General features: G+C 41.4%; 1 long non-coding RNA gene across 1 annotated transcript; it reads left to right on the forward strand.

Moving 5' to 3' along the window:
• The first annotated feature begins 12,941 nt into the window (after positions 1–12,941).
• LOC142827234 (uncharacterized) lies at positions 12,942–48,989 on the forward strand. Its single transcript, XR_012901830.2, has 4 exons — positions 12,942–13,301; positions 18,703–18,817; positions 35,481–35,555; positions 48,677–48,989. It is a non-coding gene; the product is annotated as an uncharacterized LOC142827234 (long non-coding RNA).
• The last annotated feature ends 23,100 nt before the right edge of the window (positions 48,990–72,089 follow it).

Consider the following 72,089-nt stretch of genomic DNA (forward strand, 5'->3'; position numbering starts at 1 on the left):
ATCTGAAGGGGTACATAGAAGAATATTGGTTCCTGCTGAGCTGTTGCCAAAGTACCAGTGGACAGGGACAGATACTGATGCTGAATGCTGAACCCACGAGAGAGCACTATCCCAGCCTGGACCCTTTTATTGAGAGTTGGCATTTCCCAACAGGGGTGTAGATTGGACCTTTGGTAGGACTACTAGACATGATATGTTCCAGTTTCCCACAGAATAAGCCTAGGTTTGATGCCCAGAGGTGAGATTTCTCTGCCTCATAGAGGCAGGGATGAGCCTGACTGACTTGTGTAGGTTTGGGCTGTAGAGAAAGCGACTGAGGGGCTGGATCAAAATGGCTGATGTGAGTAGGAGTCTAGAACTTTTTCTAGATGGCCTTCTGTCAAGCAGTCATTCATCTTTATACTTAGCTCACTCAAGGCATCTAAACAGGTAGGGAGTCCACCTGTGCCAGCTCATCTGAGGCAAAAATGATACATCGTCCGGCCTTGTCCTACTTGGTGTCTTCTACCAACCAGTGGAACTCCACAGCATGGTGGCACTCCTGCCAGAACACCAGATGGACAGTCTTAGCTGTACACTCACAGTTCTTAGGTTGTCTCAAGAGCAGGGTCGCTTTCTCTAGGATGGGAAACACCCACATCAGAGCCTTCCCAGTGTTACCCAAAGTGAGGCAAGATAGAGAACAAGCAGGAACAGGAGTAACTGCAGTTGTGGGCATAAGAGCAAGCCTGCTATCTTCCTCAGCCAATCAGGTGGGGCATTCCATCAACTGCTCTAGTTGAAACACTTCAGCTGTATTCATTAGGCTGCTAGAAGACTGAGCAGGCCCTATTGGGAGGGAGGGGGGTTTCTTATCCCTGACAACAATTCAGGAGAAAAGTAGCAAAAATGGAAAGTCAACAACCAAAACAAGGCTTGTGGTGGTGAATCTCAGAGCCCAATTCTAGAGAATTGAGCTCACAGGGCTCATGCTATAGCACTAAAAAAAAAGCTGAGTAGATGTTCAGGCTTGGGCTGGAGCTTGGGTGGGTTTTGAAGTCTGAGCTTGACCTATTCACAGCTGTTTTTAGCGCCATAGCACGAGCCCAAGACTAGACCTGAGCTCTGAGACTCCCAGCTCAGGGTTTGTTTGTCTTTGCCATGTAGACCTAGCCTAAAACTAAGAAGGAAAAGGGAAGAAAGCCACCCTTTGATAAATTAATTGATTCCTCTCTTTTCAGTCTCAGATTGCTCCTTTCACTGCTCCCCCCCCCCCCATCAGATTTGATTTACTCATCTCTACAGGGACTCTGTTAGTGCAAAAGGTTAGTTGAGGTTTTTTTGTCACTTGTGTTTTTATTTTATTCAAGTAGGGTGAGTATTAATCCAATCATCAAGGTATCTGAGTACCTAAAAGTTATGCATTAAGCATTAAAAACAACATCCACCATGTAAGCTTTCCCTTCCTTTCCTCTCACAAGGGCTATGTCTAGACTGCAAGCCTCTTTCGAAAGAGCCTCTTTCGAAAGAGAGCGTCTAGACTGCACGGAGAAATTTCGAAAAAGCGGCTTGCTTTTTCGAAAGAAAGCATCCAGTGAGTCTGGATGATCTCTTTCGAGGAAGCCCTATTTACATTGAAGAACGCCTTCTTTCGAAAGAGGAACTTTCGAAAGAAGGCGTTCTTCCTCGTAAATTGAGGTTTACCGCCATCGAAAGAAAAGCCGCGTTCTTTCGAATTAATTTCGAAAGAACACGGCTTGAGTCTGGACGCAGGGGAAGTTTTTTCGAAAAAAGGCTACTTTTTTCGAAAAACCCCCTGAGTCTGGACACAGCCAAGGTGGAAAATTCCTTGGGACTTGTAACTGATATGCTCTGTGTTTTGTGTTAGTGAGTGCAAGATTGAAAGTGTGATTTACACTGGTAATGGACTAAGTATTGCTGGGCCTGTAATACTGCAATATTTTACATAGGTCATGATTATGTGCAGGAAGGATGGGTAAATTAGATAACTGATATTGCTTTTTGTTACTAATAGATATTTTAGCTCCAGGAAACCATATTTCAGTTAAAATTTTGGACAAAGACTCAGGTCAGTTCTTATATAAAGTTGAACCATGTTTTAGTATATTAATTCCCATGTTTTTGTTGGTAATATAAAATTTCCCAATTAAAGGATGCCAGGCATTGCAAAACTTCCTTTATTACTTTGTGTGTAACACTTTCTAGATGTAAAACTTTGCTTCAATGTTAGTTTAGTAAATTCCACAGCTCTCAGGAATGCTGAGATAAGTTATTTATAAAACAGTCAATACTTTCATGTGTGGTGCTTAATTGAGCAAAATACCTAAAGAATTGGCTCACCATGGTTTCATGTGTGAGCAGAATGTTAAATACTACAGCAATTGTGCTAAAATGAATATTATTACTCCACTTTAAGGGTTGACAAATCTAAGCAAAATCCATGTTACTCTATGTATACATTTAAGAAAGTCAGACTTCAAGAAAGTTCCTGCAGGTACATTGAGAATCTCTCTTTTCAACAATCAACCAGGTATCAAGGCTACTTAATGATCAAATCAAGATTTGTAGGTACCATGGCTTGTACATCTTTTCTCAGAAGATGTTAATCTTTGTCCTTGCCCTCCAGTGGAGTTTTTTTTCAAGCATCTTTGCTTAATAAATGCTGTTCAAGAAGGCTTCAGCAGCAGTGAAAGTGTGCTTGAGCAGCAATCCTGAGTCCTTATCAGCTGAGTAGTGATCAGGTGAAGGAATAATTGATTCCAATCAGCAACACCTGTTTTTTAATTGCTCAAGTGATTATAATTCAATAATAAAAAGCCAATTTAGCAATCTTAATTCAGATTGCATTAACCTCTGATATACAGAATAACAGTGAGCTTGCGATTGGCTAAATTACTTTCACAAAACAATTGCAAATACAACTTTATCTTGGGTTTGTTTGACTGTTTAAAGATCTGTGTGTTCTCAGTGGAAAGAGCTGCATTTTTTTCTATTTGGTGGGATAAAATTATTCTCCTGCTAGCTAGGAGGCTCAAGTGTAAGGCCAAATATCAAGCATGTTGAAGTTCATAGAAATGCATGCGTCCATTGACTTCAATAGTTTTTGGATCATGTTCATAGGGTAGTATGGTGTTAAAGGATAGTGACACTTCAAATTTTAGTCATTCTGATGGCTTAGATATTGTGGCTGGTCCAGATGATGATGCAGAAGAATCTCAAAATGCTCTCCAAGTTAAAAGAGGTAGGGTCTATCCCTGATATCTGAGTGGAACTAGCCGAAGTTGTGGGTCTTGGATAGCAAAAGGGGAGATATTTGGTATCAGATATTTACTTTAATAGTTTTACAGTCACCACCCCGAATTAGCCAGCACATACAAAGATACAAAATTCAAAATTTTGTTTTCACATCATTTCATCTGGCCATTTTAACAATTTTGATGTGAGAGATTTTGTATCCTCTAATATTTCTAGTTCATTTGCATTGATGAAATAACTAGTTTTTCTCTGAAAAGAAGCTAACACAAGTGTTCACATTTTTAGCTTGAAAACTACTTTCAATCAACATTGAGCCAAATTTCCATCAATTTCTTTTTCTATTAAAACCAATTTTACTGGGTTTAATAGAAAATGGGCCTATTTTCACTGAGAAACTTCTCAAGACTGTGATTGTTTTAGTGACCTTTACCGTAAAATGGAGCTCATTGGAATTCATAGCCAAATGTTCAAATTCTTCAATTTCAGCTACTTTTGCATTCTGTTAAGACTGTTTTGCTCCTCTCTACCACTAACTGGACTGACTGGCTGCTTATTGTGCAGCTGGCCAGTAGAGAAGATGCTGGGATGGAATAACTGTGTCAATGTGACCAATCCAAGCCTTTCATATGACTGTCCTGAAATAAGCAGATAATATTGGTATCACTTTTGTCTCCTGTGTCAGGACTGGAAGGAAATGACAAAACATTGGGGTAAAGACTGATATGCTCAGCGTGAATCCAACCAGCAACCTCGATTTACATTAACTGCTCCCAAGTGGAATAATCCTGTAGAAACCACACTTTTTGCTCCTTGCTTTCTGAACCTGTCAGAGATGGGAGGCTGGGGGATGGGAGGAGGGAAGAGAAAGGTTGTTAATTCTGCATTTTTACAGTTCCTCCATCTGACAGGTTAGACGCTTTGATGCCTGAGCTGTGAAAAGTGCTAACTCAAACCCAGCTTCTCAGAGGACAAGGCATGTGTGTACGAATAAGGTAGTCTACTTTGTTTGGGTGGCCCTGTCAGAGAATATTTGTCTGGGATTGTACAAGTGTGATGGTGGGGGAAAAAGGAAACTAGAAACAAAGAACTTAGAAGTACTTCAGAGTACTTCGGAGATTCATTATTTTGGACACCATTGTCTTGGACGTTTGATTATATTGTATACATGGTGTCCCCAAACACACACTTTCACTGTCTAATTGTAACTGGCTCTAAAATCTCAGTGAAAACCATTGTTTCCTGGCATCTAGAAAGCTTTTTGTTATGGAGATATCTGGCATGTATGCCATATAATAGGCCCAGCTAGAGAGAGAGGAAAAAAATTAAAATGTGGTTCTGCACTGAAAACTGACTGTAAATCTTGCAGCATGGGGCTCCATGATTTCTGTATCAAATGCACTCCCTTTTACAAATCAACAGATGTTTTTTCTGGCTACCATTTTCTACAAACTTGACCAGGGTTCTGAGGGGCTGGCTATATTGTTGGTGTTACTATAGTTATTTATTAATATAATTACTCATGGTGAATAATAGTAAAAGTTCTGAAGAGCAAATTGAGCTCCATTGATGTAGATTATGCGTTTACTTAGAGTAGTGATTCTCAACCGGGGTACACGTACTCCTGAGAGCAGGAGTGATGCATGGGAGGGGCGTACATGGTCGCATGCCTCTTCCTAAAATGCTGAGGGGGGACAAGGGGCCAGTGGCAGAGTTGGAAGAGAAGTGTGTGTGCAGGGACAGAGCCTTTCCTCTTCTGGTTTTGGACACGTTGCCTGCCTGGGATGCTGCCCAGTGCTGCCCAGTGCCTGCATTTCCTCAGGCAGCTGCTGTGGCACACTGAGCAACATCACAGGCAGGCAGTGTGGCAGAGGCTGCCTGTGAGAGTACCTGGAAGAGGACAGAGAATTCCATGCCCCAGCCAGGTAATATACCATGGGGAAGGGATAGGGAGAGCGTGGGGGGGGCCCTTGGCTGTGGGTAGGAACAAGTTGTATGAGGAGTCACATGGGGGAAGTTATGTCCCCCCCCAACTGGTGCCCCATTTATGTCCATCCCAATAGTTGCCCCTGCCTGAAGGTACACAGAGTCTTCAAGGCACATGCAACTTCATCTAAATCAGTGCTTCCCAACCTGGGGATTGCAGCCCTGCAAGGAGGAGGGAGGTGTCACAGGACAGGTTTCAGGATGTCACAGGACAGGTTTCAGGATGTCACAAGTGTAGGGCTGGCAGTAGGGAGTGGCAAGCAGGGCAGCTGCCTGGAGCGCCACGCCACAGCGACTTCCCTTTCCCCCGTGAAGCTATGTAAGTACAATAGTTACATTCCAATCACCGTGTTTAATAACGGTATGGTAAAAATAAGACAGGAAGCAATTTCTCAATTACAATGTGCTGTGATACTTTTGTATTTTTATGATTAATTTTGTAAGCAAGACATTTTTAAGTGAGGTGAGTCTTGTGGGTACACAAGACAAACCAGATTCCTGAAAGGGGTACAGTCATCTGGAAAGGTTGAGAGCCGCTGGCTTAGAGCACTGTGACACCAGCGCCAGTGGAAATATCCACAGCAAGAGTGAAAATGCGCAAGATCAGGACCCAACACTTTCTCAGTCACTCTGGAACTCCTTCATGGAACAGATGAAAGCAACCCCAGATCATACCATCGTTAGTACTAAATTCACCTCTCACAGCTTTGACTTGGCTTTCCCACTTTTTAAAATCTCTCCCTTACTCATTTTGTCTTATATGAAAATGAATGTACATTACACAGTGACTAATATGCTTCTGTGAGGCACTGCTTCTGTGAGGCACACTGTGTGACATTAAGTCCTAAACACAGGCAGTGTGAATCAGGAGACTCTACATTGAAGGTAACTGAGTTGCACCAATCTGTAACTGGTTTAAGTCAAATCAGAATCAGGCTCCTTGTCTTTGAATTATGCCCACAGTGGTCTTGCACAGGTGTAGGTGGCATAGTTCCAGGTCAGTGTCGTCTAGCTGTGTTGATTCTGCAACTAGTGGGAGAAAAAGGAATTATTTAACCAGGAAAGTCAGCAGATATGACAGTAATTACACACAAGAAGAAAATTTTAAATGGTCATAGCACAATAACACTACATATTGTTTTGTAACAAAATAACGTGAGAAAATGTTGTGATGTGGCTAACAAGTTATTTTTAATGACATCTGGGTCTTGTAGCATATTATATGAAGCTTATCAAATAATTTGTCACAAATGATTGACTTGGTTGATTTAGCTCCTTTTCAGTGTGCACAAACCAATTGCAGTTTCCTTGGATTTATCCATTATTCAATTTTTTTCAGATTTTTGGTTGTTTTTATTGTTTATTTTGTTGTTGTATTGTACCTGCAAACCACTTTCTTTGAGATACCTGGTATACAAAATGTGGTGCATGTTCGTTAATTATTGTATGTCAATAAATTTCATGTTATCATCTGTGTTTGTATGAGTGTAACTTTTATGAGCAGAGGGCTTGCAGAATTGACTGGGACCTTGAATCTCTCAGAGGAAAGATAGCTGTGAATGCTAGAAAATCAGAGCTAATAAAGAACTTTTTGCAATATTTGCTCAGGTTTGAAATCATATGATCAGTGAAGATGTCTGGTTCTTACTAGAACACTGTCACTGACATTGCCAGAAACTTTCTTCATCTTTATGCAACACAGTTGAATCACAACTAGACCAGCAAGGGTACTTTATGAACTGTTACTGTGCTCTAACTTTGCATTTCTGAGAACCTGCCTCTCTGCAGGACCAGTGGCCATTTTGTGAGGAAGTTGATGCAACACCATATGAGGCAGCTGAACATGGTGCTCTCTCTTGGGGAAAACTCACTTTTGTGGTTTGTTGTTTCTCTTACTCAGTAAATCATTGTGACTGTAAGTATGTGGTTGCTTTTTGTGAATGGCAAAAGCATAATGATACAGTACACATTTAGGTCCATTTACCCTCTACTTCTGTCAGAAAGGGGACTGACTAATTTTAAATTATTTGTAAGTGACATAGAAATTGCTGAACCCTTAAAATATACTCTTACATTTTTGGTGTTAGCGAAAGTATTCATTAAACATATGTTTTTGCTTTTCTTAAAAGAAATGATAGCAGCAATTAGTGTGAGAGAATTCAGAAGCTTCCTGAGTTTCCTAAGTAACATGAAACTGTTCCCCATGAGATAGAGACATTTAGGCTGGCAGCACAAGAGCAGAGCTCAGACACTAATTTGTGTATGGCTAGACTGATAAACCTGTGGCTTTAGATTGCACTGGTGTAACTTTATATAGGGCCATAATATAGGGCCATAATATTTGTCGGGGTGTTATACTACAGGGTGATAACTCACTATGGTTGGGGCCAACAAATGGGATACACCTTCCAGTGGTTTTGGAATAAAATATTCAGAGTAGCAGAGCCTACATAGATATGGTGAAGAGTTAGTTCTTCTGGTAGAAATCCACCTGGTCCATAACCAGGCCTACCTTTTACTCACAAAGACCCAAGAAATCTTTCTAGCTCACAAAAGTAGACAAATGGTCTGTTCTTGGTGCAAACCAAAGCCTGTGCAATTTGTCCCAACTGACTATTGCCATATCCAAGGGCAGAGTGAAGGCTGTGGTGTGAAAGGCATTACATTAGCTCTGCAATTCCTGGACTTCAGAGGTTGATACTTAGCTTTGTTTTCTGATGGGGGAAGGGATAGAGAGAGGTGGTGGCTATCACTAGAACTGTGAATTTTTTGATTTTTCTAACATTTCAGTTTTGCTGAATTGGGTGCATATCCTGGTTCTGAACCTAGAGTGTCTCATTCTGGAAAGGCATAAAGGAAGTGCCAAGCTTTCTTAACTCTGCCACAGTGAAGATTTTTAGTAATAAATATAGTTCTGTACACACACAAATCACTGCACTTTTATTACCTGTCTTATGAGTGGTTGAAGCTCTAAAACATTTCCAGGGGACTGCAGGAAGAAAATAATATCAGCCTTATTGAGTTTGCCAAATTCCTTCTCTTCTGTCGATGTAATAGAAAGAAGATGACTCTGGCCTGGTCTAAACTGGGAATTTAAATCAAACTTAGCTGCATTAGGTTGATTTTTTCTAAGCAACAAGTCCACACTACCAAGCCCATTCCATTGACTTAAAGGGTCATTGAAGTCGATTTCTCTATTCCTGCTATCACCAGAAATAAAACACTAAATTTGATCTTACAGGGCCAACTTTCCAGTACAGTAATTCCTCATTTAACACTAAAGATGCATTTCTGAAAATGTTCGTACTAAACGAAAACGTGCTATGCGGGGTCAATTTTCCCATTAAAAATAATGGAAAAGGTGAGGGTTGCGTTTCAGGTGGTGGCAGCAAAATCAATTTTTTGTTGGTGCTCGGTCATCAACATCAACATTAGATGTCTAGCAACACAAAATATCTAGCAACACAAATCGTTACGGTTTGTTAAAACACAAAGATAAACACGTGAGTGGAGGAACGCCGTGACCACGTGTATTCATCCGCTCATGCGTATTACCACTGTTTTCACCAACTTATACTGCTGCACAAAGTAGTCCACCACTTGATTATTTTCATGTTATTTTGGGGACGGTCATGTTATTCAAAAAAAGTTCCATAAAAAAAATCGTGCTATTGTGAAAACGTGTTAAGTGGGCATGTGTTAAATGAGTAATTACTACACTGCAGATGCAGCACTGTGAAAGCTGACATTCTTGGCCTCCCGCAATGCCCCACGATGACCAGTCTGGCCACAATTTTCAACTGTAATGCTCTCCAGGTAAACAGGAAAAGCCCTGGGAAAATTTGAATTTCATTTCCTGTGTGGCCAGCGTGGCGAGCAGACCTCAGAGCAGACAGCAAATCTGAGCATGAATTCTAGGAGTTCAAGTTCCATGAGCTCCATGAGTTCCCAGGGTTGCAGACGAGCACCAGCATGGTGCTTTAAACAGTTATTCGTTAATGGAGTTCATCCTCACAGCACTCCAAAGAAACATCTAGAACTAATTCAACATGTACATATTTTTACATGTAAATTGATGGGGCATAATGAGATTGCTCTTGACAACCTGATTGTGACAAAACTGTAAGGCTGCTAGAACAGGGTTGTGAGCGCAATCCTTGAGGAGGCCATTTAGGGATCTGTGGCAAAAATTTGTCAAAGATGGTACTTGGTCCTGCTGTGAAGACAGCAGATTGGAATCAATAACCTTTCAAGGTCCCTTCCAGTTCTAGGGGACAGGCAATCTCCATTAATTTATTTATGTTATTAATATATGTCACCTATGACAACATTTCTCCAGTGATATGTGTGTGTGCCTGCGTGCACGTGCACAGATCCTATAAAGAACATTCTGAACTGCCTTAAATGTGAAAGTAGCAATGTCTCTTTCTCCTTCTTTGTTAGCATTGCTCATGATCTTTTATTGCTTTTCTAACTATTTTGAAAGTAACAGATTTTAAAACCGAGCAGTCTAGAAATGGTTTCCATCTGTGTATCGCAATTGTAATCCCGGATAGGCTCAGCTGGTCACAGCACAACTCACACATTCAAAATATCTCTGTCCCCCAAATAAATCATTTATTATAAACAATAGAAAGTGGAAACCAGGTTCTCAGCTTGTCACTGATTTCAGACGTTGAAACTCAAAGGACAAGCAGGGACCTCTGCATTCTTTTGATGTTGGGCTCCATGGATTGTATCTGTGTTTTAAATTACTCTCCAAATATGCTTGTGTAGTCGAAAGACTCAGGATGTGAAGTGCAATGTTTGTAGTGGCAAATGCTTCTATTCATTGAAGCAGTTTGGCCTGACAATATTCCCAGTTTGCTGAAGATTTAACAAATAAGTCACTGATTTTGTTTTCACTTTTTGTGTTACTGTCTCCAAACCCTGAAAGTTCTAGTAACATGCATTTGTGTAGGACAGCATCTAAGTATTTTTCACTGCTGATCAACAAAAACACTTGAGAGAGAGAAAAGAACACTTATCTTGGTGATGTGAAAACTCCTTTTCTCTTCTTTGTCCATACACCGAGTTGGGGTCACTTGTTTTTCTCTGTGCAGCAAATAAAAAATGAGCATTGAGCTGGTTGCCATTTCATTTATTGTTTCCATAGACCAAGTCTAAATTAGTACCCTGTCCACTGACAGTGAACTTGTAGAAGCAAAACTGAAAGAAAAGGAGTTCTGAAAACATTCGTTTCATGGCCAAGAATGTCACTCTTTTGCCACTTCAGAGAAATCATCCATCAGTAACACAGCAATGACAGTACTGAAACATTGTGTAAGAAATGGAAAATTTGGCAGAAAAAATAATTTTGAACCCATTTACAAAAGTCATATAAGTGTCCAACATGAGACTTCTGCCACTTTAAGGAACATTACGAACAGGCCAGTCCATTTGAATAAAGTAAGAACTAATCAGGAACAAAATATCAAACCAAACTATTTTGAAGATTGACAAGTCTTGCCCCTATAATTCACATTCATAGACCTCTATAGTCCCTGATTCTGTCAAGGTTGGCAGTAGAAATGTCAAATTATTGGAGCAAAGATTGTTCTTCGGACATTTCTGGCCCACCCAGAAGCAAAAAATCTCAGGCTAGAGGTTGTTTTCATATGACTTCCCAACACATTGGCAGACTAAAAAGCTCTGAGTGGTTTGGCTAAACATCAGCAAATCTTCTGTACTTTTGAATGCTTCACTAAATTGAACCTGTAAAGCCTTTTGAGATTCAGTCATCACTAGTAAAAATGCTTGGCAATCTACAGATATAAAAATGGTTGATGGCTCATGATTAATCATGAAGTTGTGAAGACAGGGCCAGTAGGATAAGCTACTGTGAAAGCTGAATGCATAGACAGGAAGCCATCAATTTATCTTCACATCGTTACAAATAAGGTAACTGTGGTTTTAGTTGAGGAGTAGGCATGCAATTACCCAACTTGTGTGTTTAAATATGGCTTTGAAGTGTGCATACGTATGATTGAACCATTTTATCTTCCTTTGAAAGGTATCCCTACATCACTTCCAATGAAGAAGGAAATGATAATCGTGTCCTACATCAAAGGTCAGTCACCAGAGCAAGCTGTGTTGTTTAAGCAGCTTGATTAGTAAATGATACCAACTAAGTTTTTGATTCAGAGGTATTTTTCACAAGTGTTCAGGACAATAAGACTGGAAGAGGCAACGAAGCAGAAAGGAGTGTGGAAGATCATCAGAGTTCACCAGGCACCTAATCCGAAGTCTACTGAAATTAATGGGAATATTTCTATTGACTGCAATGGGCTTGGATCTTGTCCTAGGAGAACAGCAGCTATTGAATTACTGGCCCCAAAAAAGTATTATGCTATTGAAGTGCTGTAATGAGGTTACTGCCACAAACTGCATGCAAATTCCTGCAGTTACATTTTCTTTTGGGGGTGAAAATGTAGTAATTATGTTTTTCCTTACTGCATCTGGACCATCTGTTCGTTACTCAATACACTGTTCCTTACAAGGAATAAAAAAATCCTTGATTGCTGAACTTTGATTCAGTTGTTTTATTTCTTTTCCTATTTTCATTTTCTTATTTTCAAAATACGAATGTGGACAGATTGTACTTTATAAACTAAATCTGTAACCAAAATATATTGTTACCATGGTGCACACAATTTAACATCTTTAAACAGTGCAATAAAATAAAAATGTAAGATATGTTGTCTAGATTTCCAAAGAATGCCCTTTAGGTATGGGATTAGGGACTTGCATGAGGCACACGATTATTTTCACAAAAGCAACGGAAGTTCCTAGTACATATGCAATTATGATGATGTCTCTTTCCTGGGACTGTTTTGCACATCTAAGTTATTCCTTTTCAACTTCACAATTACAAGAGTAACCTATCACTGGAATCTCAAAAAAATTCATTACGACATTTTATGCTCCCAGCTGTGCATTGATCAAGCGCCTTCTTGTTCATTGACATACGCGCCCACTCCAATTTGTGTTCTAATTTGCACTATGTCGACAGCGTCTAACAGCTCCATTTCCTCCTTTTACAAACTTTTTTTTGTAATCAAGAAAATTAGTAGCAGTAAAAGCGTATTTCTAATGATGCTGCAACCAAATTAATTAATTTAAATGATCAACAATTTCCCTCCAAATCTTTTTTTTCAGTCCCACCACATGTTAATTATACTTCGTCAGACTGGATGGTAGTGCTGAAGCACTGCTCCTCGAAGAGAGCTTAAAACAAACTCTTTGGCTGTGTAGCCTATTAAGAGGTGAAAAGTATTTTTCTGATGTCTTTTCTTTCGGTGTCAGTGATGATATTCGTTTGACCCCAGTATTTGAAGGGCTGCAGCCAGACTCTCTGAAGTGAGAGCAGTGTAGTTTTTGATTAGCTACATCAATGGTTAGAAGCAGTGGAATGAAAAGGTTGAGTCACCTGTTCCAGCTGTGTGAAGGGCCTAGGCTTAAAAAAGCATGCAGGCCCCCAGTAGCTGGGAAAACACCACACAGGTGAGCTGAAGGTAAGTAGGAGACTAAGGGCATGTTTACACTGCAGTAAAACACCTGCGGGTGGCCTGTGTCAGCTGAGTTGGGCTATATAATTGTAGTGTAGTTGCCCAGGCTTGGTTGGAGCTTGATCTCTGTGACCCTTCCCCCTTGTGAGCCTACAGTACACTATTGTAGCCCCCACAGCCCAAGTCCCATGAGCCTGACTCAGCTGAGAGAGTTTTATGGCAGTGTAGATATACCCTAAGGTAGCTGGCTAGTGCAGGTGTTAGGGTTCTGTGCCTTTAAAAAAAAGTTTCCTTAACTTGCTGGGAAGTCTGTTAGGAGAAACCCAGAATGGTGGGGAAATGTGTTGACAACAACACTGCAAGCAAATTCTCTGCCAGCACACGTGGGGCTTCTCACCATACAGGTGTCCTGACACAGGATGTTTCTGTCCAGGCCCTGATCTTGACTTGCCTGGGATGCAGCCTGCATGTCCCCATCAACAAAAGCCAAGCAAGGGACACTACATCAGGAAAGAGGTATGAGAGCTGCAGGAGGAGATGGTTGATCTGTCTAGCCCCCAGAAACAAAAGGGTTTCACCAACAGGATGCATGGGGAAATCTTTTCGGATGGAGCATGTGTGTGTGTGTGTGTGGGGGGGGGGGGGGGTATGTCTTTGCTGGTGCAGCCAGAATGGTCAAGCATCAAGGTAGTAGTAACAAGGTCTGGGTGTCATGGTTAACATCTTTTTGCTATATCTGCCATGGTGGTAGAAGCTCCTGGGTTTTTTTCTTTATGAGGAATGGTCCATCCTCTCATTATTTTGTCCATTAATTGGGCCTAATTTCCAAAGCACCAGTTTTAGTTCATACATTTCCAGGTTCTTGCTCAGTCATAATCTTACAACAGTTCTTATTTAAATTAATTCAGGGTTCGGTCTCCTTCTCAAATCTTTTTTTAAATCATATTACATAACAGGTCATTGTGCCTGTTCATGAACTTTTATCCACTTTTCACTGAATAGCTCACAATAGCTCATGCCTTCTAGGCCTGGTTATTACATCAACATTCTTTTCCCATGATATTAGTGGGAGTCTTCTGCACCGGAGTACATCCACGTTGGTAGCTCTGATACAGAATTAAGACGAGGAGCAGAGCTTTTGGGATTCGGTATTTTGTACACAGACATGAGGAGTTTGAGACCCACTTCATGCGGCTTTAGTTTGTTTAGTCAGAGGGACTGTTTCTCTGAAATGGGAATTGGAATGTCAACTTTCCCAATTGTTTGGAATTGTTTGAAGGCTCTATCCCCTCTTGTATCTCTATTCCTCCCGTTCCACTCCCTTGTGTGTTCACTGCCCCCTATTACTGTCACAGGTACACCCTACATGCTGATCCTTCTCACCTTCTGTGATATGCTTAGAAGGGTTTCCTCAGCCAACATTGTGCTAACGAGCAACACGTCTTTGAACACATGATGAAATCTCATGGATTTATGCAAGTAGCTTTGGCAGCAAATTCCCATTTACTTGGATAGTGTGCTGTACAATTAATTCAGTGCTCCTTCTCCCAGAATGGGGAATCTGTTATCCAGATGGGATATGTATTAGGGGTTCAGGTGTACTTCCATTACAGACATCTTAGGTATGATTTACACTGTTCTCTGTTATCTTACATTTCTCATTTTTTGTTTGTTTTTGCCATTGTTCTGCATCTTTAGTAATATCTGGTTGTGGGATTTTGTGCTTGATTTATTTATCCCCAGATCCTTCCAACATTTACTCATGTAGGTAGTGTCATTGAAGTAAATGGGAATACAAACTTGCTTAAAGTTTAGCATACCTGTAAGTGTTTGCTGAATCAGGGGTCTGACTTTGTACTACTCGATTGTAATGGAAATAAAAAAAAATTACATTCCCCCTTTTTAATTATGTTAACAATCAAATATCCCTCTCATTTGCTGAATTTGCACAAAATAGAAAGCATTGAAAACAGGGCTTTGCAATAATTCATAATTCTCTAAACCACCAGATAGCTTAGAAGTGCAATTTATGCCACTAGCTATATTGAAAATGAACATACATGCTTAGGGCTAAATGATGGCATGAAGCCATAGCCTTGGTTGTGGATAGTAGAGCTATATCCCTTTTGGACCAACTCTGGAAGGAGATACAGTTCCTCCTACAGTTATCCTGTATCACTATAAATAGAGTACGGCTTGCATCCCTCAGCATTCCAATAAATAAAATGGAGAAGTGCAGGTTTGATGGAATTAACATTAAGAGGATCCATAACTGGTTAAATAACCACAAATAAAGTAAAACAATAACCACAATTTAATTGAATGATGTTAAATTGAAGGAAGATCTCAAGAGGGGTTCCACAGAGATGTGTTCTGGGACCGGGGTTGTTTCACATTATTATTAATTACCTGGATGCAGAAACAGAGGACACACTGAGCAGATCTGCAGATGACACAAAGCTGGGGAGGGCAAGGTTACCAACACTTTGGAGGGTGGCAGCTCCCCTTGGATGGAAATGGCGAACCACGGCCAATGGGATCTGCGAGGCTCCCTGGCTACAAACACTTTAGATAAACAAAGTGTCTCTCAACCCACCAGCAGCTTACCCAGGTGGGCCCACGACCCAAGTTTGAAAATCCCTGCTATAGAAAACAAAATGAAATTTGACAAAGACAAATATAAGGTGCTACACTTAGTCTTTGTCTACACTATGGCTTTTGCCGGAAGAGGCAATGCAAATGAAGAGCTGATTAGCATTTTGTCACACTTCATTTGCATAATCTATTCTGAGCCGGTTTTGTGCAAGGGATTTTTGTGCAAAAACAAGCAGTGTGGACGTTTCCTTTTTGTGCAAAACCCCCTTTTTTCACAAAATCCTTATGTCTCCTCAAGGCATACAGCAGGGGTTTCCACACTGCTTGTTTTTGTGCAAAATCGGCTCAGAATAGATTATGTAAATGAAGTGCAACAAAATGCTAATCAGCACTTCATTTGCATTGCCTCTTCTGGCAAAAGCCATAGCATAGAAAAGGCCTTAGGGAAGAGAAATGCGCAAATACAAAATGGAGGATAAACAGGTTTGGCAGCAGCGCTGCTGAGAAGGATCTGAAAGCTGTGGTAGATCAGTCTTAGCTCGAGTCAGCAATGTGAGGCTGTCACAAAAAGCAAACAAACTAACCAAATGCAGTTTCAGTCTGCTCAATTCTGGTTAGACCTCAGAGGGAATACTGTGTCCATTTTCAGTCACCAATGTATAGAAAGGATGTAGAGAAACTGGAAGAAATCCAGAGGCAAGCAGCAAAGATGACCAAAAGGCTGGAATGCTAACCATGTGAGCAAAGGCTTAAAGACCTGGGTCTGTTTATTTTGGAAAAGAGATTGGGGCGGGGATGTGATAGCAGTCTTCAAATATTTGAAAGGCTGCAATAAAAAAGATGGAGAAAAGTTCTCTCTTGCCGCTGAGTACATGACCCATGTGGTCCTTTCTAACTTTCTGACTCTATTATTTTTCAGTCTCACAACTGTAGGATGAGAGCGCACCACCCTTTTGCACATGCCACAGTGGCTCTTGTCCTCCTCAGACCCTTAGGCTATGTCTACACTGCAAAGAAAAGTTGGAAAAAGATACACAAACTGTGAACCGCAATTTGCATACCTTTTTCTGCTTTTCTTTTGAAAGAGGCTTTTCCAAAATTTGATGCGACTATACAGTGTCAAATTTCAGAAAAACCTTCTCTTTTGAGCCATCTCTTCTTCCTCACAAAATGAGGTTTACAGGGATGGTGAAAGAACGCATTTGCTTTTCTGATTTTTTTTCCAATATCCCGGAAAAGAGCTGCAGTCTAGATATAGCCTTGGAAAGATAGCCACACTTCTGGACTGCCCACTTACTTTGCATTCTTGCTTAGATATTGAGGGCTAGATCATGGCACAGGAAATGGAGAGGTGTAGGGCAGCACTGCATATCTCCAGCGGGGACGGGAGTGGTCCAAAATATTTAACCCTCCCACCAGATATGTGGCTACGCAACATATTTTGGTCAACTTCTGTTGAGCCAGAATTCTCTCATCAGCTGCTAGCCAACCAAACCAGACGCAACAGGGCTAACACATCTTCTGAAGTTCATGAGGGGAGGGCCACTGAGAAGGTTGCTAAAACTCAGGGGAGTCATGAGCCGCAACCATCCGGGGAAGAAGGGCTGCCCATAGGCCACGTATTGTTCATGAATGAGTCTACAGAAAAGAGGGCATTGTCCCCAGTCTCTCCTTCCCATGCTTCCTCTTCTCTCCAGCCTCTCCCTTCTAAGGAACTCAGGAAGCCTGCCACAGGATTGTGAGGAGAGCAAGCTGACATAACCCCCATGCCAGTCCTGTGCCCCATCTCACGCCTTCAGGAGGGGAGAACCCACACCAAGCTTGAGGAGGCTCAAGTCCCTTCCCTGCAGATCTTTGGCCATTTATCCTTACCCCTCGTGAGCCTTTTGGGGGACAAATTCAGCTTTTCCCATTGGCAAGCCTCTCTGGCGACTAGATTATATTGTAAGGATTATCTCTGGGGAAAAAGGGCTTGAGGACTTTAGTAAAAGTGAAAACGTTTCTGTTTCACTGACTTTTTGTGCGTGACCCAGCGCGGCAATCCACAGCAATATTCAGAGGTCAAAGTTACGTATTTTAAAATTAGACTTTAATTGCCAAATCTTTGGTCCTGCTGGGCTACAAGTTTCAGGTAGGGCTGTCCTAACTAAGCTTTATCCTTTTCCTTCTTTCTGTTTTTGGTTTGATGGGGAGTTCTACAAAGTGGCAACAAATATTAAGACTTCTTAAAACTCTGGTGAGTACTTCTAACTTTGAGTGTCATAATTAGGGCCCTACCAAATTCATGGTGCACTTTGGTCAATTTCACAGTCATATGATTTTAAAAATTGTAAACTGCATGATTTTGGCTATATAAATCTGAAATGTCATGGTGCTGTGATTGCAGGAGTCCTGACTCAAAAAGTTGTTGTGAGGGGGTTGCAAGGTTATTGTAGCAGGGGGTGAGGAACTGCTACCCTTATTTCTGCACTGATGCTGGCAACAGTGCTACCTTCTGAGCTGGGCAGCCGGAGAGTGGTGGCTTTAGCCAAGAGCCCAGCTTGGAAGGCAAAGCCACTGCCAGATGTAGCACTGAACTAAGGATGGCATGGTATGGTATGGTATTGCTACCCTTCCTTCTGCACTGCTGCCTGCAGAAATGGGTGCCAGGCCAAGAACACCCATCCTCTGGCTGCCCAACTGTGAAGGCAGTATGGAAGTAAGGATGGCAATACCCCCAACTAAAATAACCTTGCAACCCTCCTGCAACTCCCTTGTGGGTCATGCCCCCCACTTTAAGAAAAGCTGGTCTCCTCCATGAAATAGGATAAAAGCGCACACAAGACCGGATTTCATGGTCGATGACATGCTTTTCATTTCATGGCTGTGAATTTGGTAGGACCCTAGTCATAATTCAAGAAATCCTTTTTAAAATTCAGTTTAATCTTTGTAGAAAAATTCTCTCTTGGCCACAGATCTAACCAATCAATATTGAGGCCAAAAGGGTTTTTTATGTGTGTGGATTTTAGAGAAGGCCAAAATTTAGGCTTGTAATGGCAACTCCCTTGCAACGTTAACTATACAATGATATAGACTCTCTATAAACTTTCCAATGTGAATAAACTATATGACCAAAGTAATGGATTGCAAAGTCCATTGACACATATATGACATTTATTTCTTTGCTTTATTATCACCCCCAAGCCCTGGAATTTGTTTCTCTTCCTGTGTTGCTAATGAGTATAATTCTGGTGTTTAGCTCATGATGTATTTGCTGTAATTTGTCTGACTAATTAGCTGAGAAAAAGACTTGCTTATTTTTATCTATATCGTTTTCCATTAGAGTATGCAAGAACACTGATATATCCTCTCAGAATTCACCCTGTAAAGCAAACGAAATAGAGAAAAATAGATGCTGGGATTTCTACCAGAAGAATGGGTACTTTTTCTCGAAAGAGGTAAGAATAAACATGACTCCTAATAAATTCCCAATCACTGATCAATATTTATTTTAATTTAAAAAAAAATATCCATAACATTAATAAATTGCAAGGAAATGTTCTCCTGAAAGCTCATATGATTGCCAAGAGACTACAGCTACATAAATGAAAATCTGCTAATCTTCAGTGTTGCCAAATGTTTAACTGGCCTTTGAAACTTGGCAAACGTAAAGAAAATTACCTACTAAATGGATGAAACAATAGAAATTAGGCTAGAAACGTGGTCCTGTTTTCTTGAGCTTTACAGCTGTGATGAAGGATGGGGCTGAGGCTTTAACCATTATTTAAATTTCTAGGGGTCAGTCTGGAGCCAGAGGCATGTATTGGGTCCATATTTGGGCTGGTGTAAATTAGTGCAGCTACACTCACTTCAATGGAAATGTACCAATTTACACTAGCAGATAATTCAGTGTAATTGCTCCAGGACTGTTGAGGAAGTCTCCAGTAGTAGCTTATACTCCACTGGTTTACAACTTCCTTCCATCCTTCATGGGGTCCCAGAACCTCTACCTGACACAATATGACAGAGGATGCTTCAAGCACTCAGGAAGCTTTCTGCACTACAGTCAGCTTCTGTGTCCCTTGGCATTGCTTGAGAGTACAAGAGCTGAGATTGCAAGGGGTTGGGAGCGGGTCCTTCTCCCTCCTCCCACTGTGCATGTGTGTACAGAGCATATTATGACCTGGCCCTAAACTCATAGATATATGTGGAAGCAGGGTCTGCATGAGCTCTCCTCTGACATCTAGTGATGAGCAGGGAGAACTCTTGTTTGCATAGACAGGCCCACTCTGCCTAGGCATGTTGCATGATGGGGCTGCTTTGTCCAAATGATCACTTTCTGCTGGTGTGGGATTGCAAGTCACTTTGATATTAGGTGCAGGGGTAATAAAGAGTTATTATCTTTGTTGTGTGAATCACAGACAGCAGAAATATGTGTGGTATTTTCTGATTGAGGGGTTCACTCTCAACAGAACTGCATGCGCTAAGCAAGGAGTAGGGAAGCCAATGTACAATAGAGATTTTTGCAGGGCAGGGGGAAGGGGAGAAATGGTGACAATAGTGACAGTAACAGGAGTTTGTACCTAGTGGTGTGGACCCTGCCTACAAGTCCTAGGCACTTTTTGATCCTCCATTTTTCCATTGTGCGATAATAGAGTTGATTAAGACTCATTTGAGAGTCTTTTGTTGCAGACCAATAGAGCTTGAAATTGCTGTTAGGCAGGCCTGCTTGGGGACAATGTCTTTGATGAAAGAGATTGCCCAGCCTGCACTAGCAGTGAGGCTCCCCTACTGAGAGCTGAAATCAATGGAAGCTGTGCTAAGTGGTGGGACCTAAGAGGTCCCAGAGGTTGCAAGTAGTGGGCAGAGTGAGTGGTGCAGAGCAAACAGTCGCTGGCAGAGCAAGCATGGTGCTTTTGCCCCTCCTTTGCCCCAGGAAGAAGGTGAACACAGACATATGCACCTCAGAACTCTGGATCACCCTGACAAAGAACAACTGTGAGTGGGGTGTGGGAAGGGAAAAGGAGGGGCATGCTAAAGGAACTTGTGATGTTTAGATTTAAGACCCTGAGGCAAAAGACACTGTCCAATATGCTCTGGAGTGCATGTTGTGTGCATGGCCTTATGATTATTAATCCTGTTTGTGTTGTTTTTCCAAGTTAATGCTGAGTCAATCCCCTCCCCCCCTTGCTCCTCTGAGGCACCCAGCAGGTGCTGTGTGTATTTCCCAGGTTACTGGATAGGGCTTGAGCTGAGTCTTTCAGTATTGTTCAAAAGGGACCTCTTCCTCCACCCCAGGCCCTGCACTTTTCTGCACTCTCACTACCCCCAGGGCCGTCTCTAGGCATATGTGAAATACGCGGCTGCACAGGGCATCCAAAATTTGGGGGATCAAATTTTGGGTTCCCCATTCAGCCATGTGTGCTCGCCTGAGGAGGGCCTGGGCCAGCTCTGTTGATTCCTCTCCCCACAGCTACTGCAGGGCTTCTCCTGCCCCCTCCCCCATGTGCTACTCAATCAGCAGCAGCCCATTAATGAGGGATCCCTGATACTAGGTGGTGGGCAGAGAGGAGCCTCCCAGCCTCTCAAGTCCCAATAAGCTTTGGGCGGGAGCAAGGGAAGTAGCATGGGGGGCAGAAGTGACCCCCTAGGAATGGCCCTCGATGCCTCTGCTCTGTCTCTTTCTCCAACCCCCCTCAACTGAGCAATGTAGCCCAGGGGCTATCGGGAGTCTGGCTTTGGCAACAGCAGTTGGGCCCCCCTGCGCTCACCGCCAGCTGCAGGGGAAAGCAGTGTGACATTTCTCCAGCCTGCTCTGCTCCCCCACTCTGCTTCCCATCAGTGAGTGCAGAGAACGGTCCCAATCCCTTTCCCTGAGTGACACAGCCAGAGGGTGGTGTAGGCTATGGGCCGTGCTGCTCTGCTTTCCCCTTCCTCTGCTGGTGAGTGCAATGGGTCTGACCCCTGCTGTGGGCCCAATGCCCCACCACCTGTCACCCAGGGCCCTTTGCCCCTCCTGCCCGTGGTGTTTGGGGGGTGTCAGGTGCTCCTTCATGCCCTCATGCATTGCTCCTGATAGCAGCCATAGATTAGCCAGGCCTAACAGCAGGCCAGTCATGCTCCCTCTTCCATGAATGTGTCCCTTACACTGATGGCTGTGATAGATGTGGTATAGAAGCTACCATGGTAGCCCAACATCACTGTGTGTTGGGAATCTTCTAGTGTCCAGTGGGTTTAGACCAGTGGTTATTACCTTTCCAGACTACTATACCCTTTATGGGAGTCTGCTTTGTCTTGCCAACTTCCAAGTTTCCCTTCGCTTGAAAATTACTTGCTTACACAACCAGACATAAAAATAGAAAAGTCTCACAGCACATCGTTACTTCAAAATTGCTCACTTTCTCATTTTGTCTGTATGAAATTGTAGTTTGCACTGGCTTAGCTACTACTTTTTCTATAGCCTGTTACAAAACTAGGCATATGAATTGATGTGCCCCCTGGAAGACCACTGTGCACCCCAAGAGTACACATCTCCTGGCTTGAGAACCACTGGGTTTTCTGCTTTGCATGGGAGGGCCAGTGCAGAGGGATTAGAGTGGAGGCCAGGATCTGGGCCTTTAGTAATAGTTCATATTCACAGAGTGAAATTTTTAAGTATTGGTAGTCAATGATAACACATAAAGTAATGAACAGTCATATGAGCAATGAATTTGTCAGTAGATAAAATGTTAAAAGTTGTGAACTAATCATTGTGATTAGTTGTGAACTAATCATTCCAAGCGTATTACTCAATTAAAAAAAGCCCAAAGTATTTACAAGGACTCCCCTGTATATGCAGATGACCACAAAATATTTACAAATAGAGGGATCTGTTCCAGCAGATCTTTCCTCGTGCAGCTGGAGTCACTGATTTCCATGTCACTATTCCTGTGAGTGCTTTCAAGATGGGACTCTTGCCCATCCTGAATGTAAGTAAAACCCTCTCAAATTACTGACATAGTATAAATACCCCTTTCCTCCCTCTCCTGAAATATAAACAACTAGTCTCGAAAGGATCGACAAAATCACCCAATATTATTACCTTTACTACTATTTAGCTCTATGTAGCTGTTTTAATCATAGACCTAAAAGCATTTGAAAAAAGAAAGCAAGTACATCACCCAAAGTACATCTGAGGAATACTCATTTGGAAACACAACGGCTGTGTCTACATTGGCACCCCTACTTGAAAGTAGGAATAAGAGATCCTCCAGAAAAGGCTTTATTTTCCGGAGAATAACGTCTAGACTGGCGCTTTTCTCCGGCTTTTCCCCAAGCTGGAAAAAAGCGGCAGCCATGTTAATGCAAATGCCGCGGGGGATATTTAAATCCCCCGCGGATTTGCCTATTCCAAAGTCTACATTAGCATCCCTTTTCCGGAAGGGATGCCAATGTAGACGTAGCCACCACTTGTCAAATCTCATGGCTAACATTGTGAGGTCATTTACTTGTACATAGCTGGGTAGTGTCCCAGCCAAGTGACTCTCTTATGCTCATGGCCTGAACAGACATCTTCCAAAGAATACCAACGCACCAAAAAAATGATTCTATAAATACAATTTACCATCTCCCAAGAATGCAGCAAGCCACCCTCAAAGTATCTGTAAGTCACCCTATCATTTAAAAATAACAGTGCCCGCCAAGTATGTTTCACGGACCATGTGTAAATCAAACATGGCCAGGAGTTCTGTGAGACTAAAAAATAAATTCCAATGGAAATAACCTATCAGGATTCAGTTGGGGAACTATGCTGCTAAGAAGTTGCTGAATACTATAAAGTTAAAGACTCCAATACCAAAATCTTGTTCGGATGCTCAGTCACATTTGTTAAAAGGATGAGCCAGAAAACTTTAATATTGATAAAAAACACATCTATGCACAATGCTATAGGGCACGTCTACACAGCAAGGCTAAAGCCAAAATAAGTGACGCAACTTGAGTTATGTCAATTACATAGCTTAAATTGAAATAGCTTATTTTGGCTTTTGGCGTTGTCTATACAACATAAAATCTGAGAAAAGAGCACTCTTCCTTCAACTTCCCTTACTCCTTGTAAAATGAAGGTTACACGAGTCATAGTAAGAAGTCCTCCAGCTTGACATTATTTTATCAAAATAACTTCATGAAGTGTAGACGTGGACTATGTTATTTCGGAATAACGACAGTTATTCCTAAATAACACTGCTGTGTAGACGTACCTGTAGTAAACAGTGCTATAGTAAATGTAACCCTTTCACTGTGTATCTGTATTATTGCCTTTTCTTCCATTCCCACTGTTCTGTTTTGCTACCAGTATCACCTCTCCCTCTGAGCAGCAGCAGATGTCTAGGGCCTTGTAAATCAACTTCCCGGTGACAGAGAAATCAGCGAGGTGAAATCTGGCTATATTTTAGTTTATTGTTTTATTTACACACACACACACACACAGTGTCCTGGAACAGAGGTGATCTGAACAGGGGCAGCTGCTTTCAGCAATTTCTGTCCAATTTCAATGCCTGGATTCCAGAGAGGATCTCTGCCTCAAAAATTGACTTTAATCCGAGACCAAGGCAAAAGGTAAATTCTTTCTCTGGCTACACATCTTTAGGACCACTGTCTCTCCACAGACCTGTGCATGATAAAAACCTCAACACTCGTGAGACTGCAGATTTGCTTACACAATAAAAGGTTGGAGGACTATATGTGACTTCGCCCTTGATATCTGCTATAACCTTTAACAATATATTGTTTTAAAAAATCATCACCACTTTTATGACTGACTTATTCCTATTTCATGTCCCTCAGTGTTCACAGCTACTGAGACAATACTTTTATAATCCTTCCATTTTAGTCAATGTACCAGCTTGAAAGTAAAAGAAAGAGGAGAAAGGAATATAGATTTGCTGAACATTAAAATAAGATCTTTTATACAAAAATGATGGGGTAATGATGGTGACAGTTCCCGAGTCAGATCACTATTATAGTGCATATATTTTTTAATTTGGACAGACATATTTTTGTTTCCACATTACTCAGTAAGCAGGAAAAAAGAAAATAAACAGTAGACAACTGATGATCTTAAGCCAGAAATCAATCTTCGCCAGACCCGTCAAGATAATAGTGAGATACAGTAACTAGATAGCACCTTACATCAAGGAATAAGGAAATTAAGATTGACAGTGTTTAAAATGTGAGCATATTGAAAGTTTACTAGTATGCAAAAATCTGGGATAATAAGTATTGATTTTCTCAGAGGGAAAAAAACCAGGAATGAGCTAGCAGACCTAGGGTTTTCTATAGGTCAGTGTAAGTTCATTGACAGAACAAAGATGGAAAGAAGATAATGACAAAGACCAAGGTCCACCTTGAAAATCCTCAGGAGCAAAAGAGTAGCCAAAACCTTGCTCAATGGCACTAATCACCTAAGTAAAGATTACTCACGTGATTTAGGATTATAGATGTGGTATACTGCAAGCAATTTGAATTGCCAGCTATTGCTTTCAGAGTGATGGTGTTGGGAGAGCAGATGTTTCCTGGACCTTTTTGCAGGCTAGGAAAGGGCTCTGTAGTAGAGAGTGCTCTATTAGTGACAATATGAAAAGATCCAACTTTAGTCAAGGGGAGATAAGCTGTGCTTCTATTTTAGAGAGACTGTTTCCTTTCTCTCCATTTTGGGATTCTTGTGTGTGTCTGAATCCTAAGAAAGTAGTGCTGCATTCCAGACAGGGTATTTTATGTTTTTATCTAATTACTATATTTCAATGTTGTGGAACATAACAATAGAATTTTGTCCCATTACTTTCTCAGCCTCTGAATTGAAGCTCAGTGGAGAGTTTAATGATCCTTTACTTCTGGAGGAATTCTGTGCCACTGCACAATAGAATTTGTGCAGAGTTAATTTTCTGCCTAGAATTTCATTCTCTCCCCCCCCCCCCCCCAGAATTGATGCTGCAGAGCTGCTGACTGCTGCTCTAGGCCACTGGATTCAGCAGAACCCAGCTCCCCAGCTCATGGTGTGCCTGTGTGGGAGGTGCAGGTGGACTACAGTTTTCCCAGGTTTCCAGCCCCGTTCAGTCATATGGTGCAGTAGCTGCCAGTGCTGGTGAACTGTGCAGTGCTGGGAGACGCAGGAGCAATAGGATGGAGTTGTGGGGAAGGGACATTGCTTTCCAGTAGGGGAGACTAAGGGTAGGGTTGGGGAGACTAAGAGTAGGCTGAGAGTGGGGGAGGCCATCAGAAATGTGGGTCATCTGTGCTAGCAGGACAGTGGGGGTACTTCTACACTGCAGGTTGAAATAAGGTATGCAATGAGAGCTACCCAAATTGCGTATCTTATTTCGATGTTATTTCTGAATAGCTTATTTCGAAATTTGACGCTGTCTACACAGCACTTATTTTGAAATAAATCGCTATTCCAAAATGTCCCTTACTCCTCATGCAATGAGGTTTACCGGGACATCGGACTAGTGAGCCTGTTATATTTTGAAATAATGGGCATACTCAAAAGACACAGAATAGCTGTTTCAGGATACCTCCAGTATCTTGAAATAGTGCTGCAGTGTAGATGTAGCCTAGCAAAGCTGTGTGGAATGGAGCCTGTAACCATGTTTTGAGGGGGAAGGGTGTGGATGTGTGGGCTTGAGGGAGGGGGGGGGTTCTGCTCAGTCCCCTCCAGCATCTTCAAATATCCCCTCCCAGAACACACACACAACACTCTTCAGCACTTCTGGGATACCTTCTCTAATACCCACCAACTATACACCCCTCCAATTGGGTGAAAAACCAAGAATCAACTAAAAGACCAGAGGGGCAGAGTCCTGTAGCAAAAATGTAGGTTTTAGTATTGGTTAGTATTGATTATAAGAATATGATGCACAGTGATTTCATATATAATAATGACTCGCTAATAAGTTCTGTAGCTTCTATTTCTCTCTTTGTCTCATGATTAGATAATGTTACTGTAAGGCCTTGCTCCCTGTTAGCATCACAAACTAAGTCCCGTCTTCTAGTAACTATTGATCTTGTCTGAAACTCTGTACAATTGCATGGTGTGAGTGGAGGGTATGTGTGAGTGTGACAGCTATCACAGATACCCAGGTGATCAAGCAAAAGTGGAAATTTTGAAGATAATGAGGAAACATGCATTTTTTTCTTGAGGATGAATTAAATTAGCAGCATTGACAACCTTGGAGACAGGTTTATTAACACTTCTTAAGGGTGGGTGTTTGCAGCATGACACTGCAATATCCATCAACCCCAATGGGAACTTACCTGCTGCAAGCCAAGCCTCAGAGGAGTCTCAGAGGAACCCTGACTCCTCACTCAGTCACTCTGGCCAGGCCAGTAAAACTAACTTGAGCCATCATGGACTGGTAACTATGCACCATCTGCAGGACGTGTGTGTGGGTTTGTCTTTCTAAAGCATATGCTAACTTGCTTCTCTACTGTATTCTCAATATAAGCATGACAGTCCCCCCTCCCCCCAACATATGCCCAGCTGGCAGGTGTGACACACCCAGACTGAGGCACTCCACAAAAGCTTACCAGAGACACAGAGAGTGGGTTGTTGTATGGGGTTTCTTTTACTCTGCTTCTGAGGGAATTTTTGTATTGTATTGTCTATATTGTTACAGATATATGTCCTGACAAGTATTTTGAAATACATTTCTCTTTCAATTGAAAGAAGAATTAAAATATAAACTAGTTCTGATATTCCTTTCATTATAGTGTCTTCATCTAATTTCCTACACTCCTTTCTCATTGTGAAGTGGATTAAATAGTCTTCTGAAGTGCTCTTTGGACTTTGTCTTCAGCTCCCCATTTTGTTTTGCAGTTCCATATCTTATCTCCTTCTTTTTAATCTATGGATCTCCTAATTTTCCAATTTTTAGAGCATGATTCTTTTTTTCTGTTATTTGTCTGTGAGAAGAGTTTACCTGAACTATATTAGCAAAGATACTAAAATGCTAAAAAACCAAAGTTGTTACCTTCTGGCTGCTGTTTGGCAGACCACTGTATATTAGAACTGGTCAAAAATCAGTTACGTGTGTTATGTGAAAAATGCTTTCTGAATTTTTTTCAGTCAAAATATAAACCAGAAAAGATGTCTTTGGGGAGGGCAGGATTCTTTGGAAACAAAAAGGAAAACCAGTAATGTTTTAATTTGGAAGGATTGCTTTCTTTCCTCATCTCTTCATTTTTTGCCTTTCCGCCCACAGCCCATGCTTATAGTGGCAGAACAGAAAAAAGGTAACTGGGCAAGAAATAAGGAAGAGGATGGAGAGGAACTAAAAACTGGAAAACCAAATAATTTGATTTTGGAAAACTGAAACTTTTTTGGGGATGGAGGGCAGTGGGAGGTGAAAAAAATAGAAAAATTAATAGGCAGCAGGTTTAAAACAAACAAAAGGAACTCCTTGCCAGGGGATATTGTGATGACTGGGACTCTAACAGTATTAAAAAAAGAGTTATATAAATTCATGGAGGTTAGGTCCATCAATGGCTATTAGCCAGCATAGGCAGGAATGGTGTGCCTAGCCTCTGTTTATCTGGAAATGGAAGACAGGATAGAGATCATGTGAGGATCACCTGTTGTGTTCACTGTCTCTGGGGCATCTGGCATTGGCCACTGTTGCAGACAGGATGCTGGGCTAGTATTCTTTGGTCTGACCCAGTATGGCCATTCTTATGTCCTTATCAACTTAAGTAAAATAAAATAAAGCTATTGTTAAACTGAAATAAGAATGTCCCCATGAGGGTTTGCACTGCTTTAACTAAGTCAGTTTAAATTCACAGTTTAGGTTAAAATAATGCATTTTTTTCTATATAGACAAGGCCTTAGTCTGAAAGCTTAGTGCTGTGTTTGCACTTTTCCAAAACAGAAGGACACATATTTAGTTTCTTTTGCACCATTTCTCTTCCTTACTTTTAAATATTCCATAGAAAAAAAAAATATTTGTGATACTTGAACTATGGAGTGCAGCAGGAGATTAGCATACTTTGTCAACTTGTAATGTTTCACTCTGCAGGTGAATGGCGTTTTCCCCTTATCTGAGTAATATGTAGATAACGATTATTTACTCAACAGTTTTTTGAGAAAAATATCCTGGAGGTTTTCACTACTACTTAACATCTGCTGTCTCCTAACCTGAGGTAACACTGAATGTGAAGGAATTTCATAAACTGCTGAACTCCTCGCCCCCCAAAAATGAAAAAGTAGAGAGATTCTGACAAATGCCACCTGCTGATTTTTCAAAAAGATAAGGTTTTCTCCTGTGACCAGTAAGTGCTTCAGTTCTTCTAGCAACAAAATAATCACCATGGTAACACTTTTAGGGCAGTCGTCCAAACAGATTTATTGCGAACACAGAAACTATGTAGCGCTTATAAGCAAAAAGGAAAACAGTCTCTATAGTGGATTATTTGTTACTCTGTATGGGCATGACTATACTAGGAAATTATTTTGAAATAACTAAATTCAAAATAATGAAATCGAAATAGCATGTCCCCAATACTGGGGAGCCTCGAAGTTAATCCGAGGCAAGCTCCATTGTTGTGGATGTGCTATCTTGACTAACAGCCTCAGGAAACCCTGAGGAGTCATTACTGTGAATGACTTTGGGGCACAGTTATTTTGAAATAGCAGCAGCAGAGTATACACACTAATGCTATTTCAAAGTAACTACTGTATTTTGAAATAAGTGTTATTTCCCAAGGAAAGCAGGAGTACAAATTTCGAAATAATAGGTGCGATAGTGTGGACACTCTGCTTATTATTTTGAAATAAGGAGGGTTTTTTCGAAATAACTCCCAAGTATAGAACATGGCTATGAATGAAGGTTAGTAGGCATCAGAAAGTTTGTTCTAACTTTTTAAAAGTTACCTAGTTACACTAACTTGTTTTGTTTGTAGGTGGTGGGAAATGCAAGTGCTGAAAATAACAATCCGTTTTAGCCTTTCACCTCTTATGTTAGAGAAACTCTTCCTGAATATTTTTGTAGGACCTCGATGGGTCTGATACAACAGCTCACTGGATAGATCACAAATACTAGGACAATAATGCATTAGACTAGAGAAAGGTAGAATTACTCTCGAGATAGGAACAGGAGCTTTTAGCATATCAGTTTCCTTTTTCTCTTTCTTCTCTCATTCCTGCTTTTTTAGTAAAACAGTGAAAATGAAGGAGGTTGCCAATATTGTGGGGAGTCTGACTGAAAACTGAGCAGGAGTAAAATCCATCTGCTTTGCAATATTTTGAACTTGAAAAATACCTTTCATTTTGAGGGGATAAAGCAACCCACAATAACAGCTAAACTATTAATCCCAGATAGCCAGGGTGATATTTTCCAGGAAGTCCCTTTTTGGTCCGGTAGTGGTGGGAGTTAACAGCTAGAATTTGTACATAAGCCAGAACTTTGTAAAGCAGCCAGCAGTGCTGTGTTATGTAGTTGTATAAGAGGTTATATATGGTTCTTGCTTTGTATTTGGCAAACTGTTCTCATTTAAACATTCATTTGGCATGATTACTTGAGTGAACCATATAAGTCTATTTCTTGGAGTACTAAAATTAACTTGTTTTTAGTGATGCACAGTATCGAAGGTTAATTTAAAATATACATCGGAACTTATAGCATCAATTTACCATGTCCTTTTAAAAAGGCAACTTTTATGAAAAACTTTTACCAGGGTCACAACTTGATGTCGCAAGTCATGTCATTTATCAGTCCACAATAGTTCTGTTTTTGATTACACATGCCATTCCATGTTAGTCAAGCAAAAAATAAGAGCTAGATAATAGAAAAGGGTCTACTGAAAAAGAGACATTGTGGACTATGAGAAAATTCTTTTTCTGTGTGTGTGTGTGTGTGTGTGTGTGTGTGTGTGTGTGTGCGTGCACGCGTCATAGTTAGAGTTTTCCTGGGAATTTGGTGTTACTTTTAGTTGTATTTTTTTCTGTTTAACAATAATTGTGATTGCACTCAGAGGAGCAAATGGGTGCTTTATGTCATTATAAACTGAAATAAATAAAATACCCTTTTTTGTTAATCTGAATATATTTAAAGGCCCTCTTGAAGAAATCTTCAATCATACAGTAGAGACACCAGTACACGGATCATTCCTTCCTTTTTATAAATACAATTAAAGGTTTTTTTTTTTTTTTTTAAAAGGATGATGTGCATGCCACGGCTAATAATGCCTGGGAAAGATGTTGTTGGGATTTAATGTAACTCGCTCGTCCTTTGTGGCCTTCTGTTATGCCTGTTAAAAGTCTTCCAAGTTTCCTTATTTCACATCTTGTTGAATATGTGGGATGAAATAGCAGGTCAAGTATGAGGGGAAAAAAGTTAAGTCTATTTTGCTGTCACCAGAATCCAGTATGTACATTTCTCTTGAGACAGATCTCTGCCCCTCTTGTTCTTTTCATCAGCAAAAAAACAGCCTCCCATTTCCTCGGCTTAAAGTCTGATCTCAGTTACACCAGTGTATGTAAATCCAGAATAGCGTCATTGAAGTCAAGGAAGTTACAGTAGGCCTTGTTTACTACAGCGTAACTGAGATCAAAATCACCCCTACTGTCTCCATATCCCATTTTCTGTGCAACCATTCTTTTCCCAAAAAGCCCTCTGAGTTTGTCTTTCTTGGATCTAGAGTTATCTTTCCTCTTGCCTGTAATTTCCTCTTTTTCCTTTTTAGCTCTATTGCAACATGCAGACATTTGCATCTGCCAGTGACTTTACCCTTGTCCACTTTCCAAACAATGCTAAAATGAATGGGGAAAAAATTAATTTACGTCTCATTGTAGCTACTAATTGCAGAGTAGTTTGTCTTTCTTTTTTCCTTTTTTTCCCCTCCTCTGACGCACATGCTCTATAATAAGCTTCTGTTCCTTGGAGCTTGTGAGCCTCTATAGTAAGTTGAAACTGCTACTATATTTACACACTTTCCACATTTAGACAAAGGCTATTTTTAACTGGAGTTCTATTTGCGGGGGCTGCCAACGTCACTTTATGTTCACATGCATCTCGGGCATCATATGCTTGTTATTTTTATTTACTGTGCCTGTGCCAGCTCTGCCTTTTTTAAAGGAAGAAAGAATTGAGAGTGCTTTACCAGGCCAGCCCTTGAAAGCTCTTTTGTATAACAGCAGATACACAGATTAGGAAAGAAAAGACAACTCAGCGGTACATTTGGCAAACCTGTTTCTAATGCTTGGCTTCTTCTTTTTCTTTTCCATGAGTCTAGTCACAAAGCTGTTTTCTTATTATCACCGCGTTTGTTTAAGGGGAAGCTGTTTCCGAGTGTTTGTTATTCTTGTATCACTTGTAGCAGCCATTATTCCTGTGAGCATGATGCAGCATCTAAAGGTATTGAGAAATTAACATGACACCATCACTGTCTGGCTGTAGTTAAAGTAAATGATGTACAAATAATGTATTGTTTTCTCTCTGTGTGTTTTTTTTCTTTGTAAGCAGCTGCATGCTTCTGAGCCTAAAATAAAATAAATTATATTTTCAGGTAGCTATATTTTAAATGTAAAAAGTATTCTGAAAAATGCTGGAAACTGATCTAAAGCAGGAAAGACGTAAACAATAAAAACACTCTGCCAGCCAGGAATAGTACAAACATTCGCAGTGTAAACTTCCCTGGGTTGCTCTAATGACCTCAACTTGACCTAGCATAACTACCCTTTCTGAGGGTTAGAAGTAATTCATGCTGCAAGCTGACTCGGGATGCCTGATTCATTGGATATCACCTGCATCATGTGCCTTGGATTTCTAGATACTCATATGCTTCTGCAATGATTAGGGTCATTACACACATGCCAACACCATCTTTATTTACACAGAGTAGCAATCAGGGTTGGGGGGGTGGAGGAGGGCAAAGTTAAAGAGAAAACATTTAATGCCTTACTGTACAATAAGAACATATAGTGGGAAGTTATAGATAGACATAGGAAGATAAAGGTAGGGATGAAGAGCTAAGTTAGAACCAACTGGATTTTTTTTTAAAGCTTGAAATCTTTTGGAAAACTTCTTAGAGTTTTAAATATTTTGGCATGCCTGTAATATAAAAGTGCTAATGTAAACCCAAGTATCCAAACCTGCTTCTACTGTCAAAAGTTTAGTTTCCCGAGGGCAGTGATACTTTGAACCAATTCTGATGGCAGGACTAAGTGTGAAGATGGCTGGGCAGTGTTAATGGTCTGAGTTGGTGGCTTAGCAGAATTCTATTTTTATTTGTATATAATTTTGATAAATTGTATCAATTTTTATTCTTAATCATTCTTTTTATTTGTATCTATTTAAATGTTCAGAATGGTGCAAAACTGTAGACTTTAAGCATTTTTTAGCAATGTAAATTTTCATAGATGTGGGAAAAACAGGTGAGGCGGGGTCGGGTAATTATTTAATGACAGTAGATGCTGAGACTCAAAAAGTTACAGCTTTATAACCGTTCAAACAGAAATGATCATACACGTCTAAACAAAGTAAATGTCCTTAATTCAAATTCTACTAAGTTCTCAGGTACTATGTTTCACCCTTTGCCTCGCTGTATATTTGATTATTATCAATTTAAATATTTCGGGTTGTTTGTGTGTGTGGTCAATATTTATCTATCTTTACAGATAAAAATCTGATCCTTTCAAGCCTAGGTACATAGGAAGCCTGACTACTAGATGATCAGATGGCCCTTAAGGCCTTCAGATGACATTGAAAAATGGAGATTCTGTGTTTTTTGTTTCTAAGATGAATGTCTTCAAATGTGTAATTCTAAAGCTAGGCCCTTAAATTCTACTCTTATACCACACCTCTTACTATAGTAATTGAATGCCTGCAAGTAGTGCATTATGTAACTCGACTAACTTCTATATCACATGGGATGTGATTCATTTGCTCCTGTCTGCCCCAGGGGAGACTTGTGGTGCAGTAGAATGCAAGTGCTTTGATTCCATAGGATTTTGTTTGGGGGCATATGGGACATCCTTTCTCTCAATACTATCAGGTTTTTCTTTCTTTTCTCCAGAAACAGAGAGATACTGTAATTGCAGGAGGAATTAGATTTATTCATTATGGTCATAACAAGGTCCAGCTCTTTTTTCATCAGCTATTTACAAAGGAGGTCACTCGGTATCTTCATTTTATGGCTGGGGAAACTGAGTCATGGAGAAGTAAAGTGACTTTCCTTAGGTCATCCAAGAGGCTATTAGCAGAGCTGAGAATAGACCCCAATTCTCCTGAGTCCTAGCCCAGGGAGCTAGCCCCTGGCCAACACTGCCCCCTATACACACTGAGCACGTTACAGAAAAATAAATTAAACAGGTTGTGGTGGTTATGCTACTCTCTGTAAGTATATTTGTTTTTTCATAGTACCAAATGCTTGCAGGCACTTAGGTACTATGTTGACAGGCGTGATAGGAATGTGTGTGTATGTGTGGGGGGGAGCAATCACTCTAAAGAGGGGCAAAGCCATCAGTGGGGGTTTTCAGTAGTATGACTGCTTAGGTTGGCTGTGTTGTTTTGCTCAAGATTTCCCTTTAGTGGAAAGTATTTCAGTGACACAAACACCGCTAGTGGCAGCAGCAGTTGGGATATTGTGTTTCCCTACTGAAAGCCTCATTTGTGCCAGTAAAGCCTGTGTAAGTGGCACCTCTGAGAACAGCAATGGCCAACTTGTACCCAGGTCAATTAAATAGATTAAACAGCTTTTAGAATCAGACATATATGTGCCCCATGTGACTTTAGCCTAAGATCCTCCTGACATTTTTGGAAAGAAAGACCAGTTTTCCTTGTTAATGAATTGTTAATACGCGCTGACTGTGAGGAATGCCAGCAGCAAATTGTAGATGAGTATTTGAGTCCTGAAGCATTTGTGTGTTTCCATGCACAAAGAGACCAGGTAGTGTGCTGCAGTCACTTCTGAACTGTGGTGTTAGTAGTAATATATCTCTGTAAAATTGTGGATGGTACATAGGTTTATTTGTGTGCGTGGTAAAATCAATATTTATGTGTGTGGTAAAATCAATATTTATCCACATTTACAGGTAGTCTGAAAATAGGAACAAATTAAGTTTTAACTTTTAAATGCACGAATAAACCTTAGTGAACCAGGCAGATTTGGATTCAGACTTGGGATCTGCGGTTTCTGTTTCAATTCAGTTCATTTTAAAGAAAGAGCCTATTTAGCCAGTTTGGGGCTGAATCCGATAGGAATACTGCCACCTGCCCAATTCAGTAATATTTAGATCCATATTTATAGTCAAGGAAAGACATCATCTTGAACCTGGAGTTTTGAATCAGGCCCCTGTTTTTCAGTCCTGTCTTTGTTTTGTTTTTCCTCAAGAAGGATATGATTTGGCTCACAATTTTAGTCCTTATTCAGGCTGAATTCCAATTGTAGCGCTGCCAGCAATAAGCATTCCAAAATCATGAGAATGGCTGAAGAATCACAGGATTTTTTTTTTAAATAATAAGTGTTGGATTATTTGCCTTCCCGTATTTGAGTCTTATTGAGTCATGTTTTCAAGCTTTTCTCTGCAATTCTGAAGGATAGAAATTCACTTAAAGATGAAAACTGAGCTTCTTACAAGATCAACTCCAGGAGACGGGGCTTGAATTAAAACTCCAGCTATCATTAGGCTTATATGAGAAAATCACGAGCAATGGAAACATTGCTATTAAACTCAGTGGGGATTTTGTTCAAATAAGAACTGAGGATTTGATTCAGTATGCTCAGTACAACTGCAGAATATGTATACTGTTCCCTAAGAGTTATCAAAAACTTTGAAAACTTTTTTTTTTAAAGAATGAATGTGTTCTATAAACAAATCCTATTTTTTAAAGCAACAAACCCAAACTACAACTAGAGGTTTAGCTCCTAAACTAACTTATGGTGACACACTCTAGGAATAAACAACAGAGATGGGCTAGTGGGGCATGTAGCAAAGCAGAGGACTCTGTAAGTATTTACAAGAGATGTGACCTGTGTGGGTTTGTCTGCTACTCAGGATTTGGTTTGCAAAGATCACTTCTCCACGAGTGAAATGCAGCCATTTCTGGGGCTGGGTGTGACAACCTGAATAATAAGATTTTTTTTTCACACAAGGCACAGTCAACTCGTGGAACTCCTTGTCAGAGGATGTGAAGGCCAAGTCTATAACAAGGTTCAAAAAAGATCTAGGTAAGTTCATGGAGGACAGGTCCATCAGTGGCTATTAGCCAGGATGGGCAAGAATGGTCTCCCAGAAGCTGGGAATGGGTGACTGGAAATGTAATCATCAAATATTCCCTGTTCTGTTTATTCCCTTAGGGGCACCTGACACTGGCCAATGTCAGAGGACAGGATACTCGGCATTATGGCTGTTCTTATGTTCATATGTAACACAAATCCCCTGCATGAGAGACTAGTAGTAGGGACTGAAACTGGGAACACTGACTCTATAAGCAGAAACGTCTTCTGTCTCAGCAAGAAGACCCAGTGTCTGCTTCAAGGTTCTGATCAAATTATACATGTCTTTCGGTTCAGTCACTTGAGGGAGACAGAGAAATACACAATATAATCATGGGTTAGACACAGCAGAGTCTTGGAACAAAGATGAAGGATATTATAGCCAACTAACCCCATTTATTTCTACTAGTTACCAGGGAGCAGGCAAGTACTCCCTCATACACTGCTCCTCGTTTCATTGAGGAGCAGGAGAATCTTGATGTTCCTGCTGCCCTTCTCCCCTTGACACCTCCCAGCTGTCTTTTTACCTCCCCTTTATTTTGTCATGTCTGAAATGCCTTCCTAAGGTGCTTGAAGCAAGGATCATGTCTTCTTCTCCCCCTTTTGAAACACCAGCATGTCTGTGAGGATTGTAATAACATCTCCTCTGAAAGCAGCTGGCTACAGAGCACAGCTGATCCCTTGCAGGGTGTCATCTTATCCCAGTGCAGTGTGGATGCAGAGTTGGGGGGAGCTTCCTTTTTTACTGACTCAGTTAGAGCCTCTCTTGTGGTACCCGGGATTTATGTCAAAGTCCCCCGTCCAAGTGCGGATCCATCCTGATGTTCCTTCGCTAATAAAAGCTGATACACGCACAGCCCAAGATGGTATGGCCACGGGCCAACTTTAATTAGTTAAATCAAGTTGTACAAGGCGTCACTGATTTACTTCTAAAAAAATCTTGCTTAATTCTGTTCTTATTAAATCAAAACCTTCTGGAGAGAATAATAGCCAAATCCAACCCACACTCCAGAGCCAGGGAACAATAATGCTACCACACAACGTCTTCTCCATTGCCACTCAAGCATAAGGGTTGGCATTGCTGTTACCAGACCTCAATACCACTCAGGCCATATGGACGTGAAGGCATGTGACCCACATAATTGTGGGTCACTAGACTCTCCTCCATAGCCTCACTCTTTGTCAGCCTACTAGCAGAACTTCCATACAACTCACAGGGGGCCAGAATCTCCCCCATGTGGCCACTCTACCAATGTCCTTAGTTCTTCCAGGCATCACTGAAGAAGACGTTTGCAATCTGACTGCACCACTCACAACAACTTCACAGTAAAAACAGGTATGTTCCAGAAAGCTACAGACTTAACATCAACCGTGATAACCTTTCTTCATAGCTTCATTAACATTGTAATGTTTTCTGAAAGAAGCATAATTTTTTTTTAGTTTTCAAATAAAAAAGGAATAATTGAAGATCATGGTGCTAAAGGGATGTCCAATTTATTGGGTTTCTAGACATCTGGGATCCTTCCTGCCACCAGCAAGACACTGGCTCAGCTTGTGTCATTCTATATTCAATATGACATTGGCTCACTAGACTTCTCTCCTGCCTCTCAGCCATATTTTTGGGGGCATGAAATTGCTCACTTTTCTTTTTTTCGAAAGAACACATCTCAGTCACCTACCCAGGGCCACAGTGATAATGAGTCACAAGCCATTTGGATCAATTGCCCCACTTTTTCTGACATTGCTTTCCCCAACCCCTTGCGTTGTCTGGAAATGTATTCCTTCCTCTGAAGCCACCACTTTTATCCTATAACTCCACAAGTTATCTGCCATCCTCTCTGGGAGCTTCAGCACTTGACATCTGTAATATAATTTAGTCTATACACACTACTCTTCTATTACTGTGTTATACAACTGACCACCTTCCACAATCAGGAGCCTGATTATGGGACAACTCATACTGAGGCGGATTTTTACCCTTAGGCTTTGTCTACACTAGCACTTTTTTCATGAAAACTTTTGTTGGTGAGTGGAGTGAAGGCTGCCACAAGTTTCATCAACAAGAGCACTGGTGTGCACAGTGCTGTGTTGGTGGGAGACACTCTCCTGTTGCCATAACTACTGCCACATTATGGGCTTGGTTTAACAATGCTGGTGGGAGATCTACTCAGCTGTGCCATGGTAAGGCCTTGTAGTGCAGTGGCCTCCCTGTGAGCTAGAGGGGGAGGCACCAACTTCTGTGCCATGGGTGGGCAAAGTCAGCCTGGGCTTGCTCCTCCCACCAGAAGCTGAGAGGCAGGGCAGGAAGTACAAAAAGCAGAGCTTGCAGCTCAGCTGGAGCCCATCGAGGGAAGGAGACAGACGTGAACGAATCACTACAGGCCTGGGTTGCTGATGCTAGCCAGCAACACCCTGGGCCAGGAGGAGACTGCTTCTGAAGGGAAGTTGCCGAAGGAGCCAGACATGTTTCCCCCTGATGATCTCTGCTTCCAGAGCTACCTGCCACCTCAGACACCACAGAGCTGTGGAGACTGCCACTGGCCTCATATCCCAGAGAGGCAGAGGATGACCCCAGGATCTAGGTCATGCAGATCAGTGTGTTGCAGCTGGATTCCCTGCTAACCCAGTGGCAAACACTGCCATTGTTATTGCCCTAGGCTCGGATATGGTGGAGTCCGATGGGTCCATATCCCGCCTACTCCTCTCCTGCCAACTCCAGTCTCAGGGTGGCAGCTTTCCCACCACAAGCCAAAAAGCTTGCATTGCCTGCCTTTGGACCTGCAGGCCAGAATCCATAAACTACCTGTGTGCTCTGCCCCTGCCCGAAGGACAGGGCCCATAAACTGCTTGGGTGTTCTGCCCTCCTTGAAGATAAGGGCCTACCACCTGCTTAATTGCTCTGCCCTGGCAGAGGGCTGAAAGCTTTGGACTACTCCTTAGCTCTATCTCACTTGAGGGTCAGAGCCAACAGACTGTTTGGTGCCCTGCCCACTGAGAGCGTCAGATGCTAACAATTGATTTTCTAATTCCTCCTGCTATTTGACAGTCTTCCTGTTGCTGTAGTGAGGTGTTGTGGTCTCCCTCTGACGCAGAGGGGGAAGGAACAATCACTACCACACTTCAGATCTGTAGCATAAACATAGCCTGTCTCAGCAATGGGAAACTAGTGCATTAATTTTATCAGCCAACAACCTATTTTGTAACCCCCTTCGTCATGGAAAAATAGGATAGCCAGTTGTCAGGCTCCAGATGTTATGAATAAAAAGCTTGTATTCCGCCACTGTTATAAGAAATTCAGTAACTGGCCCGCATATATTGCAACAGATAATTCAGATGATGAATGTATCCTCTTTTTCTGTTCACAGAATGTCTGTGGGCAGAACATTATTTCCTGGGGATGGTCGTATGACAAACTAAAAGGAATAAAATATAATAGAATTGATTGTACGGAATGCCTGTAATCTTGTTTCTGATGCAAAATGCTCAAGAAAAATTCTCTTTACATGCGTACTTAAGCATGTGAGATTAAAATTTGATTTCTACCATCATTCACTCTAGTAAACCTGAATTGTGGGAATGATTATATAAAGCAAACACAAAAGTTGTATGCACTCTAACAAAGAGTTCTAGAGCCACTTAATCATTTCAGGGTTGTTGTTGTTTTAGACAACATTCAGGTCGTTAAATGAAATTATTTCCAGGTAACATGTGTTTTGCTGCCAAATAAATGTAACACGTTAGTATGTGTGGCCGTTACTTTCATTTGTGCAAAATATATGAAGTTTAAATTTGCTATGCTTCCGATTCTGAGGTGCATGGAAACCATTTCTGCAATGCTGTGCACTTGGCATGGTGGAGAATGAGTGGCTGCTATCATGTATTGTCACTTTTGTATCGAGGCTTTGGCATGCCATTCACTGGAGGAAGAAAAGAAACATGTTCATGAATATCTTCCTTGCTTCCCAGCAGTCATAATGTAATAAGCCTCTGCTTTTTTCAGACTAACTCTTCATACCTGATGTCAATCATTGCTTAGAATGTGGAATCCATTTCATGTGATAAATGAATAAGGTGGCATGCCATTTCTTGTCTGGAAATTATGCATACACTTCATATGGTGAAAAGCCATTCTTCCCTCAGTGCTCACATCCGTGTTTCAAATATTGGCATTTCTAGAGAAAGCAAAATGCCATTTGGAATCTGTTTAAAGGGACACAATCAAGATTTGTAGGCCCGAAATTCGATAAATGGGAATGACCCTTCCCCATTCCTTCTTAGAGTCAGATCCAAAGTCCTAAAAACCTTTTATTAAGTCTTTTAAAAATAAATGTGTCAATGCTTATGTCTGCTAAAAGGAAGACCCTTTCTATTCCTCCAAAGGCCAGAAATTCAAACCTTTCAGCTGAGCCTTATGAAAACAGAACAGGGCATGTCTGATTGAGGGAAAGGGAAACTGATGTTTCAGTCTCCTAGAGGGTTCTTATAAACTAGTGAGGGAAAATCGTAATTATAAACATGATCTTACAGACTTAAAATGATGCTTTGAGGATATTTATTTTAATATGCATTGATACTTGGATGCAAAAATTATCATTTTAACCTCTTCTAGCTACGTATCTACTAGCTGCATATATTGATACTACTCTTTGGCAATGTTCATATGTATAATATTTGGCTTGTATGTGAATGTTTTGAAAAAAATGAAACTTGAAAAATAGGGTGCAGGGGGAAGGGTGCATGTCTCCTGTTTGCTAAGCATTCCCAGGCTACTACTATTACAGACACATTGAATCTCCTTTTGTATTTGACATTTTTAATGTTTAGGAATGCTGGGTTGGTTTCAAACCTACTAATATGTGTAGGATTTTGCTAAGCATAGCTATAAACTCCGAAACCCTGGCAAATAAGGACTGCCCAATTACTGCAGGTGTGCAAAGCTTCGTGGGAGAGGAAGGGACCACCTTGGCCATCAAATCCCATCCCCTGCTATCACAGCACCATATAACCCTATCCATACACCTATCAGCTCAATCTTAAAACTAGGTTGTTTGCTCCCGCTACTGCTATGGGAAAGCTGTTCCAGAATGTCTCAGGAACGCATCTGAGATGATTCTACTGTGTCCTTTTTGAGGAGCTATGTGGACTCCATGTAGAGATAGCCTATAGTCATAGCTGGCCTCAGAGTAGTGGTCTGCAGAATTCTGTCCTCAAGAGCAGTGGATCCCCATCTTTTACAAGCCAGGCACCAGTTTTATAACAAACTACCATTTCAGGAAGCCTTCCTATGTAACCATAAACAAAGGAGAGTGGTTGTTTCCGACTACAAAATATTGACAACCCCTCAATGGTCATGACACCTCAGTTCAGAATCTAGGTTTGAGGGTAGGGATGAGCAGCTGGTGCAGGAGCAAACAAGGCAGGGTTGGGTGTACAGCCAGTGCATTGACAACAGTTACATGGAGAATTTGGCCTTTTAAATCTGCACTTGAAAGGGAATCCGCTGAACTGTCATTCATGCTAAAATTTGACACTCTATGCGTGGGACTCAACAAAGACCCCAGCTATCTTACCCATTACAAAGATAGCTTCCCTAATTATCACCTCTAATACCATTAGCTCACAGACATTTATCTCCCTCCCCCCCCCCGCTTCCCCCATCTGTTCTGAAATTTGATTTGTCCTTTTCATATGTGTTCTTTTTTTTTTTAATTGTATCCTTTGGTATATATGGTTGTGACTATTTTCTTCCACTATTTGATCTGAGGAAGTGGGTCTGGCCCACAAAAGCTCATCATCTAATAAACCATCTTGTTAGTCTTTAAAGTGCTACATACAGGCAGTCCCCGAGTTACGCGGATCTGACTTATGTCGGATCCGCAGTTACGAACGGGGGTTTTCTCACCCTGGAGGACGGGAGCGGCGGAACGCCCAGATGCACCGCAGTCCCGCTGCCTGCGTCCTCCGGGGCCCAGCAGACCAGGGAGACGCGGAAGAAAGCCGCGGAAGATGCAGGCAGCGGGACAGCCCAGACGCGCCGCAGTAGACCAGGGAGATGGGGAGCAAAGCCGTGGAGGATGCGGGCGGGACCGGGGCACGTCTCGGTGGTCCCGCCACCCACATCTCCCTGGTCTGCTGGGGGGGGACAGGCGCAGCTAGTGCGCCCCCCCCCCCCAGCAGACCAGGCTTTTCTCGACGACGACCACCTGTGGCAGAGCAGCTGGGGCGCTGCCGGGTTGGTCCCGCAGCGTCGCTCCTCGGCGCTACTGGACCAACCCAGCAGCACCCCAGCTGCTCTGCCCCAGGCATCCCCAAGTCAGCCGCTGCTGAAACTGACCAGCGGCTCACTACAGGAAGCCCAGGGCAGAGTTGCTCTGCCCTGGGCTTCCTGGAATCAGCCGCTGATCAGTTTCAGCAGCGGCTGACTTGGGGACACCTGGGGTAGAGCTGCTGGGGTGCTGCTGGGGTGCTGCTGGGTTGGTCCCCGCAGCGCTGAGGTGCAGCACTGCGGGGACCTACCCGACAGCGCCCCAGCTGCTCTGCCACGGGCGTCCAGATTCAGCCGCTGTTGAAACTGATCAGCGGCTGATTCCAGGAAGCCCAGGGCAGAGCAACTCTGCCTCGGGCTTCCTGTAGTCAGCCGCTGATCAGTTTCAGCAGCGGCTGAATCTGGAGCCAGTTCCGACTTACATACAAATTCAACTTAAGAACAAACCTACAGTCCCTCTCTTGTACGTAACCCGGGGACTGCCTGTAGTCCTGTATTTTGTTACTCAGCAAGATGCACTGACTGCAGAGTCAACAGTGGTGGCTATTGAACCCTGGATTGCCCAAGAAGCATTTCCACTCTGAGTACCTTGCCTCAGTCAGACCTGGCTCCCAGTTGAAGGTCAGTCCCTAATGGAACATGCGATACCATTTTAAATGCTGGTCCATAGAGCTGTGACAATGGATGGTGCCTGAATTCAGGCCCCATACATGAATTATGCTCGGAGACCATTGTGCTTTCACTTGTTTGACTTGCCCTCATTTCTTTTTCCTCAATTTAAAAAAAACCATACGTTAGATATTGGTACTAGAATTTTACACCTGTTGTTTTCATGCAGAATAGTAACACGTTCCTCCCAGGTGTGTCAGACTTTAAAAGTTTGTGTTGTCATTAAGCTATTTTCCTTCTCTTTTGTGAGAGATGGACAATTAAAAAACATTCCCACTATTTGTAAATTCTCCTTGTGAGGAACACAGCAGATTGCCTGGATCTTCTGGTTGTTGTTCTGGCTTCAGTTTCAGAACTGAATGCACTCCTTCTGTTCCATCTGTTTGAGTTTTGACAATGCAGTGGATAAAGCTGGAGGAAGTCCCATATATAAGGATGGGCTCAGCCTCACTTTTTAAAATTGTATTTTAATTGAATAACTGGATTCAATGCAAATGGAAATGCAGCAGTGTATAGAACATTTCCAGTACTCTCCTTAAATGCAAAATTCTCTTACCATCATTATTTACCATGAAAAATATATTTACACAATTAAAATATAATGAGCATTATATTTAAATACACCTGCTATTTTTTATTACTGTGCTTTCGTTCCAATGTTGCTTATTTTATGTATCTTTTGAATTGCTAAAGTAAACATTTGAATGCCCTAGAACTTCACTTCTGAATGCATCAATATGTATTTTCCCCATTAAATAAACAGGATGTTAATTAAGAAGCAGGAAGAAAGATAAACAATCACATATTCTTTAAATAATTATTTGGTCTACTTTTGCAATATGCTTATGTTTCAATGGACAGTGGGAAAACCATGCACTCAGATGTATGCAAGAAGGGTTTCCCCTTGATTGCACTGTCTCTGTTTGGGTACGTCTACACAGCAGCATTATTTTTGAATAACTGACGTTATTCCAAAATAACAAAGAGCGTATCTACACTGCAAGCCATTATTTTGAAATAATGGAGAGGCGGTGGACTTCTTACTCCGACTCTTGTAACCCTCATTTTACCTGGAGATGGGAAGTCAAAGGAAGAATGTTCTTACTTTGACTTCCTGCTGTGTAGACAGCGTCAAAAGCCAAAATAAGCTATTTCGACTTAAGCTATGCTATTGAAGTAGCTCAAGTTGTATAGCTTAATTCAATTTTTGCCCTGCTGTGTAGAAGTGCCCTTAGTGTCTTTTAGAGAACAAGGTAATCGTCTTAGAATCTTTTATACAAACTTCTCCCTTCATATGTTACCTAGAACTTTATTTCCTCTCATAGGTCGTATTTTGCATTTGGGTGTGTCTCTTGCTTGTCTTCCTCACAATTATTGTTTCTGTTCATCTTGATGATCTTCTGTTCTACCGAGAACAAGTTTAAGCTCCAGAAATACAAAATTAACTCTTTTTTGTAATGTGAATAATCTAGTGTTTTCTGACATGGGCTCACATAAGAGCTCTGTAAAAATTGTTGCCTGGCAAGGGAATGCAATTACTTCAGTTCATTAACTTGCTAACACCATAATTGTCACCAAAGAAAGTTTGGTAGGATTTCTCAGGTAGGATATGATCACCTAAAGTGCTGAGGGAATGCACCTCCCATTTCTGTCACTGATTTGCAGCAATGTCCATTACCCACAGTGTACCTGTAAGAGAATTAGCAAATTACTTAAGCACGTGCTAAGGTACATGTATTCCAATGAAGTTAAGCACATAATTACGTGCTTTTCTGACCCTATGCTGATGCTATAATTAACTCTGTTATGACAACAATTCCTTGCTGTAACAAAACATACCTCAGTATCTTTAACAATACTTTAATATAGTATCTTTGTGGCTTTTTTACATACTCATCACTTCACAAAATCTGACAATCTACAATGGGCCTGCCTATCATTAGTACGCATTTATAGTATTCTTTTATACTTTCAAATGTTTTAATATTTTGTGAGAAATCTTTAATAAGTGCACTGCAGAGGGGAAACTAGAACACCAGACTGCCCCCTTGATTTGTAGAGTTGGGTTTTAGTTTCATAGAGGAGGGGGGAAACTCTCTCAAACTTAAAGTAATTCATTCTATAATTTAGGACCTCATTCTGCAAATTCTTAATTATCCATATAAAAAGTTTGCAGGATCCTGTGGTTGGTATGTAAGACAAGAAGTACAGGTTGGAGGGCTGTATTACTACTCAGGCAGAATTATGGTTTGGGTAGTAGAGACAGAAAATCTCAACACTTGGGTTTGTTTTAAGGGACAGTGTGTTAAGGTTGCTGTGAAAATAGGTCTTTTCCTAAGTTTGTTTGAAGATAATTGTCTCTTTTGAGAAATGTGGAGTGTTTGCAGTGCACCCTGAAAATATATGGACCTAAAATTCATGAATTGCAGAGAATACGTTTATAACATTGTAATTTTTAGTTAATTAGTAATTCATATCGCTAGAAAAATTCAGCACCCAACCTCTGTCAACAAACCAATTTTCAGATAAAAGTGCTCCTCTGATCTGTTAACAATACAAGTCTAGATTCAGCCTGAACTATGGGGTCATGACTGCCACTTCCATAATCTGCTGTTGTATAATTACAGTGGTCTGATATACCTGCTAATCCACTTTTTGATCTTGGTATTTTGTGCATCCTAGACACACTTATTAGGCTTGTCTCAATTTGGTAGTTAGTACTAGGCTATGTCTACAGTACAAAGAAAAGTCAGAAAAAGATATGTGTATCTTTTCCCACTTTTCTTCTGAAAGAGGCTTTCCCGACATTTGGCCCATCTACACGGGGCCAAATGTTGGGGAGAAAAAACCCTCTTTTGGAAATCCCTTTTTCCTTGTAGAATGAGCTTTGCAGGGATGCTGAAAAAACAGGTCTGCTTTTCCAAATTTTTTTTCGGAAAAGCAGACACATTCCTTGGATGCGGCAGAGCGGTATCCCGGAAAAGCTCTGCAGTGTAAACATAACCCTATATGTATGTTTGTGGGCTGATGTATGACAGCAGGGCCACTCACTTGGTAATGCTCATTCTACTTCTGTGAGGCAGATGCCTGCACAGTAACATGCCCCCTAAAAGGTCAGACAAAGGGGATGGCTTGTAAATCCATTGGCCAGCCCCACACACCATCCCACTCTGCACTTTGGGGTTGATGGAGTGAAATCTCATGGAGAATAGATCTTTGGGGGGGGGGGGGTTCAGATTAACTACTTCTTGCCTCCCGCACAGCAGAATTCCTTCAGCTTTGCTGCATAGCAAGTGGTTTGTGCCCCCAGGGAGAGGATGGACAGGCTTTGTTCACTGCTTCTGGAGTCTGCAGGGCCAAGAAAGAGACTTAATACAGTAGGCAATTTTGCTTCAACACTGAGGAAAAATAAAAGCATCTTGCGTGACAGATCTAGATAATTTTGCAAGTCTGCCTTCTCACTTACCCGTTTGCTGAAGCAGTTGAAATGAGACTCAGTTTCATTCAGAAAGTGGGTCTCTTTTTATGTTTCATAATATTGTTCAGAAAATCACAGAAGCGCAGAGACACTAACAGTTGCACTTGGTAAAGATTCCTCAGTTTCTCTGTCCATGGCACTCAGGTATATCCACAGAGAGGGTTAGGGCCATTTTCTTTCACTCCAGAATGAATTCAGAGTATTTTCTGAGTATCAGTTACTCAAGGCTGCACTACCTTGCCATGAAATACGCTCCCAACTAACTATTGTGAGTGCTCTGATAAGAGACAGATCATTGTGATTATAAAATAATGCCTACTTTGTGTAGGATAAAACTGTTAAGACTATTATCTTTTTAGAAGGCCATGACTAGTTTTTGGCATCTTAGACAAAGGCCCTGGTTCTGATTTCACTTACTCTGAGGTAAATATGCAGTAACTCCATTGAAAGCATTGGTGTTTACCACGTAAAACTAGTGTAAGGTCAGAATTAGACCACAGATGACAAACTGACTCTTGGTTCTGTCAAGCAGAGTTCTGGAAGCAGCATGCGTTTTATTTTTAACATTATCTAACCTAACAAGGGATTTCTAGGTATTTTCTCCTTTTACAGCCACATAGTGCACTTTGGTGAAGTTAATCATGTGCAGCCTCAGGTGACTTCTGCTTGTGCCTTCTAGTTTATTTTCTAGCCTTACTTTCATTCTCCCTTATTAATAGATATGCTGAGGTTTCAGGGGAAGCTTAACTGTCTAGAAGCCATTTCTCTTGAACTAGCTGTGACACATCCCCGCCTGATAGGAGGCACTCACTTTCCCCTCAGAGGGGTATCTGATTTCATTGGGAGTCCTCTCAAACTCTGGCATTGCAGAAACAGGTGCCCATCAGATTTTGTTCAGCTAGGAAGCACTATGTACTCACTCTAATTACAAATCCCGTGATCTGGCTCTACTTGCAGCTTGATATGTATTGCTGTATGTATCCTCAGGCTGAATTTTTTTTTTCATTAATGGATATTTTTCTGGAGTTCAAAACACCTGATCCTTGCGTGAACATGGAGACAGGACTGCTATTTTAAAAATATTCTAAAAATCCTTTACGAGCCCACCCATAGCCGATAGATACTGTTATGTTTGAGTCAGGTATTTTATTTGTATGTTTGCAGCACTTGCAGAACATAGATCTATGAGCCTGACTCTGTTTCTTATTGGTTCTAGCTATTTTAGGGCCTTCTATTGTCTCAAATGGTAAAAGGTTATCTTCTCGGTGCAAAATTTTCTGGGTTCCTTTTCCCATGGTGGCTGTGATGCGGGGTGGATTGTGCTGCTTACCTGTGACCACAATGATTTTTTTTTTCATTTCATTGCCTCATTGCTTGTGGTTTGAAAGTGTAATGAATTTTTAACACCTGCTAATGAAATAAACAGCTGGCATACTCCATGGGCAAGGACTTACGTACCCTTTGACCTGTCTGGATTCATTTGATTAGTCACAAAGACACTGATCCTGTGGAGCAATTGAGCATCCACAGTTTCGTTTGGTTTCAAAAGGGGCTGAAGGTGCCCAAAAGACTGACAGGCATCCCTAGACAGATATGCCAGTTGATGTTTTGGCCCTCCTGAAATGTGTTAGACATACTATCAACCATGGACATCTACTTTATCCTTCTCTTCGGCACACTTTATTTCAGCCTCGTCTCATGGTTACAGGGCTAGTGCCGCCTCTTGTCCCAGAGTACCCCTTCAGCCGTCAGGCTTCCTGCCTTTACCTATCTGGAGATGGGATTTCACAGTTTTTACACCTCTAGACCAGGATCTGGACTATGGTAACCTGTGTGTCAGCCATGATTATCCTACAGGTCTGACCAGCTCTAGCTTTGTCCCTCTTAAATATTTGCTGAGAGGTGGCTTATCTTGTGCCATTCTTTTCCTTCTTTCCTATTTTATCGGGGCAGCCCTCTACTTAACCCAACATATTCATACAATGAACATCCCAATAGGCAAGCCACCATACGCTATTCATAAATCATGATAGAGCAGCTCCAAACCCATCACACCCCTGTTTTATACCAAACGTTTTGCCTTTTGTATGAGCTTTATTTTACTTTTGGAGTAGGGAAACTGTGGGTGGTGGGGGGAGGTTCTGTGTCAAGGATATATTAGGCTTCAGAGTGCTATTGGGTGGAGAGTCACAGGGAGAGTCTGTGTGGGGCCTGGTTGCTGAATATCTTTCTGGCCCAGGTGAATGAGAATGGTTAATGCAGTCTTTTCTATTAACTTTCAGCACACATTCCAACGGGCACAAAGCCAATATTACAAGAAAGAGGTGAATTTTATGTACCTGCAACAGTCAACTGCAGGTGATATTTACAGAAACAATGAAAATTGTGAGATATTTTGAAACTTATGATATAAAATTTCCCATCATAATAATATTGACTGAACGGCAGGTGTGAGTATCAGCTTCTCCCACCTTGTGTGAAATCTCTAGAAATTACAGGTGGGAGAGTGATATGCTTGTGTCTTAATTATACACAGAGGCAAAAGGGGAAAGTGGGAGTCCCTTAGGCTTTCACATGATCTAGATATGTGAAGGTGGTTCCCTAGACCTACACTACATGGATAAATGGTCATTTTGGATCTGAATGCTTGTTTTCTCTTAGAGAATGAATTGTTCAGAATGTGCACAAGCTGGAAGGTGAAGGGCAGTTCTGAGAAGACAGGATGATGAGAACAAGAAGATGAACCTGAGGAAGAAGCTGAATTCCAAAAAATATTGCCCATGCAGTCTTCCCTGGTGGATTATCATGTGCTAGTTGACATATTAATGTAGAAGTAATGTACCCTAAGGATTAGCCAAATGTTCATTTGGTCTCTGATAGGATTGCATAAAAGATGCACATGCACCATTTTTTCAGAAACAAAAGCTGCATTTGTGTGTGGGAATAGGTGTGTGTGTATACCAGATTGTTGGCACACTGCAAATTTGGAGTGTACACTAAATGGCGGCCCATTGAAAAGTTTAAACAAGGTGCCCAGTGAGCAAGGAAGTGTGTTGCAGAGGTGAAATGAATATATGGTAATAAACAATATTTGTAGCCCAGGATCTAAGTATAGCTTAGAAAGAATTTGAATCATCTTCTGAGCAGCTCCAACTTCATTTATGTGGCTAGTGTTCAACAGCCTAATTCTTTCTATTGTAGGTTGTGGCTGCCCTGTAAGATAATGATATTTCTGCTGCACCTTTCATTCCAAGGAAACCCAAAGCACTTGACGAATGGGATTCCATCTAATCATCTCACCTTGTCACCTCCCCCTAGAGGTTCGTAGACACTTCTGGGTTGAAACATAGTGACTGTTTTTAACACATTCTTGGAGAAATGTCTGAGCTACTTAATGAGCTTGTGGTGGCGTGAATGGAAAAAAAAATCCTTCTGTTAACCTCTTCACTGCTCAATATATGTACAGTCCCCTGTGGAACGAAGTCTGTGATTTTGTGCTGAGAGATCCTATAACTGTTGTCTCTTTAAGAGATCCTAGGGAAGTTTATATTATGGAGGTGATCATTCTGATTTCATAGCTAAGGATGTATTGAAAAGTAAAGTCAAAGAAGAGAACTACCCCAACTGGTTTTGTCTGAACAACATATATCCTTTCCACCTAGACACCACTTAATATCAGAGATCTATTTTTTCTGAAAATAGATGTATTTTTTTTCCTGAAAATATGTTGTTCCATTGAATAAGTTAACAGTGAGATCCATATAAAATGACCAATTTTAGTTTTTTTAACTGGTTTATATTTCTTTGGGTCCTTCCAATTTAATACTGTTAACAGTTGAAAACATCAGACTTAACACACTGATTGATATTATTTGTGTGCCAGATCTGGGCCCCTTTTCCTGCCCTTTTGAACCATTCTGGCCTCGAGATTTTTCCCTGATAAATTAACCACTTCAATCCTTCTATATCTATATATGAAACTGTATAAGAAAGAGCATGAACCTAAAGAAAAAAAAAGGGAAAAGAGGGAAAAAAATGAAAAGAATTACAATGTGTGTAATTTGGATGGAATCCTTTATTGCCTAATTAATTTTCATTTATCCTAAACTTGTCTATTATTTGGGGAAAGTATAATTCCGGCAGTTATTTCCAGAAATACTATCAGTTTTCTAATACGAGGGAAACAGTCCTGTGAGGTTTCACTCTGCTATCTATGGGTATATCTACACCACCACCCTAGTTCGAACTCGGGTGGTAATGTAGTCAACCGGAGGTGCAAATGAAGCCCGGTATTTGAATTTCCCGGGTTTCATTTGCATGTTGCTGGGCGCCGCCATTTTTAAATGTCCGCTAGTTCGGACTCTGTGCCTGCGGCTACACACGGCACGAACTAGGTAGTTCGGATTAGGCTTCCTATTCTGAACTACCTGTACTCCTCGTGGAATAGGAAGCCTAATCCGAACTACCTAGTTCGTGCCGCGTGTAGCCGCAGGAACGGAGTCCGAACTAGCGGACATTTAAAAATGGCGGCACCCGGCAACATGCAAATGAAGCCTGGGAAATTCAAATCCCGGGCTTCATTTGCAACTCTGGTTGACTACATTACCACCCTAGTTCGAACTAGGGTGGTAGTGTAGACATACCCTTTGACACCAGTGTGCCACATATAATACACTTCATCAGCAGAAGTGCACTTCTAGTCACCTTTTTGTGATTTGTGTTTCATTAAAATTCTGTGAGAACACAGCTGATGTGGGGGGCATGCGGGGTCATGTCCAGTGTTCCCTCTAAGATTTCCCATCCATGAGCAGAGTGAGTTTTGTCTTGTGCACCAAGATTGACATTATGTGTGCTTATTCGTATGTGCACCAATGCAGCCACACACACACACACACACACACAGTTCTAAAAGAAAAAATACCAAGGAATAATTAACAAGGTGCATGTGCCAGCGGCACAGGAATCAGGGCAGGGGGAAGGAGGTAAGGTGGGGGCTCAGGCCAAGGGGCACAGGATTCAGGGCAAGGGAAGCTCAGGATGTGGGGCTGAGAGGTCGGGGAGATGGCAGCTCCTTGCTGGGGAGGATGGAGCTGGACTGTCCATTCTTCCGGTGGTTCCTTGTAAGGGCTGGGTCCAGGACTGGGCTGCTCATCCCTCCCGCCTCCCCCCAGGAAGCTGCTTGCTGGGGTGGGAAAGGCGGACCCCCTAGCCAGCCCGCAGCTCTTTATGGGAGAAAAGCAGGGTTTCTGCTGTCATGCAGCCCCACCAGACTACCACCACCACTCACCTTCCGGCCCAGCCAGAAAGTGAGTGGTGCTGAGTGCTGCTGTGCAACACTGCAGGTGAGGTGTGTGGGCCTAGAATTTGTTGTGCACGACCACAGTTTAGAGGGAACCCTGGTCATATCCTCTCCCTCTCCCCCGCCGATTTTAATTGCTGAAGCCAGGTGTGCTCAATCTGCCTTCCTCCTCTGCAGGAACGGGTTGCCTCTCTGTGAGAACGTAAAGTATATATCCATGCAGTTATGCAATTAGTTATCAAAGTTGCTGATTTTCTGGGTGAAGTCCTCACCTCACTGAAATCAATGGCAAAGCTCCCATCAACTTAAGGGTAGGAGGCAGGATTTTACTTTTTGTTTCTTATGGAGCTGACCTCACTCCCACTGAGTTTCTGGAAATTTTGGATTCCAGTGGGAGAAGAAGCAGGCTTCTTTCTATCAAGAGAGATGGCTGTATTTCAGTGACGAGTGATGTGATTATTATACATTCCCTTCCCCTCCTCACAGGCATAGTGCGAGGCTCAATATGTGTTTGCAGAGTGCCATGCAGTTCTCAGATAAACAGCACTATTGGACAAAAAGGTGGCAAGTATTTTACAGTCTAGAATGGCAGGCACCTACATGGCCAAAAAGCAGTCAGGCTGCACTCGCACAGGTACAAATTTTCTAAGGTTACAGTAAAAGAGGCTTGTAAGCAGATATAACTTAGTTTCCCTCTTTAAATCGTTGAATGTCTTTATATCTATAGTAAGGAATGCTATAAAAATCACCACTTTTTCACCAAATTCCAGTAAAATCGTAGGCAACATAAAAAGGGGAACATGTGAGAATTCCCCCAGATGTTCTGGTTGTTAAAGTCGCACAGCTGTGCACATATTCTTGGATATTTTTAGGTTTCCAAGAGATCTGAAACACTATAAAATCTCAACTGCTTTTTCACTCTGCATTTTGTAAGCCCTGTTTGGTGGCACGCATTCCTGTTGGCATCATACCAAAGCAACGGCTGAATAATGAGAGACCCTGGCACTTGCATGTATTTTCTGAAGCTACAAAAAAAAAAAAAAAAAAAAAAAAAAAAAGGTTCAACGATGTGTAACTCAATATACCCATTAAAATCCCTACCCAATAGTGTTCCCTCTAACTTGTGCCAATATTGAAAACATAAAAATCACTCATCCACAGTCTTGAGATAGTCAGTATCCCTGAAAGTAGTTAATCCCTCCTTGTAAACCACACAAAAATACTCCTCTGACATATCAAATTACAAAAATTACTTTGTTTCTCTTAAGGAGCCAGAGACAGAAATGACAAGCCCTTCTGCAATGAATTCAGACTTATGCTTGTTTCCTATAGAGATTGGAATCTGAATTTCACCAGGTATGCTGGGCTGCTGTCACTCAGATCAGACTAATGTACAGTATGTACATCATTTTAGACTCTCCACATCTCCTTTCATATCAGCCTATCTTGTATTCTGTTATTTTTCACTATTTTGCTATCTTCTTTTCATCAGTCTGAGACATAAAGACACAACCCACTCTTTCCTTTCTGAATGTTTCTCTCTCATATAAACCACAACAAGGGATGAGTCTCACCCTCTTCACTGGGAGCATTAGCTGGGTGATTTGATCAGCTTGCAATGTGCCTAGGTCGTGTGCAGTGTCAGTGGGAGAACAGTTACTACTTCACCTAGCCTGGACTAACCTAGCTGAAATGCAATGCAAGACTCCAGAGCTGTCTTTCCATGGGTCACCCTCTTCCCCCCGCAACCCAGGTGTAAAGCCCTCAGAACCAATATGGAGGTTCTTCCTGAACTCCTGCCATCTGTGGAGTGAGGTGTCTGCCAAGCTATTTTTACAAGTGATTTCTTTTAAACTCCTCTAACTATGTCCTATCCACATTGCTGCTCATGTCCAAGAGCAGCAGTGTGGTTGACAGGGAGAGGGACACAGTCCAGGGCAGGTGGTATAAGCCATGAGGCCAAGTGACACACATGCAGGCGATGTGTCAGGCAGCACAACTGTGTCTTGACATGTCAGGCTGATCACTAATCTGACATTGAGTCTGTTTCTTAGTAAAAGTGCTATTTCTGGGAAAGATTCCTTTGGATCTAGACATCCATGATAAATAGATTTACAAATGGGGGCTGGGTAATATATTTTCATTCCCCGTCAAAATGCTGTGATCCAGGCTGAACTTGCTGCATACCAGGCAGTATTATATAAAGAGCTTTTTTTTATCAATTTCTTTAAGTGAAGTGCTTGATGTAATGATATGTTGCAATGCTAATTTGCTTGCTTCTTTGCTTTTATAATGCCTAAAGCACCTGTTGTGAACATCTGGGAGACTGTGCAGAATTAAAACAATAATTAAAATACTACTAGAAGCCCAGGCTGCTTCCTCCTGCTCCCACTCATGCACCAAGTCTGGGATCCATCCCATCTGTTTCCCCAGTTGTCTGTCTGGTGGGGGCAAGAGGACAGGTCCCACTTACCCCAACTCCAGTTGGTTGTTAAAGACACAGTCCCCCTGCAAGCACCTGTCTGGCGTGAGGGATATTTTAAAAGTATGTTATTTATGTTTCTTTTCTTAAATTGTTCTGGCAAGGATCCCAATCATCAGAGTCCCAGCCCAAGTTACAGTGTCACACATACACACTAGCTAGAAGTCTAGCAGGTCCTTGGATGAGCAGCTGGAGTGTGTGGAGCACCTCACTAAGAAGCTGTACATAGTGTGATCGTGGGATCTATTCTATGGTGCTCAAAGGGTACTGCAGTATTGGGCTGATGAAAAGTGCTCTGTTGCCTGAACCACAGACTCTTGGTACACCTGCTGTTCTGACTGATAACTAATATTTACACGGTACCAGAGGTATTTTTTGAATAAAAAAAGAAGAAAATCCATCATGGTGCAGCATAAGGTATCTGGGCTTCTATGTATGCAAACAAACTTCTACTATAACTCCATCCATATTGTATGGATTGTGTTTGGAAAGCTTCCAGAGGGACATTGTCAACTCCAAAAATCACTTCTGTCCAAAATCTTTTTCCCTGACAGCATTGCAAGATATACCCAAGATTACTATAGCTGTAAGAGATTAGAGAAAAATAGAGTTCTCTCCACCCCTGGGTTTTTTTTCCAGTTTGTTTACTTTGTGCAGGTGACAGAATTTCACTTATAGTCAGTATCTCCGTTTCCCCTGTGTGGTCAATCACTTCCCCTTGTTGTTTGTTTGACTCGCTCACATATCAACAGGGGAAAGAAAGACATTTTAAAGAATAGGAAAACAGGATTTAAAACCATAAAAATTGGCATGGGGATTCAGGGGCAGGTGAAGTGCCCACAACTACTTTTACCTCATTTTTTGAAGCTGACTGGATTCAGGCTGATGGCATACCTTTTCAGCAGAAATTTATACCAGATCTTATAATAGCTCATGCAGCTAGAAACTGAAAAACAAGAAGTAGCATTACTCCCTGCCATAAGCAATGGCTCTTTTTAAAGTATGGATATATTTTGTACTGAAGAAAGAGACAAAAAATACATGTTTGAACTTTTGATACACAGAAAACAATTCACCTCTCCAAATAAGGAACAAGACACATTTCATAAAAGGTGTGTCTTGCTATGGAAAGATCTAGGCCTTGGGGTCCTTGTTACAATATTTACATCACCATTTAGAGAAAAGCACCTGAGTACATTTCAGAAAGCTTCCTTTGACTTTGCACCATCAAAATGAGTGGCTTTCAGAACTGTAAGAAATAGGTACAGTATGCCCACACTTACTTTTTCAATAGGAAGCAGTACACATTTCACACCTACTGTTCGCCCAAGTAGCAAGAAGCCCTATTTAAGGATGCATGTGAATTTTCAACAGACTCTGGGTGTAAACTGTATAGTGGTATGTTGAAAATTTTGGAATTGTGGAAAACAGATACGGCAACATCTGGAAAAGCAGAGCACTGCTAGACACTATAGTCATTTTGTTGATCAGGAAAATTCAGGGGAGAACTTGTTGCTTCTATAAAAAGAGGTGACTCGCACAAGCAGCCAATAAAAGGATATATGCTACATGGCTTGAGTAGGGCCATGCTAAAGCACCATGTAGCATGGAAGCTGGTCCCTTAGCACACACACAAACCCAAGATATTTTAGAGGGTTTGTCTGAACTGCTGGAGATGGCTGTGTGTGTGAAAGAGACTTCCTATATCTGAAATCCCTGCTTATGTAGCACTGGGCAAGATTTCAGTCAACTCAAGGCAGTTTATGTCTGTTAGGGTGCATCTACACAGCAGGGCTTAATGCAAAATAAGCTACACAAATTGAGCTACATCAATTGTGTAGCTTATTTTGAAATTGAAATTGGGAACATCTGCACAACACTTATTTTGAAATAGAGCACTCTTCCTCCAGCTTCCCTTACTCCTCGACAATGAGGGTTACAGAGTTGAAGTAAGAAGTTTTCCAGCTTGACAGTATTTCGTCATTATTGTGAAATAACTGGCTGCTGTGTAGACGTGAACTAAGTTATTTCTAAATAACACTAGTTATTTCAAAATAATGTTGCTGTGTGGATGTACTCTTAGGCTGCGTCTACACTGGCATGATTTTGCGCAAATACTTTTAACGGAAAAGTTTTTCCGTTAAAAGTATTTGCGCAAGAGAGCATCTACACTGGCATGAGCTTTTGCACAAAAGATGTGCGCAAAAGCATCCTTGCCGGTGTAGACACTCTCTTGTGCAAGAAAGTTCCGATGGCCATTTTAGCCATTGGGCTTTCTTGTGCAAGAAATTAACGTTGCCTGTCTACACTGGCCTCTTGTGCAAGAATACTTGCGCAAGAGGGCTTATCCCTGAGCGGGAGCGTCAGAGTATTGGCACAAGAAGATTTCGTACATTAGAACGTCAAATACTCGCGGCCAGTGTAGACAGGTGGCAAGATTTTGCGCAAAAGCGATCACTTTTGCACAAAATCTTGCCAATGTAGACACAGCCTTAGTGTCTGTACTAAAATTTCAGACCCGCCACATAATATGCCTACTTAACAACTCCATTTCCATGAAAGGCACAGAGCCAGTGTTGATGTAGTTAGATAGATGCAGAATCCCTGGAAACACCGCATTGCTTATATCAATTATTGCTGGCTTTCAGAAGTCATCCCACAATGCCCCACGCTGACAGGTCAGCTGGTCAAATGCTCCTGGAGAGGATGTGCACCATCAAGGCAAGGTGCAAAGCATAGACATGCACGAGTGATTTAATTGTTGTCATGGCTGTAGGCCACCGTAAATGTGGTTGATACTTTTGTAGTCTAGATATGCCTTAGGGAGATATTTGATATTTACAAAACATTGTCATTTTTTAAAAATTTCCTTTAAAACAAAGTGATAGAAAATTTGAAAACAACTTCATATCACCACAACCAACCTTAGAAATGCATAAGGATATGTCTAGGCTGACGTCTTCTTTTTTTGGGGGGGGGCGAGTGTAGAGTACATATCAGCATAGCACAGATATTAATAGCAGCATAGCCAGTGAGTCGTGGTTTAGGCAAGTAAAAATATGCCAGAAGGGTATGGGTATAAATGCGAGGACACACCCTAATCGCTCTTGTCTCCCATGGCTCCCTGAGCATCCTGCCTCTCAGCTGCTGAAGGCTTTCCCCTCAACAGAAAAAAGATTCACACAGCAGAGAAAGTCTCTGGAAGGGGGAAAGCCTGGTTACCTCCACACTGCAGGGAAAGTCTCAAGTGGGAGAAGCAGTGAGGAAAGGCTTTGCCAGCTCCCTGCTGTTGGAACCTTTTCCTGCTCCAGCGAGGTATAAGACGCCTTCATAGGTCTCTTAAACCCCTCGCTTATGAAGCCAATGTCATTTTAACAGGTATGTCACCTGGACCTGCTCAAAGCAGTCTAAGACCACATCTCCATTTGCTGTGCTGAAGATCAGTCTTCTGGCATTCAATTTAGTGGTCTAGTATAGACCCTCTAAATTAAATGCTAGGGCACCCCCCCATTTGGCACCGGTACCCCTCGCAGTTGTGAGGAGTAAGGAAAGCTGAAGGGAGCGTTTGCTCCCATTGACTTCCCACTGAGAAGATGGTGCCAAGCTCAGTTTAAGGTTAGCAGACTCTAGCTACGTTATTTGCGTAACTGGAATTGTGTACCTTAACCTAACCTTTTGGGTCTAGTGTAGACATGGCCTTATACAATATAACAGCTAGACTGGGACAGTAGGCCTACACTAACGCTCCCACTGTTGCTACCAATACTGGGAAATGGAGCCAGTGGTTAGAAAATATACTACCTAGGGTACAATACATTTAAAAAAAAATCCACAGGTGACAAGCCCTTTTGGCTGACCAATTCCTCTGATCATTGTTCAAAAGGCACCTGTGTTCCGCATGGCACAGGTCTAGTCTTGCAAAGTGGGGACATTACAGTGTTATATACATTTCTACAGTGGCTCAAGGGAACAAGTGCTGTCATTCAGTATAAGGGCCATGAGGTGGAATCCTCTCCTCTGGAGGGGTTTTAAGCAGCGGTGTGTTTAAAACAATAGTCTCCACTGCACACATCAGTCTCCCCTTGGGGAGAAGATGAGAGCAAGAGAAAAGAACCGCATCAGAGCCATTAGTCATGTTGCTTAATGCACTATGGTGCTCCAGTTACTATGGGATCGGCACAAGGACCTACAAAGAATTGTTAGCCATGTGTAGTTCAGCCAGCATGTACTCAACCAACTTCAACACAGTTGCAAATACTTGAGCATATAATTCAATTAAGGTTCCCAGAACAGTGGATGCTCAGGTACCATGGACCAATTTAGGCATATGTGTTTTAATTAGACATGACCCAGGATAGATGGACCTGATCCCTTTGCTACAAGGATTGCACTGTTGACTTTGATATTTATCTTTCACCTTGAGTTTACCCCAGAGTGCATTCTTCCTTTTCAGTAACTTGATCATGCAAAGCATAGAGAGCTTTTTCCCCATGGCAGCCTGTATGCAGTTCACTCACATCTGGCAACTCTTGTGCTTTCTCTCTTCTTTGTCCTCACGTTCTGCTGTGACATACCTGACAGATTCCTCTGTGATCCCTAGGGAGTGGTCTGCTGTGACAATTATGTTCTGTGGCAAGCTCTCAAAATGTGCTCATAAACTCAGCAGCACTGCTCTTGAAAGAAACTCAAAACATTCCTGTTTCCAAAGCATCTATACAGGATGGGACTTTTAGACTCGCTTGTCAGTTTTACCGAAGGGGCTATAAAATACATTTTGAAACTGTAGCAAATATATATCATTGCCAAAATCTGGCCTATGTGCATGACCAAAGCGAATAGGGCAGCGAATCATTTTATGTGCAGCTTGTAACATCTTTTAGCTCTGAACTTTGCATGTCACAAACAAATGTCATGCAATGCCTTCCTGTAGGCATGTATGAAAATAATGTATTCTTGCTAATTTCTAGTTTTCCAGACGGTTGGATATTTCCCTTTCTAACTGATGTAGCTCAGAATGTTCAGCATGAATTTTGTTCTGGGAACATGATAGTCCCTTAAATCTCTGTTAAGTCTCGAATATCCTTTTGTGTTAGATTTTGGTGTGATGTTCTTTATGAGCGTTTTCTTGTCACTGCACTCATAGATTCTTAGTAGTGCTATTAACAGAAAATAATTTTCAAGGAGATCTCAGATAGCATTGAAGTGCTGCTCATAGTCATTAAAGTGGAAGTTCCACACCATTTTCTAGTTCTTCAGATATTGATTTTTTAATCTGGTTGGTTTGAACCTTACTGCTTTACTAGGAAACAGTTTAGAAGCCTTTTAAGTAGTCCAAACTCAGCTGTTTTACATTGAAGAATCATGAAACACTGTCTTAAAATTTCTTAAGTGTTTAAACACAGAAATACAGTAGATGCTCTGTTATCCAGCATTCAATTAACCTGCACTTCTGGTATCTCCCAATGCAAATCTTCAATCTCATAATCAGGACTAGTATATTGCCCAGGAGGTTATGCAGTTGCATATTCTGAACTTTACTTTTATGCAAAAGAGGCAGAAGACAAATAAGAAAACTGGTATCAGATTTATTCAAAAAAGGAGCTTGCGGGGAGTGTCATAGGATCATTACAGATTCAGCCCAATCAGCTACATGTTCTACATTTACAGTGATAACTGATGTTGATAATGATGACCCTCAGGCACTGCAAGATCCAGAAATGCCTTCTGAATCATAAGGAAAGATTAAATTATGTTCACATACATATACATGATCTGGGTGTACACCATGCGCTATCCATAGTGATATGTAATATATCTACTGCATAGAAAACATTACCTGTATGCACGTAAGTGCTTCAAGAAACCAACCACTCTGCAGTGAGTATTACTATTGGATTGGCGAGTGCCTGCATACTATTTTATACTTTATTCATTTTATTATATTCTAATTCTTTGAAAATTGGCATGCCATTGGTAATGTATAACTCTCAGTTAATCAGAATATTTGATCAACTGGCACCCCCTCCCCCCCATTTTCCCAATAAGCCAGAAACCAGAGTTTTTACTGCAATATAGACATCAGTATAACCATCTAAACAACTTGGAAACCAATCTGCTATTGAAAGCTTACCATTCTATTATCTCCAGACTAGAGCTGATCAAAAAAGTTAGATATAAAGACAAGAAAATGCACATTAACACAAACATTTTCACTAAAAATAAGATAGATTATTTTATTTCCTAACCAAAGCCAATTAAAATCAAAGCCCAAAACATTCTAACCATTTTTTTTTTCATTTTGGTCATATATCCATCATCTGGTTGAAAAAAGATTTCACTGGAAAAAATTCAACCAGCTGCATTCCAGACATAACTAGGTTCAGGCACACACACATTGAACTGGATTCTTTGTTACTGTGTTTCCTCTTTGACCGCTAATGCTTAACCAACTGGAACATCATCATGGTGCTCTATTTAATTGTTATTCTGGGCTAATTTTAAGGCATGCTGTACGTATAGTCAGTGTTTAATTGTGAGCATAAACACTGTCCAAGAAATTCTGAAAATCTATCTAACCTTTTATTATGGTCTATTATGGTCCTGCAGTGATTTAGGAAATCTTGTCAATGTAAAACTTATAAATTCCATTTAGTATTATGAATGCTGAATATGGGTAAGCCCTTATGACCATATTTACTGTATACTTATCACATACCTTTAGATTATGTCCATACTGCAGTGGCACAGCTGCAATAGACTTTGTAACCCTATAGTGAATACACTCCCTATTTCAATGGAAGGGTTTTTTTCTGGTCCCTGTAGTTAACGCACCTTTAGCTCTAGCTGGTAGGTTAATGGAAAAATCCTTCAGTTGACCTCACCAAGGGTAAGATTAACCTAATTCTGATTTTTTTTTCCGGCTCTGAGTGATATCAGTAGCTGGAACTAAGTTTTAGATGTAGACCAGGCCTCAGACCCCATATGCTAGGAGCAGGGAAGTGATGCCTGTATGTCCATCTTGGAACAAGACAGTTGTTAAGAGCTGTCAACAAGTGAATAGGACATGTCTGAACAGAACAGTGGGATGGCTGAAGCTAGGAAAACCAGCTTTCTCCAAAGCTCTAAAGGCGAAGGAGTGGAAAAGGCTCCAGGCTGAAGATGCTGGTAAATAACTTCACTCCTCTGACACAAAGGAACTCTCTACAATAAAGGCAAAGCTACTCTGTGCAGGAAACAGAAACTCCTAACTGAATTCCCCCAGGGACTGTCACAAACCTCACCACCTTCCAAGGTGCATGTCTGTAACCTGCCTTCTCTAACAACCAGGATATTTATAGCAATATGTATATTTAAAGAAGCAAGCAACAGCAAAGTACAATCAAAAACGAAAAAGCAACAGCAACAAAATGAAAAACCTAAAAGCCTGCTGAATGAAGACATTCCATTGCATGTGCTGCTACCCATGGGGAAAGGATGAGAGACAAAAAAACATGTGACAAATGTGTAATCACCGTTGCTTAACACACTACTGGAAGCCACTCAGGTTCTACAATGATAAGAACCTAAATGGAATAGAAATTCCCCAGGAGGGAAACAAAGAGACTGTATAGCCCTTTTAAAACACAAAGGCTGATGCCTGGTCTACACCTAAAACATAAGTCAATCTAGCTACTTCGCTTAGAGGAGTGAAAACTTCACACCCCTGAAAAAGGTAGTTAAGCCAACCAAAACCCCAAGATAGACACCACAAAGTCAGTTGAAGAATTCTTGCACTGCCTCTTGAAGGTGTACCCCTTCTGTGGCTGTGTGTAGTATAACATAGGCTGCTAAGTTGGGGAGGACTAACAAAGGGGCAGGTTTCTGGAACGGGGAAAACTTTTTGATTACGGGAGCCCACAGGATATGATGGATTCTCAATGTTGGGTGAGAGGGGGAGAGACTGACTGACTCCATGTTCTGAAGAAGAAGCAATATATGGGAGGGATGGGGGAGAGGAAGGAGCCTGGATGCCTTAGATGACTGATCAAATCCTAAAGAGCATTTCAGGGTAGGAAAGAAATGGAGGCAGGGATCTGTTGGTTTTCCACATTTTTGTGTGTCTTAGGCTGTTTACAATGATGAGGCAAAGTCTGGCTCTATTGACTTCACACATGCCTGAAGAGAGAAACTGCAAACCAAAGGGTACACAAGATCAAAGTTCTGGGGAGGGAGCGACTAAGCTATTTTAAGGGTCAGCACTGGTCCTTGGATTGGAAGGGTCAACTTCCATGAAGGAGTTCATAGACATATGGGCTATGTCTACACTGCAGGCTTCTTGTGCAAGATCTCTGAACAAATCCCCCAGCCCTTTGTAGAGATCTCAAGCCCAGGGTTACCCATATATCTCACAACTTCTGTTTGAAAAGACATTCCCTGCAGGAGGTCCTATAAAGGCAAACCAAGTACTCAGTCCATGCTTAGGAATGATGCCAGAGAAGCCCCATGGTTTCAAGGGAGTTCACAAATTTCCCTGTCTCTTCTACAAGATTTTTTTCTGTTCAGACTATTATTTGGCCCTGATCACTGAGAGAATAAAATAAACTCACAGGAGTTAGAAGTGTAGAGCATATAGCAAATTCTGGAAAGTAGGATATGCACGTGAAAGTGGTGGTATTATTTTATTTGAAAACTGAATAGAATCTTATTCTGCTTCGACAACAACAACAAAACCCCAAAATGAAAAATCCACAACTCTGTGTTTATTATCTAGATAACCACAGGTGGTCCCTTGTAATCCAAAGGACACTACTCGGGAAATTCCCAAAGATAAGTTAGAGCCACTTGAATAGTTTCAATGTTTCTCCTCCTATACACTCATATTCACATACCTTCTATGGGAATAGTTCTTTGAAAGGCCTAATTCAATGCAGTAGGATTGCTTTAAGATCATTTTAATGGGCAGCACTGTAAATGTCTATACACAATTATATTAGTAGCTAGTGCTTTAGAATGTCATTTGCTGGATCCACTTTTAATGCCTTTTCTCACCAGATTTGGTGTGGTTTCATGTGGAAAATAATCCCATTTCCTAACAAACTTTAGGAGATAACAAATATTTAATGACACCCTACCTAGAAACAATAAATAAATTTGAGTTGCTCTTGGACTCCTGTGGAAAAGGGCGATGAAAATTTTATAAGGTGAGAATTAATAAATTATAACCTGGCTGTTAAAATGTGAATCACTAAAGACTCCTGACACCCTTTTTCTTTCTCTAATTAGAATTTAAAAATAAATAAATGAACAAATAAACTTGCTGTGTTTAGACGCTAACTTCTTTTTCAGTACATGTTGTGAAACTAATAAAGCCTGACAGTGCTATGGTCTACATGCCTTCATTTGCAAATTAATATTGCTTGAAGGGACAGTAACCAGATAAAATACCAATGTTTTAAAATGCAGTCCAGTTATAAGAACCATGTTGTAACAAGCCACACAACTACAGGCAAAAGTAACCCAGCAGCTCGGGATTCTTCAAAGCATTTAGTAAACGAAAGCAGTAAAAGAAGCAGTCATGAAAATTTTCAGTGCAAGTAGTAAAATAAAATGTGGCAGAGGCACTTTTATAGCTGTCTGTTTATTGACTTTTAACATTTCAAATGGAAACGCACACAACAATAAAACTGTGTGACACCATTCAGATAATGCATGCAGTAAACGTTCTGTGCATCCAAGATACTTGTCTGGTGAGGAGTGGATCCTAAGCCTTTCCAGGCATTGGCCTAGATTGTGCAATTGGATTTTCCATGCAGTGGATTCCTTTCCAATGGAATTTCGTTATGCCTGTGTGGAAGGGGACAGTGTGGACCACGGGGACAATGAGAGATCAGAGGGTGTGAAGGCGGGAGAATCCATGCACGAACTGGGGACAGATGGGGAAGGAATATGGACCTCAGCCCTTTATGGGGAGCTCTGGGAGCATCTGATGGCGGAGGGAGACAAAGTTTCTAGAAGATGGTGGCAAGGGGCGAAGAGGGCACAGAAAATTCCCCCCAGATGCCTCTGCCCACTAGCTGATGGCTTGAAGTTAGAAGCTTCAGGAAACTTAAATCCCTGCTCCTTCTGAGGGGAGAGTAAGGCTGCACAGGCCCCTCCAGGAGAAGACTCTGTTGGAAGCTCCATGAAGGGAAATACGCAGTTTCCTGTATCCCATAACAGTTTTCCATGGGACAGTGCAGTAGAATGTTTTCTTCCCTGGTTTTTAGGTTATTTTATACAAAGCAGAACACAGATCATCTATTTCCTTCTCTGGCAGTTGATGGAGCTGACCATTCAACCAGGGGAAATCAGGTTTCTCTGCTTCCGGTTTCTTATCATACAAGATATCATACAAATGATAATGACAATGGCAGGGCTGCAGGGATATTAGAGCAGGCCCTACAGCATCCACTAAAAGAACCTGTTGTTAAAATGTTGTGTTATCAGGATGTGGCTAATCACCAGGGGGACAATGAGAGAGCAGGGGGCATGAAGGCAGGAGCAGGCTTGCTAAATGAGCCAAACAGAGACCTCTCATGTGGGGAGGGAATATCAAGCTGTTGTTTGAGATGAGAGGGCTGATTCTGGGATGGCTACTGGGCAGTCAGTTCCATGCAAGACAGCTTCAAGCTGAACGTCAGGATGGGTCACCTTTGAGGACTCTCTTGTATTTTGTATGATATTTTGGAGATCACCCTTAAGGACTTGAGGAAGAGTCTTGCCCAGACTCTGAGGTAAGAGCCATTCTTTGGGATGGATGTGAGGGGACTTTGAGTTTTACTTTTAAGCACTATTTGTCTGAATCATCCCAGGTAGGGAGGTGAGTGGCTGAGAGAATTGTGGAGTTTCTATAAAGGGTTTTAAGGGAGAGAATAAAAGGCAGGGCAGGATACAGGTACCTTAGCCATGACGGGACCCATGGTGGCAAGGGAGTGGAACAACCAATTTATTTGTTCCCCTTTCCCTGCCCTCGGTGTCTGAGTTTATCTTGCCTAGGAAAACTGGACAGTTTGGGCTTAGCTAATGTCCTAGCGGAGCCCGGCCTTTTTCTGAGTCGAGATGCAGTGAAGTGCCTTGTAGCTTGATTTGGCATGCTGAGACCTAGCCTCAGCTCCTGCTGATACCACCCTCATCCATCCTGCACAAGGATCTCCTCTTCCAGACTTCGCCAAGGACGCAGTCAGAAAATCCCCATCAACACGGACCTAGGCATTTCTGCCTCAGAGGTCTCCACAAGATGAAGACAATGTTTAAGTCTGTGGCGAGATGTTAGGTTACTTCCTGCGGCTGCTTGCCAGCAGCTGAGAATGTATTGTTAGGTCAGATGCACACAGGTGTCATTCTCTTAGCTGGTACTTGAGCCAGGATTTTGCAGTTTCCATTTTTCAAAGAAATGGATCTGTAACTGAGAATGGCTGATCTGGGCTTTCTCAGTTTGGGTATTAGCACTTCACAGCTTTTCCGGGTTTTCACTTTAAAAAATAATCTGCTTCAGTGAAAACAGCAGCTGTGCCAGCAGCTGACCCTGGGAAGGGCCAGCAAGGGCTCCACTGAAATCAGTGCAGTGTCTGGCCAGCACTCCACCTAGAGTGATACTGATCAGATGCTACTTGAGCTACTTTTTTATCACAGAATCATAGAACCATAGAGCTGGAAGAGACTTCAGGAGGTCATCAAGTCCAGCCCCCTGCCCAAGGCAGGACCAATCCCAACTAAATCAACCCAGCCAGGGCTTTGTCAAGCCGAGACTTAAACACCTCTAGGGATGGAGATCTTCTGACTAGATTCTTCTGCTTGAAGGGGCAGGGGGCTGGATCTCTATAGGCTGAGCAGAAGGAGATCACAAAAAGCTATGCCTTTTGCCCTTTTTTCCCCCTCACCCAAATCCTCCTGGCCTCTTCTCCAGAAAAGTATCCCCGGGCATACCTCTGTAGGGCTATGTCTAGACTGCAGGCTTCTTTCGAAAGAGCCTCTTTCGAAAGATCACGTCTAGACCGCAGGCGGATCTTTCGAAAGAGCAATCCGCTTTTTCGAAAGAGAGCACCCAGCGAGTCTGGATGCTCTCTTTCGAGGAAGCCCTATTTACATTGAAGAACGCCTTCTTTCGAAAGAGGAACTTTCGAAAGAAGGCGTTCTTCCTCGTGAAACGAGGTTTACCGCCATCGAAAGAAAAGCCGCGTTCTTTCGAAATTATTTCGAAAGAACGCGGCTTGAGTCTGGACACAGGGGAAGGCTACTTTTCCCGAAAAAACCCCTGAGTCTGGACACAGCCTAGGAGTCTTTATGTTCCAGTGATCATGGAGCCAGTCTGCATAGCAGCAGCCACTCTGCAAAAGTAAGAACGGCTGTTACTCAAGCAACAGTGATGACCACCATGTTCCTTTTTCTCTAGCTATCGCTCTCCCCCAACCCATGCTTGCTAGGGGAAAGGCTGGATGATCAGGTGGATAGAGGAGCCAGCATGGCAACTCTGTACAAAGTCAGAGCTCTCTTCACTGTGGTGGCTCCTCCTTTGATTAAGCTGCATTTTGGGGTATTTTTGTGCTTGCATTGCAAAGCAAACCTGCCCTATAGCAGGGCAGAATCTGGTCCTTTAATTGCAGTCATACAGTACTTTTCCTGTATATTACTGCATCACTCAGAGCAGTGCCTGTGTGGTTTCTAGTGTAGTGAGCTTGAGCCCCACTCAGTGAATCTACAAGTGTGGACATACTTAATATGGACATGAGATACAAGTTCAGGTCTGGATCCTGGTCTGACTTTCCTTGTAGTTCAGGGGTGCTTAGATTCAGTAGACTGTACTACAATGGCTTGAACTAATGTTTGGATTTGGATTCGTGTCAGATTTTCTCAAAGCACGAGGCGTTTGGATCGGACATCTGGTTTCAGCCCCTTTTTAGTGGATATACAGAACTGGTATTTCACTTCTTTTTAATGGTGACAAAATAGCAGCAATTCTCTTCTAGGTGATTAGTCTTATTGCTTTGGTAAAATATTTACTTTCAGGTAAAATATTGGATGCATCTGTCAGTTATATATAGCTATACGATCATCAAGGAGTCTCAGACAAACAAAATGCTCTGTCGTGTAATAGGACAAGAATTACTGTGAAATGAGAAGCCAGTTAAATCTGTCATGTCTGAACCAGTTACCATTTTAGTGGCTGTTCTTGTTAATAACATGGATATTAGTTTCTGGTTTAGTAACTATCAAACACTGGGGCACTTCCTGCTCTCCTGTGAACTGGCATATGTGTAGAGTAGAAATCAGTATTTTTTATTGTTACCTTAAGGTGCTATCATAATATTATTATAAGAAAAATGGATACTTGTTGATTCCACCTAAATTATAAACAGTCTGAGAACAGATTTTCTTGTTCTGATGTTTCCAGTTCCAGCAGAAATACAGAAAAAAGAAAAGAAAATTAACCAGATTCAAACCTCAAACAAGTTTGTTTGAATTCACCTGAAGTATTGAAAAAAAGTTTAGGTTGGTTCTCATTTTGTCTGCACCAGATTAGCCATCCTCTAAGAAATGGTGATGTTATATAGTCCTTTAACTCTTACTGTTCATCATATATCTAACTACAACTTTTACTATCAAAATCTGTTTATGATAGATCTAACTACAGCCATTCTCATCACTTTGTTCATTCATGCCCCAAAAAGGAAGGACTTATCCTCATTTCACTCACCAACACCAACTGCAAGCCATTGGATCTATACAACTATTTCAGTGTTGCTAGAATACTTTGCTCTCTGGGCTGAATTTTTGCAGATGTATCTGCAGGGAAAAACTCACACAAAATGGTGTTAAATTCCCCGCAATTAGCTGTTTGAGTGGACACTAGAAATATTAATCTCCTTGCTCCTTGTGTTCATTTTTTTAAATTGTATCCTTTGGTATATATGGTTGTGACTATTTTCTTCCACTATTTGATCTGAGGAAGTGGGTCTGGCCCACGAAAGCTCATCATCTAATAAACCATCTTGTTAGTCTTTAAAGTGCTACATTGTCCTGCATTTTGCTTCTTGCTAGACATAGTCTCTTAGGTCAAAATTGAGCACAAAGGCTGGACAATGTGGGAAGTTTCTACCATTGATACTACTTGTGGACCCATTCTATGGATAAATGGAGTGCATCTGTTTCCGGATTGCTACTGGCATCCTATACCAGAACTCAATTAACATTTGTTTAAACAGTTTGTGCTGGGTGATTAATAATGCTGAGTAGAAAAGAATTTTTATAACATGATTTAAACGGAGTTTTTCAATACTGGGATTATTTTTTACTTCTCACCAGTCCCTCAATGCTACCACATTTGCAAGCAGTAATTAAAAACCTATATTACTGGGCAAGTAATCTCTTCTGCCATTTCAGCCAGTATTCTAAGGTATAATTTGCTTAGCCCTGGAGCTTTGCACAGCTTGATGCTTGTTATAAAAGAAGGTATTTCTAATAAGATTTGCATCTATTAAAACTCTATTACAGAGGACCCAGTCCTGATCCTGTTGAAGTCAGTGTGAGCTTTCACATTGACTTCACTGTGAGTAGCATAAGACCTAAACAGCAGAAAAAGTTTTGGAAATCATGAGAGCAAAAGCTGTCCCGCAACATTTCTAGCACTTTCTAATCTCAGTTGGTAAGAAGTGCCATCAGGCTAGCCTCCAGCCATATTTTGGTCCAACCAGGATATGTGGAGGTACACACACTGGATATTTTCAGAAAAATCTTCCAAACTTCTAACAGGATTGAGTGGTTAAATATGAGGAATGACAAAGGTTTGCAATGGTGCTTGCTTTATACAAACTGGTTCATTCATCTCTAGTTTTCAGGCTTAGTTCCCCATAGGACTGAAAGAGCACTCTGCCTGATCTGCAGAATTGAGTGCACATCTTCAAGGGAAATAAAAAGGTGTTATTGCATATAGATAATCTTTATTGGAATACTGGTCCTCTTCAGGAACAGCGTTAGGATTCTGGGGGGCTTCCTGTGGGTTCAGTTTTCAATGGACCCCCAATATGCATCAGCTCACATCTCCAAGGCTGCGTCTAGATTGGCATGATTTTCCGGATATGCTTTTAACGGAAAAGCACTTTTTGCGGAAAAGCGTCCGTGTCAATCTAGACATGCTTTTCCGCAAAAAAGCCCTGATGGCCATTTTCGCAATCGGGGCTTTTTTGCAGAAAACAAATCTGAGCTGTCTACACTGGCCCTTTTGCGCAAAAGCTTTGCGCAAAAGGGACTTTTGCCTGAACGGGAGCAGCATAGTATTTCCGCAAGAAGCACTGATTTCTTACAGTAGGAAGTCAGTGCTTTTGCGGAAATTCAAGTGGCCAGTGTAGACAGCTGGCAAGTTTTTCCGGAAAAGCGGCTGATTTTCCGGAAAAACTGGCCAGTCTAGACACAGCCCAAATGTTTTTCTCCTAGTCTCCCAGTTCCCCCAATCTCTTTCCTGTATCTCCTATGTCACGTGCTGTATGTTTTTTATTTTTACTTACACAACATATGTACAGGCATACATGACCTACCAGACCCCTCACCCTCCCATTTTTCCTTTTCAGATGTATTGATCCCTCTTCATAGTCATGTCACTTCCTCTATCAGCAGCAGCAATTGTTCATAGAGCCTTGCACGTATCCACTTTATATCCGAGGGTGTATACGCATTCGCGGATGTGACTGTGAATATCTGCAGTTCATTTTTGCAGATGTGGATGAGGACGTGGATACAAATTTTATGTCTAGAGCCCCGCAAATTTACAGATATCTGCTTTATATCCATGGGTATCTACATCTGCAGATTCAGATGCAGATACAATTTTATATCTCCGTACATCCCTGCTGATGAAAGAGAAGCTACCAAACACCAGACTTGCCATATTCGATCACACCCCCTAATCCATTAGTTCAATATCCTGTCTCTGACAGTGACTGGAAACAGTGACTTCAGGGGAAAAGGCACACACATATATCATAGTCAGCAATTATGGAATAACCTCCCTGCAGGAAAAGTTTCTTCCTAACCCTGCCCTTTAGTGGATGGCTTATGCCCTGTGGCATGAGGGTTTCTTCCCCTTACATTAGATGGTGGGGGAGGCGGGACTGTTAGACTTACATAATGAAAACACAGTTATATATATATAATCTTTTAAGCCTTCTGAGCTCCTGGCCTCCAAGATATTGACAGTGAGTACTATAGGTGAATTGTGAGTTGCGTTAAAAATATTTCTTCAGTGATACCATCCAAGGTTTCTCACTCTTGGGTCTGAAGACTCCACCAAGAGACTACTGGCTCAAAAACTTGTAGGCTGCATGTCCTCACCTGTGCAAGTACTTACAGAAACCGATAACTGAAGGCACTAGTAGGCCCCATCTATCTTGTAGCAGGCTGAGAATTTTCTACATGGATGTGAATTGAGTGCAGCAGTCCAGAACATTCACTGTGGGGCACTGTAGCCAATGAGACAATACCTTCAAAGAAGCAGAAATACAAAGGCTGGCTCTTTCACACTCTCTTACCCGTTTGAAACTGCTTCCCTTTTACTTTCACTAGGTGTCCCACACTTCTTGTATTGTGGTAAGGGGGAATTAGAAGCCCCCAATTCACCTTCACTTTACCATTCATTATTTGCTCTCTCTTTGTCAAGCTTCCTCTCACTTGCTCTTTCTGATTGGTTCTAATCTTTGTAGTCTCTACTCATATGGAAATCTCTCCGTGCCTTTAGTAACTTTGCCCTCTTGGGCTCTTATCTCTTTTTGAGGTAGAATTAACACAACATTCAAGGTAAGGGAATACGACTTAAGCAGGGCAGTGCTTCCTACATGCAGAAAAGTTTAAAACAGCAGAAGGTATTCGGCAGCCTCTACACACTGAAAACACTTGTAGGTGTTATAACACACAAGTAACTTAAATTCCAATGTGGGGTTTTTTTTTGTTTTTGTTTTTTGTTTGTTTTTTGAGGGTTTTTTTCTGAAGGCTCATTATCTTCATTATGAGGGAAACCACCAACCTAGTGTTTATTCATGAGCCAAGTCATGTCTTTTTTTTCCAGTGAGAAGATACAATTTTTCAGTCTTTTGAGTTGAGTGGATATTTTGTGGCAGAATTTATCATGGGTGCAAAATGACTTTTATGCCTTGATTATAACTATAGTCATCACTTAAAATTATTGAGATTATCTCACGCCTGGCAAAGGTCAAGATTTTTTAAATAGAAATCAAGCACTTAAATGTATACCCCAAATTCAAAAAATACAGTAGGAGAACCAAAAAAGTGCCACTATGGCTTAACATCCAAGTAAAAGAAGCAGTAAGAGATAAGAAGACTTCTTTTAAAAAAGTGGAAATCAAATCCTAGTGAGGAAAATAGAAGGAAGCATAAACTCTATCAAATTAAGTGTAAAAGTATAAAAAAAAGCCAAAAAGGAGTTTGAAGAACAGCTAGCTAAAAACTCAAAAAGTAATAGCAAAATGTTTTTAAGTACATCAGAAGCAGAAGTCTGCTAAACAACCAGTAGAGTCCTTGGACGACTGAAATGCTAAAGGAGCACTCAAAGATGATAAAGTCATTGCGCAGAAACTAAATGAATTCTTTGCTTCAGTCTTCATGGCTGAGGATGTTAGGGAGATTCCCATCTGAGCCATTCTTTTTAGGTGACAAAGCTGAGAAATTGTCCCAGATTGAAGTGTCATTAGAGGAAGTTTTAGAACAAATTGATAAACTTAACAGTAACAAGTCATTGGGACCAGATGGCTTTCACCCAAGAGTTCTGAAAAAACTCAAATGTGAAATTGAGGAACTATTAACTGTGGTTTGTAACATACCCTTTAAATCAGCTTCTGTAACTAATGACTGGAAGATAGCTAATGTGATGCCAATATTTAAAAAGGGCTCTAGAGGTGATCTTAGCAATTACAGATTGGTAAATCTAATGTCAGTCCCGGGCAAATTAGTTGAAACCAGAATAAAGAATTTAATTGTCAGACACACAGATGAACATAATTTGTTGGGGGGAAAATCAATGGTTTCTGTAAAGGAAAATCATGCCTTACTAATCCGCTAGAATTCTTTGAGAGGGTCAAATAGCATGTAGACAATGGGGATCCAGTGAATATAGTGTACTCAGATTTCTAGGAAGCCTTTGAAAAGATCCCTCACCAAAGGCTCTTAAGTAATGTAAATTGTCATGGGATAAGAGGGAAGGTCCTTTCATGGATTGATAACTGGTTAAAAGACAGGAAACAAAGGGTAGGAATAAATGGTCAGTTTTTAGA

The sequence above is a fragment of the Pelodiscus sinensis genome, chromosome 2 (assembly GCF_052426305.1).
Source record: "Pelodiscus sinensis isolate ZL-2025 chromosome 2, ASM5242630v1, whole genome shotgun sequence".
In the NCBI taxonomy this organism is placed as follows: Eukaryota; Metazoa; Chordata; order Testudines; family Trionychidae; genus Pelodiscus; species Pelodiscus sinensis.